This window comes from Cryptomeria japonica, chromosome 7 (genome assembly GCF_030272615.1).
Source record: "Cryptomeria japonica chromosome 7, Sugi_1.0, whole genome shotgun sequence".
NCBI lineage: Eukaryota > Viridiplantae > Streptophyta > Pinopsida > Cupressales > Cupressaceae > Cryptomeria > Cryptomeria japonica.
In genome coordinates this window covers 242753412-242825500 of record NC_081411.1, presented here as the reverse complement: position 1 = coordinate 242825500, position 72089 = coordinate 242753412, and the positions used below count along the sequence as shown (strand labels likewise).

General features: G+C 34.5%; 1 protein-coding gene across 1 annotated transcript; it reads left to right on the top strand.

Moving 5' to 3' along the window:
* Positions 1–29119: 29119 nt before the first annotated feature.
* LOC131051467 (uncharacterized) lies at positions 29120–48101 on the top strand. Its single transcript, XM_057986020.2, has 10 exons — positions 29120–29472; positions 29564–29677; positions 42272–42585; positions 42687–42850; positions 42954–43969; positions 44161–44451; positions 44623–45891; positions 46029–46592; positions 46700–47179; positions 47288–48101. Exons 1-10 carry the CDS (start codon positions 29311–29313, stop codon positions 47969–47971), a joined length of 5058 nt encoding a protein of 1685 aa, XP_057842003.2. The 5' UTR covers positions 29120–29310; the 3' UTR covers positions 47972–48101.
* The last annotated feature ends 23988 nt before the right edge of the window (positions 48102–72089 follow it).

Genomic DNA, 72089 nt, shown 5'->3' with positions numbered 1-72089 from the left:
TGCTTAGTATTGTTGTGGAAGAACTTGGAATTTTTGTCACCTTCTGCCAACCATACCTCCTTTGATTTTTACCACCAAAATATTTCCTCCTTGGCTAGTACTTCTTCATACTCATTTAAAAGTTTTTTCTCTCTCGAAAATCTATTATGATCCATACAAAAATATATCACATATTCATTCAATCACTTCATTGCTTCCTCAATGTTGGTTTCAGTTGAGAAGGTGTTTTTAAATTTTCTCTATTCTATTTTAATAGTTTTTGCTTGATTGACTTCATCTTAGAGACAAGGCAAAAAAGTTTAAACCCTTAATCTGTTCTTCCTTTCACCACATCTCTATCATTGCAAAGAAATTATGATCTTTCATCCATATTTTTTCAAACTTAAAAGGACAACGCAAAGGCTTCCTATCCTTTATGATATCTATTTGGACATGAAAATGACCTGATCCTGAGATAGTCTTGATGGATGATTTGAACCCGGAAGGGAAAGCAACTAGATCCCCTCAAAAGAAAACCTATCTAATTTTTTAGTTATATGACTAAATCCCAAGTTCATATTGTTCCATGTATAGCTTCCATTCTTACTTTCTAAATCCAACAGATTATTCCTGTACACACTGAAAATTGTCCCAAGTCTTCGACGACACTTTTCACTAACTTTTTTCATCTATACTAATTAAATAATTTTAATTATTTAATTATTGTTTTTCTAAACCATTAATTAAAAAAAAATTATTATTTAATTAATGTTCATCATTGTCTCTTTCTAATCAATTAATCTTGATCTTAATCAATTAATCCTAACTATTCCTCTTTGATTAATTTTTTCATACATTTTTCATTGCAATTTAGCTTTGTGGTTAGCTAATGTTTATTGCTTCGCTGTTTTTCTAGAATTCCTATTTACATTTTCTGGTGAACCCGACATGCACATGCAAAGTCTAATAATTCTTTGAATCTATTTGCATGCAAGTTTTATGTGCTAATACATTGTTGCATGCAAGTTTTTTGAACTAATCTACTGCTGCATGCAGGTTTTTTCACTAATCTATTGTTGCATGCAGGTTTTTTGCACTAATCCATTGTTGCATGCAGGTTTTTTGAACTAATTTGTTGTTGCATGCAATTTTTATGTGAGGATCTTTTGTTGCATGTGGCTTTTATAGAGTCTAAACAATGATTCATGCAGGATTTCTTAACATGCAATGGAAAACAATTTTTCACATAGCCTAATTAGGATGTTTCAATGAACAACAATTTTTCACATAGCTTAATTAGGAGGTTTTAATAAACAACAATTTTTCACATAGCCTAATTAGGAGGTTTGAATGAATCCTACAATTCTCACATAGTCTTAATTAGGGTTTGGATCAAAGAACAACAAATTTCACACTTCATGCATGCAAAGGGTTTAAAAATGAATAACAAATTGCATTTAATCATAGTTTAAATTGATCAAATCTTTTTCAAATTAAGGTGGAATGAACCTCATCTAGTCTTAACTAGGATGCAAATGGATCAATGAAGTCATATCATGCAAATTTTGAAGCAAGATTGTTTGCCTTAGTGTAGAGAACACTTCAATTTTCTAAAGGGTAAAGAAAACCATGTTCTCTATGTCTTATTTTATTGTGTGTGTGTGTTTTTACCTTTAGAGGGCATGCCTCCCAATTTGCCTGGCACTTTGCACAAGCATTGGTGAGAGGGAATGACCCAAGTGGTAACGGGCTAAGGCCAAGCTCTTTTGAACTACTATAAATAAATACGTTTGTGATGAAAGTTGCAAGCGACGAGTGCTGATGTGTCATACCGACGTAAGTCTCCCTCAGTGTCTATGTGGCACATGAAAAGATGTAGAGCATAACCTATGCAAGCTGGGAGGCCTCCTTAACGAAGTGAAATGTCGCATGTACGGCCGCTTGAACGGATGCCTTGACTAAAACCTCTTTGTTTTAGAAGCTAAAAACCTTCTAGTTGTTGGTAGAAGAAGTTGGACCTCTGATGATGTCTCATGTCCTTACGGTTCTTAGTAGAGATACAAAGTTCAGGGGAGTTTTCATGGGGACTAATGCTTGGCTACCCCGAAGAAGTGGGTGTCATGGAGTAGAGCCAATAGGGTCAAGCATCTAAGTATCCGCTTTGACCAAGCGTAGTTGGGGAAACCCAAGTGAGATCCAACAACTATTTTCTTTACTAGCCTTAGGATTCGTTGTTTAAGGTGCATGATTGTCTTATGTCAAGGTCCAACAAAATTTTTACCTTCCATGTTTGTCATAAGGTGAATCAAAAATACTTCTCATAAGTGGTCATAAACAACCTTGGTTTTCAAAAGCAAATAAGTTTCCAAAAGTTCAAACAAGTTTCATACCCAACCAATTTCAAACCAAGAGTCAAAATTTTTGTCTTAGTATTCATCCAACATTTGAACATGACTCATCAAAACATTGGATACCCTTGTTTCAAAATTCATGTCACTTAGGGTTAGGTTTGCATAGTTCAAACTTAGGTCTTAGGACATATTGTCATTACCCTTAATTTTAGTCCATTTCATTGGAAGAATCCTCATTTAGTTTTCCTAAGTCTTCATTGCATTATCATCATTCCAAAATTAGGTCTTGGCTTAGGTTCCATTTTGCATTTTCAAAGTCATTGGTCCTCACATATCCCTATCACATTGGATTTGTAATTGCATAGTCCAAACCCTAGGTCTTGTCTTAGGTTAACATTGTCAAACATTTGCATTCATATCCTTGGTTCATATCATTTTGTCATATCATATCATATTCCTAGATCATATCATATCTTGAGATCATATTCATATCACATCCTTAGGTCATTGCCAGTATAATTATCCTCTTACATATTAGTCTCAAAATTAGATTTTTCAAACTTACAAAATCAAAACTTTAGATTAAACCCTAATTTGTTGTTAGGAAGTCTTGACCTTGTCCAACATTTTTTTTGTCCAAACATTGTCCTTCTATCAACATTATTTTGTCAAACCTAGCTTAGTATCCAAGTGTATAGGTGAGACATTGTCATCATCCTATCATCATTTTGTCCTTTGTCATTTTGTCAATTAAGGTCTTGACTTCATTTCAATTTCCCAAGGTTGAGTCTTTAGGTGTGCATTCCAAGAGTTTGTCCAAACCTTGAAAAGTAAAAAAAATGGGTTGCATTCTTACCTTATATTGCATTATCATTTGCTAAGATTGCATTTAGTTGCATATCATTGTCATTCCAAAAATTTAAAAAGACCATAAACATTTAGTTGCATTGTCAATCACCTAGGTTGCATTAGTTGCATACATCATTCTTAAAATCCAAAATCCCAAAAATATTGCATTGCATAGTGACATGTCTATTGAAACAAGATTCCAAGCTCCTATGATGCAACAAAGTTTGACATATCAACCAATGATTGGTCCCATGAATAACACAATGCAATCAAGTTTTGATCCAAGGAAATCACAATTCTATCCAACCCAATAACAAGACAACATTGATCAAACTTTTTATGATGAAATAAGTGTCCAAATACGACAACTGGAGGAAAAACTGGCTCGAGAAAAAGAGATCTTGGAACAAAAATTGAAAAACCATGAAAAGATTAGGTCCCAAACGTCCAAACTATTTTAAAAATTTCAAGCTCCAAATCCAAATATTGAGCCCATTGATGTAAAATATCTCATCGAATGATCAAATATACCAACTCTCCTCACATAAATAGAGATGATGAAACAATTTCAAGCAACGAGCACAAACTTGAACCAAGCCCCAAATCAAACCTTGTTCAACCAAATCCCAATTCAAACTTTATTCAATCAAACTCCATTCAATAAAATTATGAATCAATAGCCAATGGTCCAACATTTTAAACCAACACAACCAATGATGCACCAACAATCAATGATCCAACATACACAACCAATGGTCCAACATTTCAAACCAACACAAACAATGATCCACCAACAATCAATGATCCACCATACATAACCAATGGTCCAACATTTGCAACCAACACAGTCAATGGTCCAACATATCCAACCAACACAATCAATGGTGCAAATTCAACAATGTGTTCAACCAAATATACAATGTCAACAATTTGTCCAACCAACTTTGGAGTACCAACAATAAAATCAGTCAAAAAATCAATATCAACAACTACAACCAAACATTCAAAAACAAAAGCTGCAACTAACACCTGGTCAAATTTCAAACATGTCAAACCAATTCAACCAAGTTCAAAATCCAATCTCATTCAACCAAAAACTAATTCAAGATAACACCAAAGCGTAACACCAAATCAAAGCATAACACCAAATCAAAGCCAAATAGTTTTCAAACAAATCCAAAATAAAAACCCAACCATGTCAAAACCTCACAAGGATTCAAATGTGTCTCCAAAGAAAGGTATCTCTATTACAAAGCTCTTAAAGAGAGTCCTAAGTGATTTTTTTGAGAAAGATCAAAATCATGCACCTATGTCTAGCAATGGCTCACTCCCGCATGAGCAAATTGACTTTCTAGTGGGCTATATTCCTACACCTTTTTGAGCTTCTCAAGAACCTCCCATATCATCTCCTAAAGCTTCATAAGAGAAATTTCCACCATCGCTTCCAAATGATTCATCAAATAATGCAACCTCCCAAGGGTTGTCTGCAACAAAAATACATGCTAATCTATGTCTTTATACAAATCCCTTGTACTATTTGAAAATGCAAGATTTAATGCCACCAAATGCTTCTCTTTTAGAGAGTCCCATTCAAAGTCCATCTCCCTCATGTCAAAGTACTGATTCCTTGCTAGAATCCTACACACATATTTAGAGTCCAACCCTATGTCAAGAGGATGATTCAATGCACGAAGATCAAGATCCTAAAACCTTACCATTCCATCCAATTGTTGACTAGGATCCCATCTTTCTAGACACTCATGATGATTACCCTATTCTTGTCCATCCTATCCAAATTCCTATTGACACTCCATTCCCTAAGCAAGATCAAGATGTCCTAGTCCATCCTATCCCAAATGATCCCCTTCCACATCATGAACACAATGCCCTTTTAATTCTCATTGACATTCCACTTCTTAAGCAAGATCAAGATATCCCTTTCATCCTTTCCGATGATCCCATTGAAAGTTAAGAGCAAAGCACCTTTAAAGAGGAATTAAATGATCTTCCTCCTTGTCAAGATCAAAGTATCATTTTAGCTTCATGTCCTCCACAAGATCCCCTTGTTCCCCCGTCTTCATTTTTTGATCCTCCATATACACTCCAAGATCTCATTTATTTTGATGATCCCATTACTCCTTCTATTCCATCTCATGAAGATCCTGTCATTGATCCTAATCACCCTCATGAGTCTAACATATTGACACAAGATGTTCATGAATCCCCTTTGGGCCAGTATAATCCACTTCATGATCTCATTATTTCCATTATATCATATCCACCTCCTAATGGATTCATATCTTCTTCCCAAAGCAAAGAGTATCCTACGGTTCATAAAGGCAAAGGGGTAGACCTTCATAAGTAGGAACCCCTCCATATTAAAGAAAATCCTAATGGTCATGGCCTTAGTGACATTCCTCAAGATGTTGTTATCCCTACCAAACCTGAATCCAAACATTTCCCTTTCCCTTCATCCCTTCCATCCATTTTAGGTCCTTATATCCCTTTGTCCCTTATGCAAGATCAACAAAGGCACACATCTTCGGGGACCTTCCACCTATCCAAAAGACCTTCATATCATTCCTATCCATCCATACATTTCTTTCCTTCTCCAAGCAATTTGGATGCCAAGTATAAAAGTCGTAGGTCAAAAAATCTACATGTATTCAAGGATCAACATGTCCCATCTAATCGACAAGTCAAAACAAAGAAAAATATGATCCAAAAAGAAAAATAAGTATCCAAAAGGCCACAAATGCCCATTGCTCAAAAAGAAAATTCAAAGACTACATGGGTTCCTAAATCCCTTGTGCAAGCAATGCAAACCAAGGAACCACACAAAAATGGAAAATCAAAAACCATGTGGATCCCTAAGAAACTCCCTAAAGCACAATGATCTAAAGAAAAATCCAACTTGGCATCCAAAATTGCTACTCCTCCATCCAAATTTTTCAAATCTGTTCATCCATCACCTCCTTCGTCTATTTTGGGTCCTTATGTCCCAAAATCCATGGCCTTTCCTCCATCAAAATCTCAAAATATGAGATCCACTTGCCCTCCATCAGTTCACTACCCCTCAATGTGTGTGTGAATGTTGATCTTGACAACATTTCCATCTGCTCAAGCCCGATTCCTCCATTATCCTATCCATTATCCAATGCATATTTCCCATACTTTTGTCCCTCTAATCCAATCTTTTGCATAAATCCTAGCCTTAGTCCCATTTCATTTTCATGTCATTATCCTACCAACGCCTTTGAGTAGACTTTTAATAGTCATGGTCCACTTTCAAGGCTACAATCCAAAAAACAAGATGCTCTATTCCTTCTTCCATCCCCTATCATGTGTCCATTTTCTACTAAAAGTAAAAAAATACAAAAGAAACAGAAAAAAAAAAAAAAAAAATTTCAAAAAAAAAGGGAAAAGAAGAAAAATGATTCGTCCATCGGTGAAAACTTGGCAAACAAGTGCCTTGGGAAAGTACCATGATGAAAACTTGACAAATAGGTGCCGTGGGAAAGTACCATGATGAAACCCTGACAAACAGGCGTCATGTGTAATCAATGAACTTCTTGCATTCCATGCTTGGGGGTAGTTTTATTTATGTTATCCTATCATATCCTATTACCTTTCATTACCATATCATACCCTCTGTTATCCTATCATACCCTTTTCATATGCTCCATTATCTTATCGACTCTCATATCCATATTCCCTTTTCCACATTTAATCTTGACAAGGCTGAGGATCTTCATGAACGTCATGCATCCTATTTGTAACTTTCAATCTATCATAGCTTTTGGACTTTACCCATTTGCTTATACAACCTTTTTATCCACATTCCTTGGCTTATTGCAATCTTCTATCACTATCCAGCCTATCGCAACCTTTATTCCATATCCCTTATCCATTTTTGATCTTGCTTACCATATCCATATCCTATCGGTGTCCATACACTCTTTTTCATCCCTTCATCTTGATTCGACTCAAGGACATATAATGCAAATATATGGTTTCAAAAACCTCTTGACATTTTCCTGATGCCATTCCATTACTTTGCATGGTCATATCTAGTCTCTTTATCCCATCACATGAAAACCCTTGGAAATTGCATCCACTCTATCTCCATAATAAATGTCCTTTGTCTTCCCTCTATCCACCAACATTTAAACAAGCTTCTTTATCCATTCGTCGTATTCCTTGCCTTGCTAGACACTAGGGGAAAATTACTAATAAAGTCCTGAAAAAATCCCTAAAAAAGAAAATAAAGTCCTTAAAAAATTCGTAAAAAATCATAAAATATCCTGAAATAATCCAAAAACATCATAAAATGTCCTGAAAAAAGCACAAAAAACTCAAAAAGTTCAAAAACCCTAAAAATTGAAAAACATTAAAAATCCCAAAACAATCATTTTCATTCAGTTAATAAATTGGCTCTTTTGTACATATATAGACATTTGAGAAGACGCCCAACACAAACACAGCAGAACATTGCGCTTAAATGAAATAATGTATCAATAGATGAACTATTCAAGCAACCAAGCATTCAAACTGATTCAATTTGTTGCATCAATCAAAACAACATCAACATTATTAGTCCTTTGTCAACATTATCATGGGTCTTATATAGGGTGTCGTATACTCGAAACCAGACTGTGTCCTGTCTTAGATGGGGTACTACATTCCCTGAAACCATGTAGCATGATCATCCTATCATCATCAAAACACAACATTATCACCTTTTGGCAATGAAGATCAAAATGTTTGTTTCATTTGTTAGGATTTGCGAGACTTATCTTTCTTTGATTTATCTTAGATCATGTTCCTATGCTACTCGATGATGTCACAGAGTGATTTAGAGTGGATGGGATGGCTCATGATCTTTCTTGTTTTTTGTTTTCCTATTTGGAGAGTGTTTCCTAAAATTTTGGGGCAAGTATGTCTTGGGCCCTTGACACACCTCATGTCCTAGGTTATTTTGGACTCATTCCTTGTCTACAATGTGTCTGTTTTATTCAAAGAGATTGCCTTATCGCCTTGGCCTTCAATGCCATGGTGTGTTGCATCTGTTTTACCATATCAAATAAAGGTTCTCACCTAAAATTTGCATTTGTGAAAGCAATATTTGATCACACTAATCATTCTTCACTTCTCACTTGCATTTCTTCTGGCTAACATTTTTTTTATCCCATCAATCATTCTATATATTCATCAAATCAATCATTATCATGCTCTCTATCCTATCTTATCAATCGATATTTTTTTCATTTCGTATCAATCAACCCTTTTTCTACACCCCATTAACATTATTCCCTTCTTATTAACATTTGTGTCTTTCATCATATTTTCTCTTTCTTACATTTCTTCTCTTCTTTTCGAGAGATCATTCATTCCTTTCATACATAAATAATCTCTCGAGGGGGCATCCTACCTCCATCCTGTGGTCTATTGGGGCATGATTTCTTAAAATTTTCTTTGAAACCACTCAAACTCGCATTGTCTCGAAGAGGGGCAAAACGTAGACACTGGAAATTGTCGTAAGTCTTCGACAACACTTTTCACTAACTTTTTTCGTCTAAACTGATTAAATAATCTTAATTATTTAACTAGTGCTAATATTCTTCTTCTAATTTTTGATAATTAAATAATTCTTAATTATTTAATTATTTCTCTTCTAAACCATTAATTAAATAATTTTCATTATTTAATTAATGTTCATCATTGTCTCTTTCTAATTAATTAATCTTGATCTTAATCAATTAATCTTAACTATTCCTCTTTGATTAAAGAGTTTATTTAATTATTTAATCCCTTTATTCTAGGCTAATTATTCTTCCATGATTAAATAATTATTAACCCCTTTCTCTAGATTATTCTAATTAAATAAAATTTTAATTTATTTAATTACCATGTGTGGGTGAAATATATAAATTTAATTTATTTATTTATGACCCCACTTTTATATTCCACTTTCTAATTTTTATCTTCATATTTATCTTTTCAACCTACCAATTTGGAAAAATATGAGGATAATCAATTTATTTATTTATTAAATCCCCATATTATCTTCCTCGATTTGATTCTAGATTTCTTTCTAGATTTCTTCCACTTTTTCTTTGTCTCCTAATGGAAACTCTGTTGTGTTTGATCTTAGCCGTTGATTCTTTCTGTCTCCAGATTAATCTCATCCGTTGATTCAAAATCCTCCTTTTATAAATTGATCTCTCATTGCTCATTTTCGACATCCACATTTTGAGTAATTATATGTTGTCAAATTAACTTCAAATCTTCGAATCTTCTCACCCTTGCTTTCAACACATTTGCAATTTGGAGTTTGAGATCCACATAACATTTGATTAGAGAAGCAAGAAGGACAATGGAGGGGATCATTTCAAGCATATGAAGGATGGTTTGCATTTTCTTACCTTATTTCCTTGTTTATGCTTTATTTTTGTACCTTCATTGATGTGGGATTTATGGATTTTTATTAAATGCCTCACTTTTCCTCTCCCAATTCTCAATTACCCAATTTATGCAATCAATTTGAGATTGTGACTCATTTTGAACTCCTCCTCTTTTTTCTAACAAATGGAGAATAGAATTGAAGTCTCTGCCAATGATTATGCTATAATTTTGTATTTGAATCATGAAATTATTCAACTCTCCCCATGCCTCCTTTTTCCCATTGTTGGGTATGGGCTCATATACATTCATTAAAACAAAACTAAGAACACTATTAACACTTTTAACTATACCACTTTGTCAGTGAGTCCTTCCTATAAGTCTCTCAAAAGATATGTGAGCTTGGAATTTGGAAACATTATAGAACCTGTTAATATACCACAAATAATCTAAAAGTCCTACTAAACCAAGTATCACCAATGAAACTATCAAGAAATCAACAAAACATGCATTATACCTTAAAACAACCGATTCCTCTTTATTGTCCCATTGTGTCCTATCTTCTGAGATCTTTGTATTGATGTTTTCTCTCATAATCTTGCACTAATCTTGTTCCAAGATGACTTCAAAGAGAATGAACTTTGTGGTTGATTGAATGCAAAGTGAAATGAACTTACAATGAAAAGCTAAGATGATATGTTAATGATACGAAACTAATGATATAATGAAGCTTAAGTTATGATACCTATACTAAATGCAACAATGAAGATTATGCTATGCTAATGGAAGCTAAAACCCAAAGGCATGCTTTTGATAATTATTATGATCTACTAAAAGCATGAGAGTATAATAAACACACTAAACTCTTGACTATTGGATAAAATGAGGATCTAATGTCTCCTTTTATAGGAAATCTAAGGCTTTGATCCTAGGTGGTAAAGATTAACTGATATGAATCGGTCCTTAGAAAATAGATGGATAAGATTGGAATGGCTGGAATTGTAAGAGAAAAAGAAGGAGGATGTTCCTCCTATGTTGACAAGGTGAAGGAAAAGGTGGGAGGAGAGGCCACATGTCATTATTCTCTCCATGACCATGAGAAGGAGGAGGAGGACACATTCTAAGTTGTTGGAATGTGAGGGAAAAATTGCCTCTTCAAACATGTGTCTCATGAGTTACCTTTGACCATAGTGAGGTCGAGAGACCAAATTATTGAGAATAGGGAAGGTGGAGAATGAATAAGAGATAAGGTGACACATAAATCTCCCACTTCCTTTTGACAAGGGAGTGGTGTTGAAGATAAATAGCCAATTATTTATATTAAAAATATTTAATTTTCTTAGCCACATGAGGATGATATGGCAGATTAGGTGGAAGGTTGACATGGAAGAGAGATGTGGAGGGTGAAGTGGACTTAGAAGAATTAACTTTTTCTTTGGAAAAAAATAAAATAATTTAGAATTATTTAATTAATGGAGACTTTAGAAGATTTAGGACTTAGTTAAATAAATTAATATTTTTTTGTCCCTAAGAATGAATCACATTAATTAATTTATTGATAGAGGAATAGGCATTAATCAAATTATTAATATTTAATTAATTTATATCAAGGCAATTTTAGATGTATACATTTTGCTCCTCTTTAAGAGAATGTGTTTTATTACATTGTTTCAAAGAGTTAAAATACATGCTTCAATTTGTTGCCCCTGGTATATAGGTTTTGTGTTGGTAGTATAGATCCTCAGGAGATTGAACGATGAATGAAAAATTGTGGAAAAATAAAAGTAGCAAACGATCTCATGACAATGATAATGGGAATAGTATTAGCTTGATTTGATGAAAAAATGATGCAATTGTGCCCTTAAAAATTAATTTTTGCGCCTACAATATATATGCCCAATCATCTTTGCTTAGGGTTTGGTCACCTATAAATAATGGCTAGGGGCCCCATTCCCAATCATCTGTACACTTGGATTTAAGTGATTAGTTGTGGAGAGGAGGAGAGTAGAGCTAATCAAAGTAGTCCCATGCGAAGATGGCGATTTTCATTGATCAACATAGGTTTTAGTGAGTCTATTGCTTTGAGTGACCAAAGGAGTATGACCCCCTGGTATGTGTACTATCCTTTTCCCTTATCATGCATTTATTAGGTTAAAATTCAACTAGTGCATATGCGCAAGAACTGCATTTTTGTGCATTTGTACAATACTTCTACATGTTTGTTCCAAAATTGTGTATCTGAGCTTAGATGCTATGCATATGTTAATGTTTCGTATACATCAAATCTTGTTGTTATTTCATTATTAATTTGTGCATACATCAAATCTTGTTGTGCATTTACCATTTCTATTCCTATGATAGGTAAAGCTATGCATGTAAGCCTTAAAACTGCGCATCCATAAAAGATGCTCAAATTATGTAATGTTTGAATGAGTTAGCATCATGATTTATGTTAACCAACTGATAGATACTCTATGAGATTGATTAAATCATGCAAGAGATGATAGGATATAATGTTGATAGATAGATGTGCAACTTCAGGTTTAATTAATGCACATGATTTGATGTTTGTAGGAGGATTTGGATGTGATGATGTTGCAGGAGAGATATCTGCATATGTAGAGGTTGCAACCATACTTTGTCTCTAATGGACAAAGATATTATTGGGCCTACTAGATTGTCCAACGCATTGTTTATGCCCGAGATTCGAGCAAAAATTGGTATGCTAATAACATTAGTATAGAGATGCCACAATGAGAATTGTAATACTTTTGACTTGCCCATTGGTGAGATGCCAATGACTCTTGAGGATGTTTATTGGATATTGATGATTTTGATAACTGACGTGTTGGTGACCTAAGATCAACATGACAAAGTAGGGATAGAGGCATGTTGTAGAGTGTTTGATGATGAGTACATTGAGGGCTCTGAGATTAGTTGGGATGATATGGATGACATGTATGAGCCCCTACCTCCTGTACTGACAGGATTGATAGGAGGATTCATTTTCCCTAATAGGAGATCTCATGGGTTGTCACTGGGTAGGGGTCGCACACTAGAGCATATGGTGATAGCAGGTACATGTTTTTCCTGGGATGTGTGTTTATTAGCTCATTGTTACCATGACCTACATCAGATTGTTTATAATAGAGAAATGAGTTTGTCAATAGGTGTCACCTTGTTACACATATAGGCATGGAAGTATATAGTTGTGACATGTCTAGTATGTATGTGATTCAAAAGAGCAGGGCAACCTTATGTTAATGCCTAACATGGTATATTGTCTTAGCCTAAGCTTGGAAATATTGAGTACTGGAGGCATGTGCTTAGTATGAGTAAATAGTTTTGCAAGATATTCAACTGCATAGTGAAAATTGTACTTTGGTTGTAAGCAAATTATTGCTTTCATGGTTTATTGTTTACATTTTGTATGCATGGTGTGCATGATGAATATTTTTCTCTTGGTCGGTGAGTTATGAATCCATATTTTGTATGTATGTCTATTAAATTATCATGTAGCATGTTATTTATTTAACATATTTGTTCAGTCCTTGTTATCATTTATACAGTTGAAATATTCTTGATATTACACTCACAAGATGATATAAGTTGTGTAGAATCTTGAGGTAAGTGACTTGCCATGGTATTGCAGTTTATTTATCAACATATAGATTAGGTTAATAGATGTATTATACTCACATATGAGGATTTATTTGAGTTAATCTTCAGGTTGATAAGTGTTGATTTGAACACACAGAGTTTGGTTCATTACTAATAGGAAATTTTGGGTAATTTCTGAAGAAAATAAAATCCATTTTCTAAGCATAAGTACTATAGATTTTAGGGCATAAAAAATTCAAAGATAAATGGGGTCAATGAGCATTTGATATCCTTGATTTAGTCATCCTTAACACATTCATTTCTATTATTGTTGGAGCTTTCAAATTGGCTACATATTGGCCACCAATGATATTCCAAGAAAACATCAAAAGTATGTATTTTAATTCTTTGTAATTTTTTAACATTACTTTGCAATTTGTACCTAAAAGTTAATGCCAAAATCTTGTTGGTTTATCAATTGATTTAACTCTATTATAACACATTTCAATATTTATGATATAATTCTTAAATATAACACATTTGATAAAATCTCTTGCAAAACTTAACTCATAAACCTACAAATACTTTTTTTTTCATTTTATTTAATTGCAAATCCAAAAATATATATTTTCTTAAGAGATTCGTAGTTTCCTTTTGATGATAATAAAAGCTGACAAAGTTTTTAATCTTGCTCACTCCTCACTCTCAAACACCTCAAGTAAATGTGCTTGAAAAAACAAATTGAAACATGAAAACACCAATTTTCTCTCTTTAAAAGCTTGTTTTTTTTTGGTTTTTTTGGTTTTTTTTTCCAAATTTCTTACATTTTTTCTATTAATAATGCATTTCATTAATATATCAAGTTGCCTTTACATCTATAAGCTTTACTCTAAAAATCAAGCAAATATATATTTTCCCAAGACTATATGGTATGATTGTCATGTGCTTTAATTTCTCATAAGAATAGGAATTTATCAACGAATTTAGTAAGAAAAGATTTAAACTAATGCATCTCATTAGTACCTCTCACAAAAAGATGCCTTAATTTTTTATCATTATGGAAATAGCCCTTTAGAGTAAAGCACGCCAAAGAAGAAAATATTTCGTCTTTGTAATTAACTTCAAATTTTAAAAGTTATTTTTCAATTTAGGTTTAAATTATTTTTATGATGAGTAGTTTTTAGATTTGTGTTTAATAACTAATCTTAATTTATTTTATATTTATGAATATTATATAGTTTGAAATTTGATAACTATCGGCATATATTGCATAATTTGTTTTTTAAAAATATAGGTATACTAGTTAAATACATTGTGAATGAGCATGCTTTTAGTAAAGAATAATTAAAAAAAATTAATATAAAGAATAAAGTTTCATAGCTCATCATTAAAATGAGAATTTTTTAAAATATTTTCAACACGATTTAAAGGTATGGTGGGTAAAACATTTCTAATGAATTGTAAAAATCTTGTATTTTTAAAATTCTTATTTAAATAACAAAAAAATTATAAAATAGTTATTAATTAAATATAATTTTTAAGTTAACGACCGCTAATTGTGGATGGATGCGGGCAGGAAGAAAATTTGAATCTCTGTACCACAACAAAGATTACAGTGGGCTCCAAAATACTGACAAAAGGTGAGCAGGTTTGGCAAGTATAGAGGTCAGCACGATAGGTATTATTAGGATGCCAGTCAAAAAATTTCTTCGCCACAAAATCAACCATATAAAAAACTATCTAAGCAAAAACAACCAGTATTCGACATTTGTGAGGGTTCTTGGTCGAAGCATTCCCTAGAACCATACGAAGATAGGGGATTTCTGAAAAAATTACGGAAGGATTTAGAGGCAAATATTCAGAATAATGTCATGCATGAGGATTTCTCAGAAGGGCAGGTTCCATCCTTTCTATCTTGGCCTAACACAATTTCACTGCACAAGCCCTTTCCCTCATGGCTAAATTCTATTCCCTTGTAGAAACCTTCTTTTCTGTCATGACCAAATAATATACCTCTTAACGAGAGTGGGATGTCTCATTTTTCTTGTGGTGGAGCGCCCTTCATTCCAAAATATCATTTGTAGATGAAGCGACAAGCACCTGTGGAAAATGCCAATCGACCCCTTAGTCAGATCTTAAAAGTTTAGAGAAGGAAATGACCCAACACAAGGATGCCTCCATCAATAACTGCCCCCTCCATCAATGATTGCCTTACTTGAAGGGATTCAAGCTGCTTGGTTACCTTGCCTGATCATTTTCTCCATTCGCAAATTTATCATCTCCGAGAAAGAGTACTCATTAGTAAGTTTTGGAAGTCTTCACCTTCTCCTTCTGATTTATTCACATCGGCAAAAAAATTATGGAAAGGGATCAAAGATATTTTTTACATTGATAATGGATATGGGTTTTTTATTGCAATTTTTGAGTCCAAAGATGACATAGATGGAGTCCATAGAAATAAAGGTTGGTTCTGTAAGGGCTTCAGGCTCTTTACAATCCCATGGGTTCTAAATTTTAAACCAGATGGGAAATTTGTAAGTTTGCCCCCTTTTGGATTACATTTCCTTCTCTCCCTTTGGAATATAGAGACCTCGAACTCATAAAGCTTTTTTCGAATCAGTTGGGGATTTTTGTCAAACATGATCTTGTTCCCTTCTAATTGACTCACCTTCCAATTCGAGTGTGTTTTCTCTTAGATCTTTCAAAACCACTTCCACAAAGTTTGTCAATTATATCCAAATTTGGAACCTGGAAACAATCTATCATTTTAGAAAACTCTAAAACAATTGACTCCCACTCAGAATTTATGGGTCATTTTGACTCACAATGCCAAGGTGTTGATTGTTCATCTCTTAGGGTTTGTGATGATCATAATATTGACCCTTTACTATGCTCATTTATGAATACTTCAATCAATGGAAGTGTCCCAAATCAAGAGGTGCAAGATGAGGATAAATCATTGGACACAATTATCAACAAACAGAGGTCATAGGTTGAATAGGGGGAGCGTCTGTTCTTTTTCTCTGCATAATTTGTTTTCCAACTCATAAATCAAGAGAAGTGGAAGTTGATTCTCCCTCGAGTTTCTTCTTTTCAGTCCCCTCAAGATAATATCAACAATTTGGTAGTCTTTATTAATCCCCAAATACAAGAGTGTAAAGACTTTCTCTGGCAATTCTTACACAACTTCCCAAAGAGGAATCTTGTTCTCCCATCAATACCGTTTGCAAACTTGGATTTGTTAAGTCGATACTTGGTTACCAATAATCAACTGATTGACATTACATCCATATTAATGATGGTAACCCCCAAACAAAAATATAAACTTCAATGGCATGCTCGTTCAAATATACAAATTCCACTAGAGAATTTAGAATGAGTAGCTGATGATTTATTCAAATTAGTAGGCTCTCAATTTTTTGATGAGATTGCAGATGAAATTTTAAATGAAGAAGATGATCTAGACCCTCAACATCTCAATAATCTGCTTGCTATGATTCGAGAATCACAAAATCCTCCTTCCTTTCTTACTGTGGAAGAGGATACTAGTAATTATTTACTGAATGTCCAAAATCAAGATGATGTAGCATTTGATTTCTTCCAAATTCTATCCATTTCTCAATCTCCGACAAGTCAGGAGCAAGTCCTTAATTCACCAAAAACGAGAGGTAGAAAACCTAAGACAATGAAGGTTAAAGAAGAAATAGAGGCAGGTATACAAACCACACTAGATGGTAAGTTTTCAATCACTATAAGGCTGAGGAGGGCATGTTTCTCTCCTCAGATGCAATGAAGATGATTTCATGGAATGCCAAAGGCATTAATACCTCTAACAAGAGAACCTGAGTCAAGCAACAACTTGACTCATCAGGAGCTGATGTTATCATGCTACAAGAAATAAAAATGTCTCTAAAAACATTTCAAGCAATAGTTTCTAAATGGTCAAAATGGAAAGTAACACATGTACCAGCTTTAGGGGCATCTGGAGGTGGGATAATACTTTGGAATCCTAAGAAACTACTTGCAAAATCAGTTAGTGAGGGAAACAATTGGCAGTTAATAAATATTCAAAGCTTTGATCTATATTTTACATTGATAAATGTGTATTGGCCCACTCCTACTCATGATAAAAAAATACTTTGGGACACTTTAGCAACATTCATTCAACAATCTGCAAATCAAAATTTTATCTTGGGAGGGGACTTTAACACTCTTGTGTTTGATCAAGAAAAGATAGGTGGAATAAGCACTCCACAAAAGACTATTGATGATTTTGAAAGCTTTCTCTCTGACAATGCTTTAAAAGATATAGTTCCCAAGAGGGGTTTTTTCACTTGGAAAAACAAAAGGAGAAACTTTGCGTAGATAGAAAAAAGGTTGGATAGATTTCTTGTTTCACAATAGTGGATGCTTTAGAACTATACACTTGAATCAGATATTTTGCCTCTTATATGCTCATACCACTTTTCTATCTCTATTATTATATCCCCTACTTCAACACCATCATTAGATAATCCATCTTTTAAGTTTGAAAGAATGTGGTTTAGACACCCACATTTCATTCCTCTTTTTCACCAATGGTGGTTAAGTGCACCTCCAGTAATTGGAATCAAAATGTTTCAGTTTTACAAGAAAATGTAGCATGTTAAGTCACAAATTAAGTTGTGGAATGTACACACATTCAAAAATATCTTTATTGAGAAAGAAGCAATAGTTAAAGAATTGAATCAAGTTCATAATAATATTAATCTACATGGTATGGATGCACTTACTTATGACAAGCAAAAACACTTACAAGCAAAATGGGAGGAACTGAGAAAAAGAGAGGATCAACTTACTAGAGACAAAAATCTAGAGAGCTTTGGTTGAAAGAAGGGTATATAAACACCAAGTTTTTCAAGCTTCAGCCAAAGCTATGAGAGAAGTTACTTCTAGTTTTTCAATCAATGATATTGTTACAGGAAATACACTTTCAAATGCTAAGGATATCGAAGATGAAGGTGTCAAGTTTTTCAAAACCTTCTTAGCCCCTTCTCTTGCAAGCACACATCATACAAATTTTTCGTGAAGCTGAACTCCTTGATGCCATCACACATACTATTTCTTAACATGACAATAAGGATCTCATGAAGCCTTTCACTTTAGAAGAACTACAGAAAGTAGTTTTCTCTTTAGCCCCATATAAAGCACCTAGGCCTGATGGATTCACTGCCCTCTTTTTTCAAAAATGTTGGGATGTGATAGGCTTTGATCTATTGGTTGCACTTGAATAATCAAGAAGAATTACCTCATTTCTAAAAACATTTAATGTCACTAAAATAGCAATTATCCCTAAGGTTAAGGAGTGAAAGACATTTGCAGAATTCATACCTATTTCATTATGTAACACAGTTTACAAAATCCTCACAAAGGCTATCTACTTAAGGCTTCAACATCTAATCCCAAAAATTATCTCTCTAGAACAAGGAGGATTTGTTCTAGGGAGAGAGACTGGTGAAGGGGCACTAGTAGCTCATGAAGTTCTCCACTCGGTCCATGCATCTCAAGTATCTTCATTCATTGTTAATCTTGACATGATGAAAGCTTAGAATAAGGTTGATTGGAACTTTCTTATGAAATTTTTGTACAAGTTTGGGCTCTCTGAAAAATGATGTAAATGGATCAAAGCATGTGTCTCAAGAGCTTATTTTTCAATCATTATTAATGGGGTGCCAACAGAGTTCTTTTCAGCTACTCAAGGAGTTAGATAAGGAGATCCTTTATCTCCCTTCCTCTTTATTATCATGGCGAAAGCATTTAGCAGATTAATGAAAGCTAATAATGATAATGGTGTTTGGAAGGGTATTCATATACCAAGAACAAATATCTCAGTAGCTCACACACTATTTGAAAATGATACTCTCTTATATGGTAAGTCAAGTATCTTAAAGGCCATTCAAATAAAAAATCTCTAGAAGCATATACAACAATATCAGGATAGGAGATGAATTCTCAAAAATCAAAGAAATACATCTTTAACACAAGAGTTGTTGTTAGGAGAAAGATCACAAAAATTATGGGATTCAAGATAGAATAATTGTCTTGCACATACTTAGGCATACCCTTCTTTATGGACCCAAACAAAGCACCTTATTGGAACAATATCATTGAAAGGATAAAGTCTAGAATCTTAGCTTGGAAAGTTAAGTGGCTTTCCCTTTCAGGGAGCATTCTTCTCATAAAATCTGTTCTAACTGCCATACCTAACTATTATATATCCATTCTTAAAGCCCCTAAATCTTTCATCCAATAGATTGAGAAAATTATTAGGAACTTTCTTTGGAAAGGTAATCTATCACAAGAGAAGAAGACCCCTTTAGTCTCTCTTAGCAGCATGACAAATGAAAAGAAGTCAGGAGGGGTAAGATTACATGATTTGGTTAAGTGCAATAAAGCATTTGGAGGGATATTGGTATGGAAAATGTATTCCAAACCCAATATTAAATGGTGCCAAATTATGCAAGCCAAATATTTGGACTTAGTTAACCCTCTTAGAATACTTACAATCTCTAACCCTCCGAAAGGTTCTGTTATGTGGAATTTTATGATGTCATATAGGCTTTTGGTAACCTCATATATCTCTTGGAAAGTTCACAATGGCGAGTCAATATATTTCTTGAATGGCTCTTGGAATGGGTTCATACCTGTAGTTCAGTCGCAACAATTGAAAACAACAATTCCAATTATCACTCATGAATGGGGGGATAAATTAACTGATTATGTGAATGGAGTTGAACTACACTCAGGGAAAGTGATTTGGAAAGACTTCTCAAACTTTATTGATGATGATAATCTGAACAAAAGTATGCAACAAGTATTATCTCTGATGATATTTTTTTTATCAAATAAGGAGAATAAATTCATCTGGACCCCAACCAAATATGGTATCTACTCAGTCAAAAATGGATACAAATCACTACAACACATTATGAACCAACAACAAGATCAAAGAGTATATTACTTCTATTGGAATAATGTAGTCATGCCAAAAGAAGGATGCTTTTTGTGGTTGGCTCTCCAAAAAAAGATCTTAACAAGTGATAAACTTGTCAAGTTGCAAATTGTTCAACCCTTTTCTTGTGTTTTGTGTGGTCAAGAAAGTGAAAATGTTGATCATCTGTTCCTTCATGATTCATTTTCTCATCAGTGTTGACTCTTCAATATGAATAAATTGGATTACTCAATGCCTTTATGAAGTTGTTCCAATCATGGCCAATTCTATATAAATCTTCCCTCTTCTTGTGTATTTGGTCAATTATCCCAACAATAGTCTTCTAGTTAGTTTGGTGGGAGAGGAACAAAATAATTTTTAAAAAGTTTGCATCTCCTATAGAGAAAGTCCTTAAGGGGTTAGAAAAATATGTTTTAGGAGCAGTGAATGCATATGTGTAGAGGCATAACAGCTATAGTCATTATCCACTTCATGGGATTCAAATATTGTTGAAATGGAAATTGATCTATATTCCAAGTAGTTACTTCTCAACATATAGCAACCATAAACAAAAATATAGATCACGTGTTGCCTGAAAACCTCCTTAGTTGAATTTTGTAAAGATTAATTTTGACGGATCTTCACGAGGAAACCCAGGTGATTCAAGGGCAGGAGTATATAGTATTAGAAATCATTATAGAGAACTGCAAGCATATAAATCTTTTGTATTGCCAATAGGAACTAATAACATGGCAGAGGCTCAAGCATTATTTCTTGGTTTGATTCTTGCAAAAAAGATGGGATACTTGAAAGTTCATATTGAAGGGGATTCAAGTATTATTGTAAATGCTTGTAAACTCATAAAATCCTATAATTGGCATATTCACTATCTTAGTTAAAATTTGGGACCTTTTGGATTCATTTGAGGAAGTCCACATGATGCATACACTTCGAGAAGGAAACAAATTAGTGGACAGATTAGCAAATATGGGGTGTGACGGCTTAGAGGTTGTCTTCACTAAGGATGATAATGATTTGCATCAAAACCACCCCCAATTAGATGATATCATCAAAGCCAAGTTAAGCTTGGGAAAAGAAGATAGTAATCATTAAAAATCAATCCTTTATAGTGAACGCCACTTAGTTTCTTAATTAAACCGCACAAATTGTAAAGCATGCGAATATTGCTATCCCTATGCATATCCTTGGTTGCATGTATAGGTAGGAGTTATTGGACTATTTGACGGCTAAAACAACGAAAATATTCGCACATAGATTGTTGATTGGATCATGCGAAAGAACGACTTTAGCCTTCGCATTCCTCAGAAATAGTTCACACACATATATTTATTATTACAAATCCTTTGATTGTGCAGATTTTTATTATGCCAGAAGCTCAAAATAGATTATTTTCTATTAAAAGCCTTCAGTACTCATCTTTTTTTCATATGCATCCTGTTAACTCCTACTTTTGCATAAGGGTTTCAAATTAGTGTAGAACTCAGGAAAGGCTCGATTAAAGTAGTGGATGGCGCAAACAGATACAGGGGAAATGTAGAATAGTAGTGTGTGTATCACTTACTGCAAAGAACATATGGAATATTGCTGAGAAATTTCAGTCATCGTGGCAGAGTGAGAGCTCCCATTTATAGACCACATTTTAGATGATCATCTTGGGTAGGTTTTCTTTACTCGAAGTTATCAGGTCAGAAAAAAACATCAAACGATTAATTGGGGAAGAAATTTTGTTCCCTCAATCAAGACGACTTATTTTTCCACACAGTTGGTTTCGATTTTCCTTTCCAATGCTTTAGATTTGCTACATTCTCTTTCATAGTTGGAAATCATTGCTGGGAAAGTTGTCAGAGAAGTGTTCTTACCAAACAACAAAATTTTACTTGCAGTCCAGAAATATGACCTTTGGGAGGAGCAAGCACATGTTGGAGGCATCTTCCCACATCATTTTCTTCTTAACAGGCATGTGTTCCTTTCAATCTATGACAACATTAAAAATACACTTGAGATGCAGAATTATACATATATTTAGAGGGCATTGGACATACATGACAAAACAATTGGGTAAGAGATGACTAACAGGGTGAAGAAAAAAGTGAATGCACTATTTATATTACTTAGGGTTCCTAATGACAATGTCGAGGATCCTCCTCTTCAACCTCCCATCTCGCAGGAATTTCAATATACAGAGTCAAACCTTAATATTCCAGCAGGGCTTGTAGCTACACAGGTTGATGGTGAATTTGCCTCTACTTATCAAGTCCAAAATGTTGGTGATATGAATTTGATCTAGGAATAGCAGGATGAGAATGAGATGAATACAGAAGCAACGAAGGACTAAAATGGTGTCTATTCCTTGATTTTGGTCTCAATTTTTTTTTATAAAAGGTGGTCAAATTGCTATGCAACTGTTCAAAATTTTGTTTGAATCTCGATGGCCAATTTTGGCATTGTTATGCAACTGTTCAAAATTTTGTATGGTTCTCAATGGTCAATTTTGGCATTGTATGAAGCAATCAGTCATTGAGTAGTTAGGATATGTGATAGTATTGTTTAGATTATTGTGATGAGGATTGTAAATATGATGTAATTTGTAATTCGTATTGAGCTATAACCAGAGGTTTTCTTACTGTCTCTTTCCTCCTGGTATGCTCTTTGAATAGTTTTTTGTAAATATTATTATATTAATATATATTAGTGGTCTTCCACTTTTGCTTAATTTTTTTTCTTAATTTAAAGTTTTTTAACAAATATAAAATTTTAGCGTAACAAATTTATAGTGAAAAATAAACAAATATCTAATGTTAAAATTCAATTATGATTGGAATTGACTAAAAAATTTCTTAAAGTTTTTCCTCAAAAGCTTAATACACTTTATTTATACGGAAGGCGTATCCTATATGAAGTGAACTGGTTGATTTAGGGCATCAATGACACAAATTATTCGAAAGGGGTTGCAAGATGATCATGTAGATATGCACCGTTCATCATGATATTTTTTTGTCGTAGATATGTACCATTCATCATGATTTTTTTTTTTTTTGTTACTTGTTTCGCATGTTTGTTCCACTTTTTAACTCTCCTTTTTTATTTTTCATTAAAAAATCATAGTTTTTTGTGTCATGGTGATGACTGTCACGTCAGCTACTTTCCACACACATTTTTTTTGAAAGATGTCTCTTTTTCTAACAATGTCATTAGAGTCGTTCGTATGACATTCCCTAAATTCTTTGTCGTCTTTCTCTCCAAATTTGTCAATCCAAAGTTTTATACCAATTGAAGAAGGTTGCGATTTAACAAATATATTAGATTGCATTAAAAGAGTAAAGGAGAATAGTATGTAACTTGGGGAGAGAATAAAGTATTTGTAAATTTAATTATATAATAATTATTAATATTAAAATAGAAAATAAAAATTATATATATTAAAAAGATTTAATATGAAATTTATTTTATTAATTAAAGTAATTTAATAAATTTATAAATAATAATTAAAAACTATTAAAATTAATTTAATTGATTTATCTTATTAAAATTTTATTTATTATAAAATAATTATATTTTGATTTTTTTTATCAATAATATAGGTTACTATTATAATATAGAAAAAAGAAATTTACATCTTTTAACAAGGAAAATGGTTTCTGCCAATACCACCCATCAAAAACCAGTCATCTAAAACCAACCTACCCAACCATTCAACACCCGCCCGAGAACACCATAACACCATAAAAAAAGAGTTTGCAGAGATAAAAAAATTTCGCTACTAGCCTATACTGTGTATTAATGCACACTACAAGTTTGACAATAACATAGACCAAATATAAAAACATGTATTAATCTCCCAAACTAAAAACCATTATGCAAAACAAGTTAAGAAGAACTACTCAGGACAATTGCCAGGGTTTGTCCGTCTCCTTCCTTTCGCTTCCTCGACCTCAATTGCCTGCATGCTATCTCTCTCTCCTCCTCCCGTGCTTATCATAACTCTGCCTCAATGTCCATGAGTTGAACGAACACTTTCAGGGCTTCCCACCCTCTCCGTGCCTCCACTCTATACCGAGCTTTCACATCATCTTCCCTCCACCTCACAAAGGGGATGCAATTCCTTTCGAGCACTCAATGAAATCTCATAATGCCCTCACAAATATCAAACCCAACGCCCGACACTACCCATTCTAGAAAAGACTCCATACCCAAAAGAAGTTTTGTAGGAACAATGGTCTCCATCACCCTTCAAACCGATTCTGTGGTAGTCTCCAGGTCTAGCCCGTACGCCATGATAAGGGAGTAAACATCCATATTGGTCTTGTAGTGGTGACCCACAACCCCCAAATATTCTCCCAAAATGAAATGCACACTCTCGACCAAGTGTTCATCTTTTTAGTGGACCATGTTCCTCAATCTCCTCTTCGAGACCGAGCCCCAAAATGGGCACAAAAGCTTCCTAGTTTTCAATGTGAAGTTAGCCTAGATTACACCTTGTATCGCAGTATTACCACTCTCAATTCCTTTACACCAAATTGCTCCACAAAGAATGAACTTTCGAGAAAGCTTACTGATGAATCCACTTGGATTTAAACACAAAGATTGACACTCCTTATTAATGCAAATCCCATCCCACACCACCGCCATTTTAGGATCATTCGAAATTAATTGCAAGCTTCAGACTGACGAGCATATACAAGAGCATTAATATCATGTGTCTATGTCAAGCATGAGAACATCATCTGCCAAAGTATAAACATATAATCCTCGAAACTAGCTTGGCCTAGGTACAACCTCATCATCACTACCCCACCATCTGGTCACAAAGAGATCCAGCTCACATGCCATGTTGGACAAAAGGTCTACCACCCTATTCCCTGCCCTTCTTATATGTGAGATTAGAAAGTCCTAAAAAGAGCGTAACTTTGAACATATAACCAAAATGAATTTGTTTATACTCCAAATTGGTGAAGAACCTTTCGTAATTGTATCAACAACAACTTTCGAGTCCCCTTCTAAATGTGCCCTCGGGATGTTCAAATTGCTAGCCAACTACACTACAAGTAGAGTATCCTATGCATCCGCCTCATTATTCATGCCATCCTACAACCTTTGAGCCCCTTTAAGCAACACTTTACCCTCCACATCACATTCCATACATCCAACTCCTGAAATTCTCGGATTTCCTCTCGAGGACCCATCAAAATTAATCTAAACCCACCCCTGCTCCGGCTTAACCTGCACAACATCTAAAGCCCTTCCATCACTGGGAGTAGGATTATCTCTAGAAAACCCATGAATGGGTCATTATATTTTGAATTTTATTTGAATTTACATACAAATAATTAAAAAATGATGAATACAAAGGCGTTTTTATGATTAATTGTCTAATAAGTAGCAAAATAGAAAACAAAAATTTACTTGTATACGAATTTTAATATTAAACGAAAAATGAAATTTATATAAATTAAAATTTATGTTTGAAATTTATTTTAATTATTTGTCCTTTTATGAAAGTGAAAATAATAATTAAAAATTATTAGAATTATTTATCTCTCTCTATCTATATATTTTCCTCCTTAAGTGGTGTGCAATGGATACATTGAAGAGGTCTTAAAAGAGAATTATCATATACCCAATCAAATAACATACAACCTTAAGCGCTCTCTCTCTCTCTCTCTCTCTCTCTCTCTCTCTCTCTCTCTCTCTCTCTCTCTCTCTCTCTCTCTCCGTATCATTTTCCTTTGCAAACAAACACAAGACTCTTGGTAATGATCCTCTCGATAATGGATACATACGATAGTGGATACATAGTTGATTTGAAGCTATCACTTCTCCATTAAGACTTTTGTTGCACAAACAACGTCATTTTCTAAATAGCTTACCAATTGACCTCATGTATTACACAAATGTAGGCAAAAAATAGACCAATTTTTTTGCTAATTAACAATCCACACCTTTTTGATGTACCCATTGCACGCTAAGGTGCAATTTGTTAATCTTAGAGGATCCAATTAATATTGAGAGGGGGTGAATCAGTGTTAACAATAATTTCAAACTTAAAACTTGAACTTATAAAACTTCACCAAATCAATCATAAACCAGTAATAAACTCTTTACCATTACCGGTAATCACTGATAACCAACTGTTAAATTGATTTAACAAGTCTGCACATTAAGTGTTCATAAACCATGCATTAACTAAAAAAAAACATAACAACACATAAAAACATTCACCACATGAACACCATGTTTTTCATGCGGAAACCCAAATAGGGAAAAACCACAATGGGAATTGGTACCCACAAAAATTGTGCACTCTTTCAGAATGCACCTTGTTAGGAGCTTACAATGATGCCTTGTTAGGAGCAGACCCTGTTAGGAGTTACCCGGTTAAGTGATTTAGATGACGAGCCCTGTTAGGATCAACCTCGTAAGAGGATTTAACACTCAAATGTTGAACTACCCGGTTAAGGGATTTACAATGTAAGGCTTGTTAGGACCTACCCGGTTAAGGGATTTTGACTGCTGCAACTATTAGGGAACAATAGTGAATGATCTGGGTACAATACTTAACTGCTTGCTTGATCAGATCTAATTCTGCTCCAAATCTACAACACTTTGACAGATCTCTCACACTCTAGTTTGGATTCACACTCTTCTCAAAAACCACCGACACAACAAACATCAACTATACTGACCTAAATAACCTTTACAACTTAGTTGATTACAAAACCCTTAGACTTACAACATAGATCATCACAAATCTTTACAACTCATTACAGATCATCAAATGGATCATATCAATCAATTACATCCGTTGAATGATCACCGCACATCGATCTGATACACTTTCAAACCCTTAGCTCATTTCGCTAAGCACTTCACACATTCCCAAAAAATTCGCTCTTTAATCGCGCCAAAACATCATTCAAACACTTCACACGGTTTCAACCACGTCATCACCAATTTATAAACATAATGTGATCCACCACCGAACTCAAAATCATTATCGGTTACGAGAATTATTTACTGGTCCTTAAACCCTTCTTAAACCCTAGCAAAAATACAACATAAATCATAAAACATGACTTTCGGTAACCAAAACATGATGCAGTTCCGATCAGATACATATTACAATGATACAAACTCACATTCCAAACCGCAACACTTCAATCATCACCAATCACCAAATCTAATCAAAATATTTCTTTGTTTACCGGTTAAGGTCCTAATTCCCAGTTTCCTGTTTCTTTACTGGTAAGCTCTTTCGGATAGACGAAAAAGACTAAGATGACAAAATACAATGTAGTAAACATTAGTTGCCATCAATGACAACACAAATAACTGATCAAAGTCATCCAATCATGCAATCTCAATCTCTTCATCACAATGCCATCGCAAACAATCCTTTATCAGGTCAATCATCATTCTTCATCTGCATCAGTTATGCCAATCATGCCAACACAATTGCTAGTTAAATCCAAGTTGAAGTGGAAGAGAGGCACACAACTAAAATATTAGGAATCTCATCATCTAGTATTTGAAAGGGATAAGTTATTTATACCTTGAGGCAAAATAACTAATGGTTCATGGATATTACCTACAATATATGCTATATGTGCATGTCACGCAACACTCCTTCCTATCTATTGATAGTAATGTTGTAGATAAATTTATTGTCAGGATAAATGTTGCATAAGTGAGTTCATCTATCCACCACAATCTCAATTATAGTACTCCATACCTACAAAATGATAAACAATAAAAATTTCTAAACAAATATCCTCTTAATTTTAAAATTAATGAGTATTTAGATATCATTTAAATATAATCTGTGTTAAGAATATAAGTTAACATTATATAGTACATTATTCTCCACTTAAACAAGAAAGTTTATCTCCTTTACAAATATAATTGAAATAAAATATTGGCAATTGAATTATCTTCAATGCTACAACTTAATTATGAATAAATAAATAAATTTTATTAATATCAAAAAACACACAAATTCTACCATTACAATATTTCAAAAGCAAAATACCATACAGCTACTAGGGGAAAGGACCCAGTAGTCGTGCACCCTAACTTCACGCTTCTCAAAATCCTACTTGGAAATTTCGAATCACTTCGATTTTTTTACAGCAGCTTACTTGGCAAGTCCCCTGCTTATAACTAAGGTTTCAGGGCCACATCATCAAATATGATGCCACATCAGCATGCTTTTTGCCAAGGTGTCCAAAACAGCCCCAAAAAAAAGTGAGACCAATAGGCGTGCAAAAGAGACCCCAATAGTTGTGCAGCCGATGTGGCATCACTTGATTGGTTACTTTTTACAATATTAGTACATTTCTTAACAACTATTGGTACATTTCCTAACAACTGTTGGTACATTTCCTAACAAAAATTGATATTTTTTGTTTCAAACAATAGGTTTTATTTGTTCAATTTTTGGAACAAAAGGTATCAACAACCCTCACAACAATTGGAACATGCTCAACTACTGGGTCCTTTCCCCTAGTACTTATTCATCAAATCAAGATAAAGGAAAATCATATTGTTTTCAATTTTGTAATGCATAGGTTTACCTACCTATAACCTATTCACATTTCAACTTTCGAAAAAAAAAATTCAAAAGACACGTGTCATAAATCATTTCCATGGACAAAAGCTGTGCTGCCGTACACTAGAGCTTCGGACGAAATTGCGTTCCAGCTCACTCCCCCACTTCCCTCTACAATTTCGCTTTCACTACCTACGCAGTGATGGCACACTTTTTCTCCCTTTCGTGTTTGACTACACTTGTTATACAATTAAAGTAGTGAGTGATGGGACACAACGGCTTTCGCGTTACCTTCACTGGCTTTCCTCGAAGCTGCTGTCGGCGCAATTGTCCCCTTGCCCTTTTCTTTGCAGATTAAAGTAAGTAGTGTGATTTGACACAATGGCTTTCGCGTTACCTTTCACTGGGCTTTCCTGGAAGCTGTCTCGGGTACACCTTATCATCTTCCTCTAACACATTTTAAAGAGACCTCTCTGCATTTAGTTCTTTGCCCTCTTCTCTGCAGATTCTCTCCTGCCCTCTTGTTCTCCTTTGAAGGTCTTTCATCAAATCGAGGTAGTTTTATCTTTGCCATCTCTTCTCATTCTTTCAGAATGTCTTCCACACCATCCTCATCTTCCTCCCCTCTTACGCCTCCCCAGCTCAATGAGCTCATTAATGAAATCCTCAACGCAAATGCGGATAAGGCAGGCTTTGATCTTGGCCAATTAGTCGCGCAAACTGATGTTCTTGTTGCTCGTTACGAGGATAAGCTGGTACAAACCCTGCCCTTTCTTGATTTCGTTTGAGTTTTCCATGTTTTGTCACTGATCAACATCATTCATTCATGTCTTTGTCTATTTGCAGCTAAAAAAGAATCCCATGGTAGAGAAGTTGGGTGAGCTCCCCTCAAATGTTGCATCAGATGCTTCTACTGTTGCAGATCAGGTGTCAACAAATGCGAAACAAATTGCCAATCAGGTACGCCCAACCTCATCCTAACATTTTCTTGTTTTTTCCAAGGATTTTCATTTTGCTGTCGTTCTCAATTGTTTGGAGTGTAGTTTGTAAGGTGGACTTTTTATGCACAGTAACTTTATATTGATTGAATTTAGAATACTCACAGCACAGAAACACCAGCAAACGTTAATGAGAAAAGTGCATAGTTAATATTTTTGAAGGAAATGAAAGGTTTAATATCTTAAATTATTTACACTACACATTATTTTATATATTTGATTTTAAATACATTATATATTTTAATAAATTAATAAAGAAAATCAAGCTATTTTGTTTTAGAATTGATTTCAAATAAATAGTGAGAGATGGTACATATTTATAAATAATTATTAAAATCATTTTAAAAAAAAGGAAATTTGGGTCTAAGTTTGATGTCAAATGGATTCTAAAGGTTGGTATTATTTTATTTGTCATGGCAACTTGTGCTCAAAATTTCATTAAGTGACTACTATTAGACTATCATTTCATTTTTGCATTATAAAAGTTATCTTCGGGCCTATAGAATCAATTCTTGGTCTACAAATTCAATGTTTCTATGCAAATTCAAGTGTTAGTAATATTTATTTTCTTTCTTACCTCTTGTATTTGGACCTAAATTGTAAATTTAGATGGCATCCATGTATATCATTAGATCTTGTTGTAAAAGGGTTATTCTCTTTAGTGAAACCACTGAAGAGTCAAATTAATAGTTTTGACTATTTTGAAACTAATTTAGCCATCCATACAAATTTTCAATTAAGATTCACGGTCTTGTCATGATAATGAAATTTATCATGAAGCCCTCTTATGATAAGTCTAGAATGAATTATGGTTAATGCTTTTATGCAACACCTTAACACACAAAGTTGATTGGTTCCCACTCAAGTTACAAGATAAAAACTGGTATGAAGGGTTCAAAAGTGGGATTTGAGTTAAATTTGAACCTAGAAATTAGAAAATGATATATGCAATACAATTCTAAATGAGGGTCAATTTCACACCTACAAATTCAACCTAGGATAAGGCATAGAAAAACTTGCCATGTGTGCTATAGTTATTCCATTAAAGACAAATAAGTTAAAGTGATTCCAAAATAGAGGGAGAAAATATTGAGTACACATTTTCACTCTTATATTTCTCCCAAATTTGACTTTAATTTAGACATCCATGCAAATTCTTAGTTGATTATTATCAATGTAGATGATGTTATGGTCTTTTATGATGATAGCATTTGTCATGAAGCCCTCTTACGATTAGTCTAAAATGAATTACAACTTTTCCTTTTATACAACACCCTAGCACACAAAGTTGAAAGTTCACCACTCAAGTTAGAAGGTAAAAACTACTATGAAGAGAGTCAAAGTGGGCTCTGAATTAAATTTGAACTTAAAATTAGGGACTGATAAATGCTCTATAATTCTAGATTAGGGCCAATTTCATACCCACAAATTCAACCTACGATAAGGCACAAGAAATTTGAAGATCAAGGCCTGACTCTTAGGATGTGTAAGGTTAGGCTAAAGATAATTGTCAACTTCTATGCAAAAACATGCAACTTGTCTAGCATTTTTTACATCAAGACGATAGGTCAAAGTGAGTCCAAAATAGAGGGAAAAATTATTATTTATGTATTTTCACCCTTACATTTCTTCCCAAGAAATTTGAAGATCAAGGGACTCTTAGGATGTGTAAGGTCAAGCTCAAGATAATTGCCAACTTCTATGCAAAAACATGCAACTTGTTTAGCATGATTTACATCCAAGACAATAGGTCAAAGTGAGTCCAAAATAGAGGGAAAAATTATTGTGTATGTATTTTCACCCTTACATTTCTCCCCAAACTGACTTGCATGTGACCTACTATGATAAGGTTAGAATAATGTTAATTGCCAACTTATGTTTAAAAAAATGTGCCAATTATACACCAGTCCTTATCTTCGACACAAATAGGGCAAAATGAGTCCACTTGAAAAGGGACCAACTAGAGTATTCATTTTTAACTTAATTTCTACCTACTTTGACTTGCATGTGGCCTACTTTGATTATGCATGTCAAATTAAAAAGGTAATCAACATGAAATTAAATATTGTAGTCCTAACAAGGTTGTAAACGCGGATGATGATTCCATGCACACTCCATGTAATTAATACTCCATCTCAATACTTGCAAGCACAAAGTTTCATTAGTATGTATGAAAAATATTTTAAGTAGTAATTTAATAATAACTACACAACAAAATGAATAAAATATAAAAATTAAGAAGACAGGGGTTGTGAGGGAACGAACAATAAAATGATATGGCTATGAAGTAGCCAACAAAATAATGTATATATTGGAGCTTAAATAATATGGTTATGAATGAGCCTACAATAGCTATATCTACGAAGGATAATCTATAAAATGTAAGTGATGTATGACCATGAAGGATCCCACACAATAATGTAATGTAGGGTGGGAAAGATCCATCTTAATCAAGATTCAACCATTCCAATCATAGCCATCAAAGAGTGAGTTTTATGATACACCCCTCTAATTAGTAGCATTCTAAAATGATGGTAGGAGTATAGGAGAGGAGAAAAATGATGTGTAAAAGATATGATCATGTTGGCACAATAATCATGTAATATTATCGTACATAACATGTGACATACTAACAAGAAATAAATAAGATGCAACTTGCATATGTGTATGTTTTAAAGGGGAAAAATATTCCTCCAAAGTGAAAATGAACAAAGAAGTTCAGCCAAAGTGTTAAAGGTGACCATGTTAGAACAAAACGATTTCATGCTCTAAGAGAAACATAAAAGCATATTCCACAGGACATCAAGTTAATCATGAAAGTGCATGGTGTATTACAAGGACAAGATCGCATGAATTCAAAGATACATATCAATGATGGAATGCAGGTGAGGGGCAAGGAGATCAATGATAATGGGCCATTAAGCTTTTAAGCTATTTGAATCTACTCCTTGTAAAAGTAAAATTGTAAGCTTCTTTCACTATAAAATTATAAACCTAATGAGACTATAATATCCTCTAAACCTAAAACTTAGTGAAGCATTGAACCATACTATAATACAAAATATTTTACATATTGGTATTGAAAATATATGATGTTAATTGATATTTCATTTTTTCCATCTATTATGGATAAACCAAATGTTCATGTGCCATACCTAGAAATAAGGATGAATGACTCCAAATAATTGGATCAAAATTTGCCTCTTACTTGTATCTTGCATTTATATTTTTGGAGTTGGTTTAAAGAATCGAATTTGCCAATATCAAAATATCTCTAATAACATTCTTCTTTTAAGTTCTTTTAATTATCATTGATGTGCTCATAGATTATCTAGTTCATAGTATATTTTCATAAAGCATGCCAAGGTCATGTAACCTTTGTTCCTTGCATGTATTATCATAAAATAATATCATGAGGGGACACATTGAAGGAGAAACATGCATTTTATTTGTTTGTAATTATTTATTATAAATTTGATATTCATGTAATCTTTGTTCCTTATATGTATTATCATCAATAATATACATATTAATGGAGTCACTAACTTGATATATATGACCTTACTACAATAAATTACTAAATAAAGTGTTTATCTAGTAGGAGTGTGAATAATAGTATGGAAGACCTATAAAACAGGTACAAATTATGCATGCTAGTTGATGCCATGTTTATTTGTGATTTCCTCAAAATTTATAATTTCTTTTATTTGTGACTTTTGCTTGACAATTCTATATTGTTGGTAATATAGAAAATGAAAACACAATTCAATTTAAAAATTTATTAAATTTTCACTTCTCTATTTACGGAAGATTTATCATTTTTCATAACCATAATTAATAGTAATCTAATTAATGTAAGTGCACATATATGAGGAGTTCAATAGACTTAAAAGGGATGACCTCAACCTAATTAGTTGATAGGCTATTATAGACGAGGAAGCCCACTCGAATTACGTGATGTCTCATGTTGGATTTTTTTTTGGTCACCATCTTATCCTCTTTGCAGGGCATTCCACATGTTCTCTTGCAACAATAAATTAAAAAATAATAAAATATGTTGGACGCTGCATGTGCGTAGGTGGTCATACACTATATTTAGGGGTTCTTCCATTAGGCACATAATTTATTTGGTATTCTAAAAACCCCTTGTTGCCACTATATATCTCCCGCTTTTTTCTTAATGTGGTCTGGATAATTACTTAAAAGCGAGCAACAATTTTTAAATTTGACCTTATCGTACCTCATATTCTACTTGTTTATGACAAAATAAGCCTTAAATTTATCCACCTTTCCTCTTGTGAGAAGTGTGATGGTAGTTATCCAATCCCATTAGAACATTAATTAATTTTACCATCATGGTGGAATTTCCATGTAGCCTAATATCTCAATAATCACAAAATAAAATAACAAGAAAAGAAAAATGTTTTGCTATTTTTATAAGTGGAGAGGTGGCTGTAAAGCGGAAAATCGCGAGCGAACCTTAAGTGTTTCCCCCACCACTCCGAGGAGAGGGGAAGGAGGTCACTAGGGTTGACGGTTTTCACTTAGGGGAGACTTTACATTCAAAAGAGGGGTTGAAACCCACAAGATCCAATCCCACACAATGCAAGATTGGATTCTAAATGAGTTTCAAGGGTTATGACAGCAAGGCTACCCTCTTTTGTAAAGAATGTAGATAGAAGGATTAAGCTAGGAATGCATGAAAAGTGAGAAAGATTCACTTATAAACAAAGATAGGAATATAGGATGAAGCTGCGGACCTAGAATTAGCAGTAAAATGTCGAGACGGCGCTATCCTGCAAATTTGAGCAAAAGTTGACGGGACGATGGCGCCCAGTGTGCACACGGTCCTCCGAAAAATCCGCGAAACGAAGGGGGATCTGTTTGTCTCTGCACAAAGATTCTAGATCTTCAATTACAGCCGCGTACCTGCAACCTACACACAGAAAAGCGAGGACGATTGGGGGGTTAGGGATTAGGGGTTTGCCCTTAGGTCAAACCCCGGTTTTGGAATTAACCAAGAAATGAAAATGCTGTAAATGTAAATGATTGTAATGTAAACAAGTACTTGATACATTGTTGTAAGAATGTTTGTATTCTTACATGCGAAGGTGTAAATGTTGTTGTATGTTGTATGTTGTATGTGATCTCCTCTTCAATGGTTGAATCCTTGTCTTGAATGCAACACTTAGCCTTGAATGGAGACTTAGAATGATCAATTGCTTGAAGGAATGCTTGAATGCTTGAATATCGTTTCCGCGTCTTGTACACATATGTCCTTCCTCCTCAAAATGGGAGAGGAAATGTAGTTTATATACTTGTCAATTAGGGTTGATAGACTGATTTTTCTGACCTTAGGCCGACCAGGAAAGATTATTTTCCAATTTGCAAACATAAAGACCCGAGACCCAAAAGAGACCGGGCCCAAAAATAGGGCCAGGGACCAGGGCGCTGGGCGCCATGGTCCCACCTCCAGGGACAGCAGGGTGCAAGGAGGATCAGACCAGGGTGCTGAAAAATTCAGTTTTTGATGTCATGAACAAGTTTCGGGGTCTCCATTCAGGTTCGGTGTTGCGTCGCCATCGTGAAGACCCAAATGCGGTCGAAATTGCAAGTGTCGCAATTTTAGGACGCTACAGTGGCCTTAGAAATAAGGTATCCATGCCCTTTAAGGAGGCCCCTTAAAATAAGATAAACAAAGAAGCCTTACTTTATAATCGTATAATCCCTTAATGAATAATTTCTCAGTCTTACTATAATAATAGTAAGAATTTAACAATATATATCTACCCCTTAAATGGTTCCCTCTATTCCTTTTTTTAATTAATAATTTTTCTTTAATTAAATAAAATAAATGATTAATAAATAAATAAATAGATAGTAAGTAAATAAGTATATCTATAGTAAGTAAATAATTGAGCCTTCAAATAAATAAATAGGAAAATATTTTTTTAGCGGTAATTGGTTTTTAGCATTTTATTAATAATCAGGATTTTGAACTTGGCTTGAACCAATTGGGGCTACAGGAAGGTAACCACCTCCCCAAAGCACATATCTCCAACAAACTGAGACCCATCAACAGGTCAAGACATTACAACTTCATTGGTATGAGATTGAAGAAGCATGTTGCAAGAGCCATCTTTCTGTAATGTTTTACCCCACTTCCCATGCACGACCGTCCATCCATGTTGCTCTACCTCTTCATTACTTGGATTTTGCAAAATATTGTGTTGATTATCTTCAATCCATTTACGGGAGATCTCTCCTTCCACTTTCTCCTTACACCTTGGGGTTGGATGTTTGTTCCAACAATGCCTTGAGCCTTGTTTGAACTCAAACCCAAACTCTTAGGGGATTGAGGCACCCGAGACATTGCACCATTAGAAGCACTTGTGGTAGGCTCTGCCCTTGAATTACTATCATGACCCAACTCATCTTTCTCCACCAAATAATGAGCAGGAGAAACCTCTTTCCACCAAGTAACTCGGTTATCTAATTTCCTCTTGGTATGAAGGAATTACTATCATGCCCCAACTCATCCTTCTCCACCAAATAATGAGCAGGAGAAACCCCTTTCCACCAAGTAACTCGATTATCTACAACATGCCTTGTTTGAACGCATGCATATTTGGCATCGAAATGGGATCCCTTCGTAATCCAAAGGTTAAATCCAACAACTTTTAGCCGATTTCAATGAAATCTCCTTTAGAAATGCCTTGGTCAAATCCACTTCCACCAAGATCCGGGCATATGTGGTATGAAGGAAATTTGAAGAATCCTCATCAACAACTAAGAATCTACCCAAAGAACTACCTACAACAACAAAACAAGAATCACACCAATATTGCAAAGGGAGATTAGGGAGTCTTACCCAGATTGGAATCTTATCAAAAGATTCGGTGGAAGAGTTGAAAGTTGGGTACTACGATTTAAGAATCAATTGGTACTTATCTTCCTAGCTCCACTGGTAATCATATAAAATCTTGTTTCTATTTTTAATCTTTTTAAACACCACCACAAAAAGACCGCAAGCTCCAAGATAGATTTGCACATCCCCTTTCAAATAAGGGTCCCATATTTTTGAAATCCAAGAATTTAAATCACTGAGGCTTGTCCATAATCTCTTGAATCTCCCAGTCAAGCCCAGTTTGGCAAAATGTCTCTCATTTTCAATCATTTCATTCTCCATCTCTTCATTTAAAGTTATCATTAGAGAATTGGTATACTAATTTTGCTTGTCTACACCTCCTTCCTTATACTCATTATCTTTGCTACAACCTTCCTCCTTGTAAAATCCATGCCTCCTCCCATCCACCTTAAGCCCTAAATCTTGTCTACTCTTGAGACAAAACAACTTATTCATCATGTTGCCTCTAGAGCCTTCCAAATTGGTTCTCCAAAACCCCCATTGTGAGCCTATATCGAGTTGCTTGCCTGCAGCTATCCTTAGCAATAACCCCTTTAATCGATGAAACCTCTTACCACCATTGAAATTTGGGGCCGTAGATAAATACTTGTCTCTGTGCAACACATCCTTGCCTGAAGGCACTACCTTTGAACAAAAAGGCCCTCTACCTTAGACAATCGCTGCATACTAACGACAAATTTAAAAATATTATTGGAAAGAACAATATTAAATGAAATTGTTCTTGGAGTCTTAAATAGCTGAGCCATAGATTTTTTTTTTCGATCAATAAATGATACTTTATATTGATATTTCAAAAAATTACAGACTTCATCATTCACTAATAGTTCATATCAGAAAAAACCTACCATCCCTCCAACCACCATAGAACTTATATCAAAATAAGTTTGTTAATACATACAAAGTTTGACGAAGAAATAAAAAATAACATTAAATGTAAACTATTGTGGTGCACTGACCACCACAATCTCCTTGCCTTTATCGCTTCCATCCAAGTTGCACGCACCCTGATCCTCTTCATCAACTTGGTCATCATGTGCTTCCGAGGGGAAGCCAATCCATAGTGACCTGCCACCCTGGTTTTTCTTGGAACCTCGAGGCCTCCCTCGCTTCTTTTTCAGTGAAGAGCCTGAGCTTGAATCCTTTCCCACTCTCCTTATAGTGGAGGGATTCCATTTCTCCAATTCCTTTTGAATTTCTGGCCTTTCTCATGCCCGAATATACTCCTGCACACCATGCATTCCAATTTGGGTCGAGGCTCTGCAAACTTCCTTACTGTAATTCGTGCTCCACAAAAGAAAAGGGCGCAAGGGGGTAAGAAACTCACTAGAATGCAACCACTCTCCATTCGGGCACACAAAGCCTTCATCATCTTGCACCATCCGGATGAAATTCTCCAAGCCGCCCCTCGAGTCCTCCTACACACTATTAGATACCACCCAATGAACTCTATCAACCCCAACCAGCTCAAACATCCATGCAACAAACATAAACACAATATCCACGTTCGTGCGATGTTTGAAACCCCCCCCCCCCCCCCCTTGCAGGGACTCATCTCCAAGAACAATCTTGACTTTGTTGAGAAAGTCATGGTCTTCAAATGGTGCCCCAAAATGCCAAATAGAACGCAACGCCTTGAGGGAAAATTTCGGCTCCATGACTGCACAAATACAACCACAACATACACTCCCATAATTGCCTTTCACAAGTCTCACTGAGCACCACCCGATAACCAAGAGAAGTCTTAACTTCCCTGACACGCTATCAACCTCTTTAAATGCATATCTTGAACACCCGATAATCTTTAAAGCATTTGTCGGCTACACAGCTTAAATGCATGTACCACCTTTCTAAGCTACTCCACACTTGGCCTAAGATCACACTCTACCGTCCTGCCCAAGAAAGCTAACAGCTACACGGAGGAATGAAGAGATCCATTGACTATCACCCTGTACTGTCGCCAAATTCATACGACCACCTTCACTAAATGCTCGTCACCTCAAAGATAATGGATATCTTCGGTCAAAAAAGAGCACAAGGAACCATTCTTATTCATACATTGTTATTCTCATAGCACCAACCCCCAAGTCCATCGCCTCATTTGCACATCTATCTACCTCTACATTGCCACTTCGGAAAACGTAAGATTTCTTGAAATCAGTAAAATGTTCCAATTTCAATGCAATTGTTTCAATGTCATGATTAATTCTCCAGCTAAGGGAGATGCCACAAATGATTGCATTGACTATAACTTGGGAATTCCCTTTCAAGTAGAGCTTGGTCACCCCTAACCTTCGTGCAAGAAGCATAGCAAGTGCAACCGCTTTGACCTCGACTTCATTGTTAGGTCCATTTGGCAACCTTTGCCAGCCTACACCCACTCTAACCCCTAAGGAATCCTTCACCATAGAGTCGACGGTCCCGGTTGACCCCTGGATGCATCGTCGAAGTTAATCTTTGTCCATCCAAATTCAGGGGGGACCCCCTCAACCTCTCTCTTCCCCATGTCTATCGGATTCACTCGATCAAGCCCATTAATGGGCAGGTTGAGCCATGGATTCATAGGTTAGAGATAATGGTTTAATCTAACTTGAGTAATGTATGCTCAAATTAGTTTTATTTTGAATTATTTTGTTGAAACTTGATATCTCTTAATTTTGAGGTTGTTTGAAAATGATGATTTAGTTCTAGGTAATTAGAGTTGATGTAAACCACTTATTCAACTAATGTTAGAGGAGACTGAATATGTTAAACTTATGTAGAGTTATCTAATGGAATACTAATCTCTCCTTCATACCATGATATCACCTACCTAAAGATGATGAACTAAACGACTTGTCATTGAAGTTCCTTCATTGGACACAATCACTTATTCTAGTGTAACCTTCATTGCAATATATGCTCAAGGGGTTTTCTTCACTTGTTAGGGCATTCTATAATGGCTGCACTAGCAACCCTACTTAAATATCGAGATTAAATACGTAGCAATAGAACATTAAATTATTTTATAAATAGTCGTACGCAAAAAAAAGGGTTTTCTCACCCTTTTCATGTCAAAATTATGTGGGCATTACAATTTTGGTAGATTGGTTTGGAAAGTTCAACAAATAATTTTGTCAAAATATTTGTAGCGGTAAGTGTAAATATTTGCACTACTATTGGCCTTCAGTTCTACATTTTGTTTCAAACTTGAAAACGTTAGTATTAATTTGAAAGATGAAGTTATGATTTTAAGTTTGAATCATTGTTTGTAGATCATAAATAAATATAGGCCGAGTATATCCACAATTATGCTAGTGTACAAGCCTTTGCCTATTAACAAGATTCCTTTGATTATTCCTGGACACTAATTTAAAAGCCTAAACACTTTTTGGATTGTTCCTTTTGTCAAGTCGGCACATATACTCTGTCATCTACTTCAATTATCGTTGTGGTCTCATCAGGGTTCTGTGTGCATTCCCCTACAAATTCTAGGCAATTCAATGTGACTAAAATCCATAAAGTGGAGTCGTGTGTATGTTTAAACTGGAGTTGATGAAATTCGTTGATCTACCAAACAATCCCCAAAATGAAACACACAAAAATAAAAAAAATGTTTGTTGACTTGTCCTTAGTGTAAATCATCTAAAAATTTTAGGGACAAAAAATGTCATTTATGAGCATACAAAACTTTTTCTTAATTATGGAGAGTAAAAATTATTTTATTATTTATTTATTGGGATTTACAGTACTATATTATTATTAACAATGGTGTCATTTCAGTTTAGGTCAACTTTCTAATATAAATTAAAAATGTTTATGATAGAATTTAAATGTAAAATATAATTTACTCTTTATCAAAAAATACTAAAAAGAATTATTTTCAAATAAACTAGTATAATAATATAATTATTATCTTAAGTAAAAATTAATTTTGAGTTTAAAAGAGCGTATTTAATAGAAAGCTTAAAAGTGATTATATATTAGGCATCATCAATTATCTAGCATTTAAAGAAATCAGTTTTTACAAGCCTATTCAAGCTCCCTAAAACATGGCTAAACTTTTAAGTACGAATACAATATGGCTTATACATAATGGAAAGTTGGGTTTGGAACTAGACGTCAATTCAAACTCAATTTCCTTTACATGTCAAGATCAAATCACATATATTTTATAAATAATTACTTTAATAGTGGCAATTTTCATTTCTTGTGATTCTTCACCCTTTAATATACAACTCAAAGTATAACTCACTATTTACATAACCATTGCACCTAAATTGGTGCAAATGCTAGTTTATAAACAGTTTTTCGATGGAAGCATGGACAATATTTCCCATCAAATCTATTTCTCATACAAAAATGCTCAAGAAGAAGTAAATGATGGAGGATTGTGTGAGGTTGAATGTTTTAGATTGTTGTGTTTTATATGCAAAGAATTTCTAAACATAATAATATGAATCATTTCCCATCTTACTTCAATGGTATCCCATATACAAAAATTTCAAACCAACAATATGGAAATCACATGATAACCACGTATGCCCTCTCAACCTCTTGATAAATATTTGTTTCTCTATTATCTAAGCATCTAAGTAGTAAATAGTCATATCCATGTATATAAAGAACAACCACAATCACGAAATACTTGGTTGTAGATTTATTAAAAAAAATAAATTGAATTCTTAGATCAATTAGGAGAAAATTTCCCCTTATTCAAATAAGTGTAAATGTCATGAATCTATTCCTCTTCTACCAATTTAGCACACACTTAAATATCGCTATCATGATGAATTTAGTGAATAAAGTAATGTAAAATGGCGATTATCATCTTCAATTATCCTAATTGATGCAACGCTAACCATTACAGCTTTACATGTCTAGAATCTTTTATTGGGATACTGCCAATCAAGTGAGAGTCAAAATAAGCTAACAATTATAAGTTGAGATCATGATACAATTTTAATCCAGCTTTCTTAGTCTAATAATTGAATGTAATATACATCAAGTTACCAACTTTGAGTCATCATGAATATTGATGGACCTAGCAACAAAAGAAACAAGTGCTAGTAAACCCAAATTCAATGCCTCATAGTTGATAATATTCTTAGTACATGAATTAATGAAATTGAAATCCCTAAAGATGGAATCAAAATTCCTCGACACTCATGATCTAGAACCATTAAAGAACATCAACCAAAGGGGAGAAGAATCTAAATGTAAAATGTGTTCAACACAAAAAAGATGTATAAATAGGTACATAAATATTACACGTTGTCTATGCTAATTGATTGAACACTACTTGACACTCGATACATTTTTAAGATTAAATTTCATAAGTAACGTAACTCATGTTGCACAACAAGAAACATTGGCTTTAAAAATCATATTTTTAAACTGCCTATTTTAATTATCAAATTTATTTTTTAATATAACATATAATGCCTTTAATAATTTTAATGAAGTACAACATTTAGACACATATTTCCATGAGAATATATCAAGTTTATAGGTGCAAACACTTTGTAAAACATGTTCTATTATTATGGTATGGGTTTAAAAATGTAATTATTTATTATGTGTGGAAATTTACAAAGAATTTTTTTTATTTGTTTGTAATTATTTATTATAAATTTGTTATCTATTTTGCAGATAAAAGAATATTCTGGAAATAATCATCAAACAAGCATAGAAGTGTTGAATGCTATTGGAAATATTCATTGGGCTGCAGTGGGTTTCTTATTGGTGGGTGTAGGATTAAATATTGCAGACACCATCCAAAATAACAGAGAGGAATGTTTCAGACTTTTTAAGTCTGTGATTGATTTATCCAAAGTAATCCTCCAACTTAAGGAGCTTCCTAGCTTAAAGATGGAGTTACATTCTAAATTGAACAAGTCTATACACTTAATAGTAAAAGGATTTATCTTATGTTGTTCCCAGATGAAAAGAAAAGGATTTAAAAGGTATGTAATGATTTTAGCTTTAAACAATTTATTTTTGAGTATTGATATATAAAAGTATAATTGTCTTCTTAGTTTTCTTATATGAGGATTTGTTCTTAAAGGGTGTTGAAAGCTTCATCAGATAAACAAAAGCTTCAACAACTTCACAGGGATATAGATGAGATGCGCATGGAGCTTCTTTTACAAATAGGCACATCTACTTTAAAAGGCATGCAAATCTTAGTCAATCCTCCACCACCCGCTCTCACCCTCAACCGCGATACAGGTAAAATATCATTAGCTATTTGTTTTTGAGCTACTATTTTGTTAAACTTATTAGTTTCCACATTGACATATTGTAACAATTCACGTGTTTCTCTAATTGGCAGTTGGAATAGAAGAAAAAATTGAAGAAGTCATTCAATGCCTCGATTGGGAAAATGATATTGCAACAACAGCAGTTCTTGTATATGGTATTGGAGGGGCTGGCAAGACCACCTTGGCTGATGCAGTTTATGCCTCTTTAAAAGACAAACTTCAAGGGTGGAAACATTCTAAAATTATTCTCATTGAAAACCTAGAAAAAGATCCCAAAGTAGAGGATCTCCAATCCTTAATTTTGCAAGATTTAACTGCCACCAAACACACTGTTAGAGATTTTCAAAGTGGACGCCAAAGCCTAAAAGACCTTATAGAGAAAGAACCTGTTTTCCTATATGTTGATAATGCTTTGTATTTAGAACCACTAGAAAAGCTTCTACCTAAGGATGTCAGCAGTGCAAAGAAATTTAGATTGCTTATAACAGCTAGAGAAATGAATGCCTCAGGAGTAATTGAAGATTGTGGAATTGAACCCTGTAAGCTCTATGACATTGGATCTCTTTCTATTGATGCAGCCCTTAAAGTCTTATGTAGAAAAATCAATAGAAAAAGAGAAGAGGAGTCCATATTACAAGAAAGACCTCAAGCTAGGGAGATAGTGAAGAAATGTGTATGTTCTCCTCTATATTTGGAAGTTATTGGAGCTTATATTCATCAACGAAAGAACAACATTGAAGCTTATGAACGAGTACTTGATTCACTTCAATCTGGTGATGATTTTAGTGGCAATGAGAACTACAAACTTGATGATTCAAAGCTTCTATTTTCCTACGAGAGACTTAATCCAAGTGCTAAGGAGGCATTTCTTGATATATGCTCATTCTTCTCTGGTTGGTCATGGAAGAATGTTGCATGGACTGTGGGAGAGGAGGAAATAGAATGCTTGCAAGATGGAGCTCTCATCAAAAGAGAAGATGGAAGGATAAGAATTCATGATCTTATTCTAGCTGCTGGTCGAAATAAATCAAAGCACGTCCGAATCAAATGTGTAGAAGATTTTTCTCTAGTCTTGAAAAATGAAGAGGTATATGCAATTTCTCATTAAATGTAATATTAAAAAAAAAAAGAAAAAATTTAAATATATATAACAATATTTATCTGAAAATTGTTTAATTAGTTCAAATAAAAATTTGAAATAAAGCTACTTTATTTTAATATCTTTAAACATTTTTTTTTGGTTAAATTAGTGCAAATGTGTGTTTGAATTTGGAACAGCTTATTCCCCAAGTAAAAGGTGTTTGGATTGAAGACATGGAGAATCCCTTCGTTATATCAGCAGAAGAGTTGGATGCCATGAGCCGCTCTTTGCGAGTGTTTTATTTGGGAAAGAAGGCAAACAATTTGATAAGAATGAAAGGGAAGTGCAGCGGACAATTTTCTGATCTAAGGTTTCTTCATGTGCAACGTGGAGTGTCCAATCTCCCAATCAATATATTCAACCTCAACCATTTGAGATACCTTTCAATAAATGATTTGAAGGAGAATATTATTTTGAGTCCGTCTATGGCAAGTGGTCAACGATTTCCACATTCTAATGATTTAATTCCTATTTTTCAATTGTGGTGTTTCACTTTTTTTCTCAAAGTTCTCTTATTTTCCCTTGATGTTTAATTTTTGGAGAGATGAAAAAATGTGTGGTATGCGTTGTGAATTAGACCTTCCTAATTGTGGTTGCAGAATCTTCCAAAATTAAACGTGCTCAAATTTGTCACGTGGAATCGTAGCCGAATAGATGGAATTGCTGAAATTGCGCATCTTCGTTCATTAAAGCAGCTGGATTTGAGCGGATGCAACACTGATGGAATTTCGCAATGTTTTTCAAATTTACACAATCTGCTATGGTTAAAACTGGACAGGTGTGACGACCTGACAGAATTGGCCGACTCTCTTGTCAAGCTCCGATCTTTACAGGAGTTGAGCTTGGAGCAGTGTACAAATCTGAAGCAGTTGCCAGCTGAATTTCGGGAGTTGGCCAGTCTTACCAAACTTGACCTGTCATGCTGCTCGAGTTTGCACGAATTGCCGGAGTCTCTTGTCAAGCTCCGATCTTTACAGGAGTTGAATTTGTCGTGTTGTGGAAATCTGAAGCAGTTGCCAGCTGGGTTCGGGGAGTTGGTCAGTCTTACTAAGCTTGACCTGTCCAATTGTCGGAGTTTGCAAGAGCTCCCGTGTGATTTGGAAAAGCTTCCCTCATTACGGTCATTGAAAATACACTCCTGTTCCAGTCTGCATTGCCTCCCGTCTGGGTTGGGAAACGTGTGGGGCTCCAATATATTTTTTGACGGATGTTCAAGTTTAAGTGAACTACCAGAAGAAATTTGCAAAAATACAAAGGTCACATATATTTCTTTAACGTGGTGTTCTAGTCTGGAAAAGCTTCCCAGCAGGTTCGGTGAGCTCACTTGCCTGCAAGATTTATGGTTATACAAATGTGAAAGGTTGCAGGAGCTGTGTAACGATTTTCATTGCCTGGTAGGATTGAAAACATTAAATCTGCAATATTGCAAAAACTTGTCAAGCTTGCCTTTAGGTTTTGGGAGACTTAGTTCTCTAGAAAGCTTAAATTTATCAGGATGTGATAAACTGGAGGAATTGTGCAGTGACTTCCATTGCCTTGTAGCACTAAAAAAGCTATATCTGTCCAGGTGTGAGAGTTTATGCAATCTTCCAGACCATTTTGGTAAGCTTGGCTGCTTGGAAAGCTTAGATCTAACAGGATGCTCTAATCTAGTAAAGCTTTCGGATGATTTTCATCTTCTCCGATCTTTAACAAGGTTGGACCTTTCCAAATGTGAGAATCTGGGTGGTGAATGGATGGATAGTGTTGGGAAGCTCGGGAGCTTATGGCGCCTTGATATTGTACGCAGTGGAAGATTGATACAGCGGTGGATGGAAACGAAAAGTCAAAAGGAAAGGAACCTAGTGGTGGTAACAGACTTCCCTCAGGTATAAGTGGTAAAGTTTATATAGCACTAAAATTTTCTCCATGGGTTTAAAGTTGCAGTTCATCACAATATTTTTTGCACGAAATTTTAGATCGCATTCCATCATAGCTCTTGCTTGTTATTGCTTTGCAATTACAGGGTGGAAAAGGTTGGAGGACTTTGTTGCTGGAAGGGGTTTTATCAAAGGTATTTGATGAAGAAGGGCTTCTGCTTGACGCTCATCAGGGACCCTTCCATTCATCCTCAGTTCAACCACAAACTCCACTTATCTTTATCATCGATAAGCAGGGAGAAGTAGAAAACAAGATGAAGCAGTGGGGGATACTAGGAAAGAACCTGAAACAGCTGGAACTTAATTCAAAAGCGTCGAGTATCATATACGTCGGGCCGTATTTCAGTACATTAAATACATCTGAGTTAGCTGCCCGAATGCTGGCCTACACACCTCAGAGCCCCCAAACTTCCTCTTTCTGTAGAAAATTATATGCTGTTTTTAACACTGGAAGCATTGCAGTTTTTCGTAGTACTGGTGGTTTAGAAGAAAATGGTATAAAATGCTTTTCAGCGTGGGAAGACATATCTTACGTATTGGATAGAGTGGCCTTTCTCACAGAAACTCACCGAGAGAGCAATATTGAATTGCTGACAGAATTGATGGTAAACGGAAAACAAGATTATCTGTTGCTCAATGAAAATCGTCAGGTATTGTTTTCCAGTAATTTTGGTTTTTAAAATATATGATAAGATTAATTTTTGAAGGAAATGTTTCAGGCCAGCTTATTAGAGTAATAGAGAAATAATAATTGCAGGTAAAGATTGCAGATCTACAAGGAAAATTGACATTACTGCTCATCACATCTCTGGATGAAAATCAAGCGTGCCTCTCAGCCGTGAAAGAAGTGTATGTAAAGATGCAAGAGAGCCATAACTGTGTGGTCGAAGTTGTTTGGATTCCATCAATAAACGGCGGAGACACATGGGAGGAGTTTGTGAGAGCGGTTGATAATGCTCCTTGGCCAGTGGTACCAAATCCCTGGTGGATAAAGAAGGGAATACATTCTTTTATTGGGAATTCGCAGCGAATACCATGCCTTTGTGTGGTGGACGAGAAGGGGAAGATTTCAAACAAAGATGCCATGCCAATGATAGAAAGGTGGGGGGTGGACGCGTATCCATTTTCTCATGCTCGTGAAGAAGAACTGAAGAATGCAGAGTGGGAGGAACTCAAATTCAGTTGTTTATCCTCTTTTCAATTCGTCTTTCAAAATTTGCCAACTCTCTCAAACAAGGTGAGTTTATTAAACCAAGCGTAACCTTTCACTTAGCCATGCTATAAATCTTGAAAATTATTTATACTTACCTGGCAAAATGATTAGAAAATTGAATTGTGGTGACAGGCGAAGGAGATGATGGATCGTGGAGTAATGATGTTGTTCTGCGTGGGTTTAGCTGAAAATATGATGGAGCTCGCCTCTGATTTGAATTGTGCTCTGACAAAATTGGAAATGGATTTCCAGGTCTTTTATGTTGCTTGCAGGGACAGTGCAGAAGATTATGATATGGCTTGTGAAAAGCTAAAAGAAAATGAGTCCGAGAAGTGTAGCATAGCAACCCTCTCCTTCTCTGATCTATACAAATTTTGGCGGCGTGTTAAGCATTTGCAAAAGGACTTAAATGGAATGGGAGCAGATGAAAGGATAGTGAAGGTGAGAAGAATGGTATTGGGTCTTGCTAGTGCAAAGGAGGAGAGATGGAGATATGAAAGTGGGATAAGCATAGTGGTGGTGGATGGAAATGGTGAGATGGTAAGCCTGAGGGGAATGGAAGTGGTAGAACTGCTCTGTCATGGTGAAGAAGATAGCAAGAAAAAATTGGTGGAGGACATAAAAAATGTAGTAGTTGAGAAAAGTGTGGAGAGCAGATGGAGAGATGGAATCATTCATCCCAAACATTATCCCCAACATCCTCTCCTCCTACTACGTTACTCTGATCGTATATGCAGTTTATGCGGTAAGGAACGGTACTCGAAATATCAATGCAATGTATGCGAAAATTTTGTAATATGTAATGAGTGCGATTAATGCAGGGTATAGTCTAGGAGTGAAAGCCAATAGTGATAACAAATTCAAGTAGTCTGTGTATAAATGAGAGCAATGATGTCTTTCATTTATCTTTACATATTCTATAAGGGTATGAAATTATCATTGATCACTTAGATTGTATCTTTTTTATTTAAAAAGTTTTCTAAAACATTTTATTTTATTTATTAAAAAACTTAATAATTATTTAAATTATTATAAAAATATATATGTTGAATTGCAAAAATATTTAGAAATTAATAAGTAAGAATTGTAAAATCTTATTAAATTGTTATTTTATTGTAAAAATATTTAAATATTAATGTTGTAATCTTTATTGAATATTTTATCTATAATTTTTAAATGATATTAATAAAAAATACATATTGTCTATTTATATAAATTGTTTTTTATTAAAATAAGAACATCAATAAAGTTTACAATTAAATTTTTTTGATCTAGCTTATTATTTTTCACGATGTCTTGAATAGATGTCTTCTTTTTTTAATGAATCTATCATGCTTATAATATAAATAAATATTTAATATTACAAATTATAATGTATTATATTTTTGCAAAAGCTAATCAAACACTTAGTTAAGTATTTTCATCTTACACTTGGGTTCTAGGATAAATTTGAACAAATCTTCACTCATTGGAGTTATGATTGTGTATTGAAAGGCATTTATTTGCACTCATTTAGAACATCAAGAAACCATTGCATTACTATTTATCTTTTTATCATTATCATGCTTGCACTCTAATCAAGCAAGGAATTCAACTTATCTTATACACTCATCTTATGCACATGTGAACCACCTAGAAATCATTCTATATTTCATCTACATGTTTGAAACTTCTTGTATGCCAAAGTAATTTTAAAAATATAACTAGCCTCTAGAGCTCTATTTTTTAATAATTCAGAGAGCAAAATCTTGATATCATCAAAGAATGAATTTGTAGTCATAATTTAAAGGGGACTTTGTAAAGTCAACTTAACACAATACAAAAAGAAGTATTCTAATTTTGATCCACATATATGACTAGCTAGAAAATCTACAAATTTTAGAAAGTATAAATTTCATTGCCTACATCAATTAACATTAATATTGGTTTTTTTTTTTAAATGTCATCGTCCATTAATATTGTTTTTTTTTTTTTTAATATATATTTATAAATTGATCAATTCTATTATTACACTCTCTGTAACCCCACAAAACTCTGCATTTTTTCAAAAATAAGAAGACTGTTTTCCACAAACACTTGACCGGAACGAATATCTGAGTAAATGTGGTGCCGCGCACTATTGCTTGTGATTTCCAATTCACCGCCAATTTCCTAGCATGCTTTTTCCCTTGGAATTTCTCCATTGGGCCCGCTTTAGATATTCCTCACATAGGTTAAAGCAACGGAATGTCTCCATGATTGACTAGAGTGCTAATGATTTAAAGGTATGCTAAAACACTTTCAATGAATTGTTAAAAACTTATTTTTCAAAATTTTTTTTTTAATAAAATAACATTTTTATTAAATATTTATTAATTAAATATAATTTTTAAATTAAGTCAAAATTTCTAATTTAATTTTTCTTAGTAGTTTTAAAATTTGGCATCACAAATTTATAGTGAAAAACAATCAAATATCTAATGTTAAACTTTGATGAAGACTCAAAAATCTTTCACATTTTTTTCACAAAAGTAAAGGTACTCTATTAAGTCTAATGTGATAGAATAGTTTCAAGAGTTGAAGTGGAGAGACACACACCTAAAATATTGGGAATCTCGACATCTAGTTTTTGAAAGGGATAGTCATTTTTAGCTTGAGACAAAATAACTAATGTTTCATGGACATTAGCTATGAGATATGTGATATGTGCATGTCAAACAATGCTCATTCCCGTCTCTTAATAGTAATGTTGTGGGTATATTTATTCTCAAGGATAAGAAGACATTGTGTTTCATAGGCTTGTTCGTCAACCCATCACAATCTCAACTGACATACTCTATGCCTAAAAAATAATAAACAATAAAAGTTTCTCAATAAATATCTTCTTAATTTTAAAATTAATGAATACTTTTTTGAATATAATCTTTGTTACCAATGTAACACTTGAACAACAAGATTATGTCTTTTACAATATAATTGAAATGGAATATTGTTAATTGAATTAATCTTGAATGTTACACTTAATTATGAATGAATAAATAAATTTTTTTAATTTAATACATGCTTCACTTTTCATATACACGGTAATATTAAAAAAAAAAAGACGAATCCTATAGTTACAATATTTTAAAAGCAAATACTATGCAACTGCTATCATTTATGTATCTAATCAACTTAAAAGAAAATCATATTTTTATTAATTTCCTAATGCATAGATTCACCTATAACACATTCACATTCAAATTTTGCTTTCAGCATCATTGCAAACACATTTTTTCAAAAGTAATATTAATATTTCTTTCTTTTTCCCAATGATTTTTTTTAAGCTGACATTGTTAATTACTTGGACTTAAATTTCGAAAGGGGATTTTTTACACAGTTAATATTATTTATTGATATTGAATTTAAAATACAATAGAGAATAAGGGAGAGACCCCTATATGTGCTCACCCTAACTTACGGGGTCCACGTGGACCCCATAACCTTATTTTTTTGCCCTCCAGCTAGACCGCTAATTGGACAAGCCGGTCATATGATTTTTTTCATTGCTAACGCATCTGCCATGTGTTCTAGCCTTATTTGTCCAGTGTGTCCAAAAATGCCCCAATTTGTGTGTTGTCTGAAACGTGTGCAGGCCCACCTCGTCAACCTACCCTTACAATATCCCATATCTAACAGGATATCCATGTGGAATCTGATCGCATGGCCACCTTAATGACCAACTTGCCTGTTTATTCTACCCGTTGCCACCCTACACTCTTTCTCTTCCTCGCATTAACTCTGTGTCGCTTCACCTTACTACCACGACATAGCTCGGCCTTCCCGACCAGGATGACATTGAATGCACTTGTTTTTATGCCTTTCCTTCCCAACTTTCCTTTTGTTCTTCCCACTTCTTCTCAACTCTTCGAGAGTTTGCAGATGACAACATGTTCACCCAACCATCAGAAGATGCTCACCTTGGCACCATCAAAAGATGTGCGATTCTTTGATTTTTTTGTTCTTCCTGCATGTTCGCCGAAGTGTTTCGCTCGAATGAACGACGTTTCTTTCACACTTTGTTGGAGTGAAAAGGTAAAAAATCATGAGTGCATTCCCTTAAATATTTTTTGATGGGTTTTTTGGACTGTATAACTTGCAAGAGCGTGGTTACTTCCCTCTTTTCACCTTGCAGGTAGTTGTAGAGTGGCTTTGAAGCTATCGAGGTGCTCGGAGGGGGTGGATTTCAAGTCTTGGTTTTCGACTCAGGTGAGGAATACTCCTCACTAAGGCTTCCATTGTCTGATTTAGTGTTTTTTCGCTTCGTTTTGTGCTTTACATTTTCTCTCTATGTTTTTTCATTTCATTTGTGCTATGAAAATGTTTATGTTCTTCTTTTGTGGTTTTGTAAGGAAGAGGTGATCATAATGCGGTATACGAATGTGGGTTCTTTGTCTGTAAATTGTTTTCATACATAATGTGGTAGATTTTTACACTTTTTAAATTTGTGGGTTCTTCATCTGTTGTATGTTATGATGCATAATGGTTAACGTTGTTTGTTTCATTGTTCGATATTGGTCGATTTTTTTGCGAGGGTTTATGTTAAATTGAACACTAAAACATGTGTTCATCAACACAAATATCTCCAAAAGGGAAATTTGGTCTTCGGTTAAACCTCTTATTGGGTTTTGCAGATGTAAAAAAAGGGTTTTTTAATTTTTATTATGATTTCAATTTTGCAGTTGATGAAAAAAATGGGTTTTTATTTATTATCATATAAAAGAACCAACTACTTTTTCTTTGTAGAATTTTTGTGGCATAATTTCAAAGGGTAATTTATGTTGTATTGGTTGAAGAATGTGAAATGTAGTTTAATTTATTGTTAGTTGTTGTGAAATGTAATTTAATTTAATGTTGTAGCAATTAAAGTTAACTGTTTTAGTAATACATTGCCGATAATTAACTATTGCACGAAAACAACACATAATAAAAAATACAACAAACTTACGAGGTCTGTGAAAACAAATTTTATAGTAATTTATGTTAATTATTGTAGTAATTTGAGAATTGCTACAAACAGTTAACACAAACATATTAAGAGTTAATACGTAATGGTTAACTGTTGTAGTAATATGGGAATTACTATCAACAATTTACCATAACAATTGACAAGGGTTCATTGTTATGGTTAACTATTGTACTAATATGAAAAATACTATCAACATTTTACATATAAACATAACAAGGTTTAAAAAGTAATGGTTAACTGCTATAGTAATATAGGAAATACTATCAACAATTTACATAAACATAGTAATGGTTAATTGTTATGGTTAACTGTTGTAGAAATATGAAAATTACTAGTAACATAGTTAACATAAACATACTTAACTGTTGTAGTAATTCGAGATTACTGCTAACAGTTAACATAAACATAATAAGGGTTAATACATAATGCTTAACTATTGTAGTAATATGAGAATTACTATCAATAGATTACCATAGCAATTAACAAGGGTTCATTGTTATGGCTAACTATTGTAGTAATATGGACATTACTATCAACATTTTACATAAACATAATAATGGTTAATACATGATGGTTAATTGTTTTACTAATATGGGAATTACTATCATAATTTGACATAAACATAGTAAGAATTCATTGTTATGGTTAACTGTTGTAGTAATATGGAAATTACTATTAACATAGTTAACATAAACGTAGTTAACTGTTTTAGTAATTTGAGATTACTACTAACAGTTAACATAAACATAATAATGGTTAATATGTAATGCTTAACTATTCTAGTAATATTCATTTGTAGTAATTAACACAATCATTTTGTTTCCTTCAACGGTCCAGTTTAAGGCCTTCATTATCTTAATATTGTATTGTTTTATTTATAGCATATAATCTTCACTATTTCATTTGTACATAATCTTATATATGTGATTTTACAGTTTCTATTTTCAAGTTTGGACATTCATTTGGGTCCTTTACGTTGTAGTAATCCTTGATTACTACTAACAATTAACATAAACATAATAAGGGTTAATACGTAATGGTTAATTATTGTAGTAATATTCATTTGTTTTGTAATATTGAATGCACCTGTCTTTATGTCTTTCCTTCCCAACTTTCCTTTTGTTCTTCCTACTTCTTCTCAACATTTTAATAAGGGTTCATTGTTACACTTAACTATTGTAGTAAAATGAGAATTATTATCAACAGTTTACCATAACAATTAATAAGGGTTCATTGGTATGGTTAACTGTTGTAGTAATATGGGAGTTACTATAAACATTTTACATAAACATAATTAGGATTAGTTGTTATGGTTAATTGTTGTAGCAATATGACAATTAATATCAACATTTTACATAAACATAATAAGAGTTAGCTGTTGTAGTAATATAAGAATTACCATAAATAGTTTACCATAACAATTAATAAGGGTTCATTGTTATGGTTAACTGTTGTAGTAATATGACAATTACTATTTACATAGTTAACATAAACATAGTGCATATCTACTGGCCTTGATAGTTGCTATTAACATAAACATTAACATCCCAAACTGTTGTATTTACATGAGAATTACTATAATTAATAGAAACATGGTTACATTTTGTATTAATATGAGAATTGCTATTAACATAAACATATTGAGTCATTCCAAAAACATAAACATAAATGTAAACTACTTGTAGACACCTAAATTAATATTTAATTAATTTAAGCTTGTCAACATAATTAATTGATTCACTTGTGTTATCCTTATTCCTCCCGGTGTCTAATTTAATTAATCCTAACACTATTGTCCAATAATTAATTTATCAAATAAATAAATTATTCCCCTATTCTTCTAAAGTCCCACCAATAATTATTTCCTCTAAACCCGCTCAATTAATTGATTCTAATTAATTAACCTAGTCATGTGATTCCTACAAATCACTTTTCCTAATCCCCACTTAGCCTAATTGATTATTCTAGAATCTCTCTTAATCCCACTTATCATTTATCTCCAATTTTAAATTCCCACTCATGTCACATCAATCTTGAACCTCTCAAAGAAATTCAAATTTCTTTGAATCCCCATATGCATCCTCATTTTGAAATTCAAATTTCCTTCCCCCCCTCTTCTCAAGGAATTTTATATTCTTGTTTATTTTCCCAAGGCACCCTTGATCCATGCCTTCCATTTCAAATAAATCTCATCCTTCCATAACCAAATCAATCTTGGCCCTCCATTGGTCTTCTCCAATCTATAAATTGGAACCTCTTTTCCTTACAAAGGGATCCCACTTCCTCTATAGCATTCTCATGCTGCCAATTCTTTCTTCTATTCTCTTCTATCATATCCTTATCATGTCCTCAAAATCTTTCAATCCATCAATCCAAATCTATCAAATCCATCATAATCCCAAACTCAGATCCATATCCCAATCTTGTCGAGCAAAGGAGAGCAATCCACATCCACATCAAGCAAGGAGCACATCAAGTTGAGCATCAAAGAGGCACACCTTCCCCTTCATCAAGCTCAATCCGAGGGAGAGGTGAAAGACAAGGTATAAAGTTGGTTGTTTGCATTTCTATTTTGTCTTCTTTGATTTCTTTGCATTCTAACCTTCTTTGTCCCTTCCCATTTTCCTGTTTGTTTCCCCTCTTCATTTTGGCACGCTCGATGGGACCTACGTCCTTGAATTTAACATTTGGGGATTTTTTTTGTGAATTTTTCATCGCAGGTGACAAAACAACGCGAGCGCCTACACTTCAGCGCGACTGCTTGCACTCTAGCGTGACCGTCAAAGGGATCAGCGTGAGCACTACCTACTTCGATGAGTGTGCATGCGCTTTAGCGTGGGTGATTCAAATTTGAAAATTTTAACGCACTCTTTTGCAAGTCTGCCAATCAGCGTGAGCATTGCTGGAACAAGGCATCCGCCTGCAACTTTCATCTACTCACTTTCCTATTCTTGTTCTTACATATCCTTCTATTTGTTCTTTAATTAGTCATCCAAAAACACTCTAAAAAGGCAAAAAACTTAGAAATAAAAAAAGATTTAGTTAGTTTTGTGTCTTGTTATCCTTTTTTAAGGAAGTGTCTCTTTAGCACAAGTGCTCTGCGAATAGTACGGGTGCTTTGGCATAATCCCGACCGCTTTTAAATTTTCAAAATTTAATTTTTTTTGTTGTACTAACCTGCTTCAGCACGAGCACACACGTTTCAATGTGACTTGCATCATAATGTGTTCAACGCGTCTGCCTCAGGTATATTCTGCATTTTTTTATTTTTTTTACTTTTCTGCATTTTCCCATTTTCTCTTTTCGGGCCCCACTACAACACGTATGCAAGTGTTTCAGCACCTATGCAGGCGCTTCAACACGGGTGTCTGCAGAACAATGCGAGCATAATTTTATCTATTAATATGAATATTTTTGAGTTTTACAAGTCCTACCTAAGCGATCCAAGACATAATAAAAACTACTAATCTAATATTTTGCAGGTTGCCTAAGGAAATCCAACCAAACATTATGTTTTTCTTAATCTTTCTATTCTAGGAACCTAGATCTAATTAGGGGTAAAATAACTCTTGCTTTTTGTGTTTGAGGAAAGTGTAGAGGTAGGAAAGTTTGCTCTTATCTACATAGACAATCAGAAATCCAGACCCTCAAATCTTTTTTTGTCTGCTTGCATGTTTTTACCCTTAGCGGGCCCGCCCTCTCGATTTGGTGAGAAGGGAATGACCCAAGTGAGTATGGCTAAAACCCAAGCTTTCCAACTCACTATAATAAATAGGCCTCTTGGGATGAAAATTCTAGAGGATGGAGCTATTTAAGAGTTCACTCTCATAATAAGCACTTTGTAGGGCCCATTGAGGTCTCAATCATGCTTGTGTGACTACATCTTTCTTAGTACTTTGTAGGGCTATAGGCCTCAATCACGTTTGCATGACTATAAGGAGTAGTCTTTGAACGAAAATCCATACTAAAAACCCTAGGAATAGAAACCACCTGATTCACCTCCGAAAGGTGGATAATGTTTGTGCAAGGGTGATAGTAACTCCCCTAAGAGACTTGCCATTTTGTGCCCCCATTAGCGTTTGGAGTCGGCTAATACGGCATTGAGAATCCATTGCGTGAGACTCAGTGGCCGTATTCTGATTAGCTATTGTGTGTGTACTTGAGTCAACAAGCACAATTTTTCCTCTTCATCCAACTTCCTAGGATAGCACGTTGTGTTTGGATTCTCTATGTGCATCAGTGGCCAACGTGTATTCATTTCTTGATATCTCTTACCAAGTCCATCAGTCCTCCAACCAATCAATGCTCCCTCCTTCTAAATTCCATCTTGTCATCATCAAGTCTTTAATCCATTTCTATCTATCTAAGTAATTCTCCAATCCCCAATCCACCTTCATCCATTCAATCAATCATCCTTCCTCAAACCAATATTTTTGTCCAAATCATTCATCCAACTTTGGCCCTATCCTCCCCCTTTATTCTTCCTATTATCTACCTATTCTTTCATAATCATTCTACCTCTAATCCAATCAAGTCTCCAAAATTCCAATCAATCAAATCAATCCATCTTTTTAATCCAGTTATCCATTCCCTCATCAATCAATCATCCAATCCAATCCAATCTCATCCAATCCAATTTACTCCAATCCAATTCAATCCAATCAAGTCCTAATCCAAGGACCAATTCAATCAAATCAAGTCCTAATCCAGGGAGCAATCCAATCAAATCAAGTCTAATCCAAATCAAATCCAATTAAATTCAACCCATCATCATTCGAAGACAAGTCATAATCCTTATATTCATCCAATTCCAATCTAATCATTCATTCTCAACATGGCTACCTATAATTTCAAATCTTGGTATGAGAAGATGCTCATGGAAGTTCATGAACCACCTCAACCTACCTACCAAATCAATCCCATAACCTCCCATCCATCTATCATATACCCATTCATCTCAACACACTATATCCAATCCCAATCTATATCATATCTCTTAGCCCTCCCCTACCTTTGACAAGGGAAATCCATCTTATTCCCCATATGTATTTCCATATTATCCCTCATCCACATATATACCTCCATCTCCCCTGCCATCCATATCACAATCCCCATCCTTTTACAACATATTCATTACCTCTACGCCCCATCCAAATCCTTTACTCCATAGTCCTCCAAGCACTAATCCTAATTCCCCAATCCATTATCCTAATCCTCTATCCAATCCTCATAACCCATCTAATCCCCATCCTCCATCTAATCCTAATCCTCCAAAATCCATATTATCCACATCCTCCAAATCCATCATCCATAATCTTATCCAAGACATTCTAGCAAAGGAGACAAAATCCCCACCTCAAAACAAAGTTGTTGAATCTCCTAAAGTCCTCCATCCACCTCAATCACCTCCACCTCAAAACAAATCCCAATCCCCCACACTTCATGATACCCCCATTCTTCCATCTACTCATACTGAAGCTTATGTATCCTCCTCTATCACACAATCCCCACAACTCCAAACATGCCAAAATCTTGTTCTAAAGCATGCTAGCATAGAATCCTCTCCATCTCATGATGCATCTCCCTCCACTCCATCTAATGATCCCATCCCCTGCACTTCCTCTCATGATCATATGATTCCTCTATCCAACCCTCTCTCACCATCGCATGATCCTCTTCCATCTCATGATCTAATCACCCCTCCCACTCCATCTCTTGGTCCCCTCCCTAGTCAAGATCAAAGTATCCCTTCATCTCCATGTCATGATCCCAATCCATCTAAAGATCCTAATCTTCCTTGCACATCTCATCCCCCTCAAAATGGACTCGCATCTTGTTTCCGAAATAATAAGAGTCCTCAAGCTAATGCTCATGATGTTGGTACATCCTCTATTCCTCCTAAATCCAAAAATCCTTCATTCAAATGAAAATATCGTCATCCCCCATCATCCACATCCATTTTGGGACCCTATATTCCAAAGCTAAATCCTCCATTCCTTCCATCCATTTTGGGTCCTTACATCCCTCCATCCACCACCCCATCACATCAAATAATCCCTAAGCAAGATCAACAAAGGCACACATAATTGAATGTCTCCCAACACTCTCCTTTCATCATCCCACCATCCATAAAATCCATCAACCCTTCATCCTCATACACCCATCCCATTGCTATTGGAAGCAATTTGGAGGCCCAATTTAAAAATCATAAAGCTCAAAATCCACAAAAATAAAAGGATCAATATGTCCCCTCAAAACGACATGCTCAAAATAAAAATATGATCCGAAAGAAGGAAAAAAAAAAAAGGTCGGAAAGGCCCCAAAAGAAAAAATCAAAAACTATGTGGATTCCCAAAACTAATCAAAGAAGCAATGCATCTCAAAGTAAAATAAAAGTTGGCATCCAAACTTGCTAATCCAAAAGCTACATCTATTCATAAATCTAACAATCCTCCATCTTCAAAATCCATTTTGGGTCCTTATGTCCCAAAATCCACCATCCCAACTCTATCATCCCCTTCTTCTATTTGGGTCTTCATGCCCCAAAATCCACACTTTATCCTCCATCTAATCCAAAATCCTCTCCTCCACTACTCCACCACCCTTTAAGGTGTGTGCCAATGTTGATCTTCCACAAATTTTTCAAAATCCCATCCATTATCCACTATCCATTTTTCACAATCCCATTCCATTAGTCCAATCCTTTACAAATTCTAATCTTTCACCCCCTATCCATTTCATCTCCCCAAGTATCGTTACCAACATCTATGAGCATACCTCTAGTTCAAAGCAATACTAAGGGATACCATCCATGGAACTAGATGCTTGAGTTCTCCCTTTCTCCTTCATGCATCCACTATCTTCCATATCCACTCATCCTCATCCTTATCCATCCAAACTATTCCAAAAAAAAATTTTAAAAAAAAAATCAAGAAAAATACAAAAAAAATAAATTAAAAAAAGTATGAAAAATCATTTCATCCAATGGTGAAAACCACTTCTTGTGGCGCCTTGGGTGGGTACCATGATGAAAAATTGGCAAACAAGCGTCATGTGTAATTCCCTCGTCCTCTTGCACTCTACACTTCGGGGCAAGCTTCATCCATGCAATCGGTCCATCCATCTGCATCCTATCTAAGTCCATTCTCCTTTCCTATCTTTGATCTTTACTATCCTATCCATATCCTCCATCTCATATCCCTCATCCTACCCAAATGCAATCCTCTATTCTTATCTTTGGTCTTGATCATGTTAGAGGCAAAATATTGTATATGCATGCATGCTTTGGAAAATAAAAGCCTTAATACCTCTACCATCCATATCCAATACACATTATCTTTCCACATCACACATTATTATCCACCATCTTTCATATCCTTCATTCCACTACCCTTAGTGGGGCATTTTCCGCCTTTGCAACATAGTCCTTGGGTCTCCATCATCCTCCCCACTATCCTTTATTCCTCCATATCCTATCCATATCCATCCACTCAATCCATCTGTTTCCTATCCAAACAATATCTCCCTCCATCCATCCATCATTTTACCAATCCTTGGTTCTCCCTTGTCATTGGTTCCAGTCAATCAAATCATATCCACCAGTCCACCTTATCCTATCCAATTTCTAATCCAATCCTATCTCATCCAATCATATTCTTCATCTCTTCCAGTTCAATCACTAATCCCATCCCCAATCCAATCCTACTCAATCATCCATCCCCCTTTTTTCATCCTATCTAATCATTTATCCTTCTTCCATCCTATCCAATCCATCAAACTAAACTTTTCCCATCTACCCGAGCTTAAACCAACTTGTGCTTAATCCAAGCACCCATCCATACTTTGCTAATAAAATCCAAGTGACAATCCTCTCATCCGCAAACCTTGCACATCCAACTTGTCTTTTGTCATCCATCAATCTATCCACAACCTGCCCATCGGGATGAATCCTTCCCATGTCTGGCAGTTTATCCAAATCCATCACCTGCCCATCGGGATGCATCCTTCCCTAGTCCGACAGTTTACCCAAATCCATGTCCTACTCTTGGCAAGAGCTGTCAGTTGGTCATGTGCATGTTGTTTGCATGCTTGAGATTTTCACTTTAATTTTCATCTTGTGTCCCAGGACTATACTTGTTCAGGATTACCTTGATCATCCTATATCTTGGTATGTCTTGGCTGGTGTATAATGGGACATAGTTTTCATGGCATGGTGTGTTTGAAGGTTTTCCTTATACGAACCGACAACCCTGCATTAGTGTTTATCAACACTTGCATGATTGTGTGCAAGGCTTTCCTGTTTGACTAAGTGTCGGTCCACACCTCGGATCTTCATATCATCCTGGTTCTTATATTCAGTGGTGTAGACTATCCATGGCAATATGAAACCTAGGTTTTCTCTCTATATTTGCTCAACAAGAAATCCCATCCATTTATCATTTCTTTATCTCATTTCATTCACAAGACTCCAATCCATTCATTTATTCCCTCTTTCATTATCTTAATCCTTTCATCACCTAGTCTTCTAATCCATTTCGAGAGCACACCTGTGTTCTTTGATCCCGCCTGTCCTCTCGAGGGGGCATACAACTACTTCCTCGTCATCCTTCCTCCTTGTCACTCTTCCTCAATTTATGATTGGGGCATCATTCTACTATTCCTTATCCTTTCTTCCACTATTTGTTATTGTTCTTTGATATAACATCATTTCATGACGCTATATCAAAGAGGCGCAAAATGTAGACACCCAAAATTAATATCTAATTAATTTAATTTTGTCAACATAATTAATTGATTTAATTGTGTTATCCTTATTCCTACCAGTGTTAATTAAATTAAATTTAATTAATCCTATCACTATTGTCCATTAATTAATTTATCAAATAAATTAATTTTTCCCCTATTCTTCTAAAGTCCCTCCAATAATTATTTCCTCTAAACCCACTCAGTTAATTAATTTTAATTAACTAACCTAGTCATGCAATTCCTACAAATCACTTTTCCTAATCCCCACTTAGCCTAATTGATTCTTCTAGAATCTCTCTTAATCCCACTTATCATTATTCTCCAATTTTAAATTCCCACTCATGTCACATCAATCTTGAACCTCTCAAAGAAATTCAAATTTCTTTGAATCCCCCTATGCATCCTCATTTTGAAATTCAAATTTCCTTTCCCCCCTCTTCTCAAGGAATTTTATATTCCTGTTTATTTTCCCAAGGCACCATTGATCCATGCCTTCCATTTCAAATCAATCTCATCCCTCCATAACCAAATCAATCTTGGCCCTCCATTGGCCTTCTCCAATTTATAAATTGCAGCCTCTTTTCCTCACAAAGGGATCCCACTTCCTATATATTGCATTCTCATGCTGCCAATTATCTCTTCTATTCTCTTCTATCATATCCTTATCATGTCCTCATAATCCTTCAATCCATCAATCCAAATCTATCCAATCCATCATAATCCCAAACTCAAATCCATATTCCAATCTTGTCAAGCAAAGGAGAGCAATCCACATTCACATCAAGCAAGGAGCACATCAAGTGGAGCATCAAAGGGGCACATCTTCCACTTCATCAAGCTCAATCCGAGGGAGAGGTGAAAGACAAGGTATAAAGTTGTTTGTTTGCATTTCTATTATGTCTTCTTTGATTTCTTTGCATTCTAACCTTCTTTGTCCCTTCCCATTCTCCCATCTTTTCCCCCTCTTCACTACTAATATAGACTCTCATAAACTGCTCATATAGAGTCTCATATGTTTCACAACCTACACAAACTGCTAATATAGAGTCTCATAAACTACTCATAGTACAATCATGAATATATAACTACCATATTACATAACATATTAAAAAACATTAAACTTAATACTGCAAGCATAAACATATAACTACCTATAAGTCTAACATATGGGGATTTTAGTGATATGGGTATTTAATGCCCTCCCCTATTTCTTTCACCCTGTGTACCATTTGTTCAGGAAGAACATCCTTGTTTTCTTCCATGAAAGCATCGAGCTCATCCAAATTGTATGCTTTATATACACCATTTTTGAAAAGCCTCCAAGCCTCCAAGCCTTTGCCATTTTTCATTTTTTTCCCTTCCGCATTGAGATCAAAATATCCCACAATTATATTTGATTCAGGGACAGTTTCTAAAGTCTTCAAGGCAATCTTCATGCCCACAATATTTTCCACTCTAACCATATAGTCTACAATGTCATATGCTTGCAAAACATGTCCCAAAATTTAAACTATGAGATCAAACAAACTCTCATACACTTGTTCATCATGGACGTGCCTAATTTACTATAAAATCAACACTCAAAATCAAGATCATTGTCATTTTCTCCTTCTCCACTTTTTGAAAAAATCTTTCAACCTGTGCCTCAGTTGTCTCATTAGTTACCCCATGTGATGCCCAAATGCACTTCACCCCAATCACTTCTGCCATTTCTATGTTATGGGCTTCTTCACAGTTACCACTACCTAAACTTATGTGGATTTCCTCTACTTATGTCCTAATTTATGGGCATGGCATCGCTCCCCTTCTTTTTATGTGCATTTACCTAAAGATGAGTCCTTGGATAATGTCCTGCTCTATTTTCTTCCCAAATCTCGAATTTGATTCAGTTAGGATTTGTTATTAGAACACTTGCTATTTTTTTAGGCCCGCCTCTCATGTTTCTAACCATTTCCTTTTATTGGGGACTTCAAGTTTGACCTTCCATCATGCCTTATTCTTCTCACTATCCTAGGTGTCCGTTATTTCTGCATAATTTCATGGTCACGTGAGGTTCACATGTTATGCTTTTTAGTCATCCCAACTCTACCTTATTTGTCTTTTCAATTTCCAAATGGTCACACGTGACTGTCTGATATTAGCTGATTCTCTCCACACCGTGGATCACACGGACACACTATTATATATATACACACACACACACACACACACACACACACACACACACACACACACACACACACACACACACACACATTACTATGTATTTATTTCTACATATATATTGTTTTGGAGTGTAAAGGTAACAAAGCATGAGTGCATTCCCTTAAACATTTTTTGATGGGTTTTTTGGACTGTATAACTTGCAAGTGTGTGGTTACTTCCCCTTTTACACCTTTGCAAGTAGTCACAGAGTGGTTTCAAAGATTCCAAGGGGTGGATTTCAGGTCTTGGTTTTCGACCCAAGTGAGTAATGCTCCTCACTAAGGCTTCCATTGTCCGATTTTATGTTTTTTTCATTTTGTTTCTTTCTTTATGTTTTGTCTTTGTGTTTCTTCGTTTCGTTTGTGCTATGAAAATATTTATATTCTTTGTTTGTTGTTTTGTAAGGTAGATGTGATCATGTGTGTGTGTGTGTGTGTATTTATGTATATACACATACGTATATGTATCTGTATGTATATACACTTACATATATGTATGTGTCTAGACATATATACACAAATTCCTTTTCCAAACTTAATTGTAATTGGGATTCCAATTGGAAAAAAAATTATCATGGGAATTCCAATTGGGGTTCCAATTGTAATTGTAATTATATTTTGTGTTGGTTATTAAGGTGGCCATGTGTTGGTTATATAATAATTTCCATATTACTACAACAGTTAACCATAACAATGAACCCTTACTATGTTTATGTAAAACATTGATAGTAATTCCCATATTACTACAACAGTTAACCATTGCGTATTAACCCTTATTATGTTTATGTAAATTGTTGATAGTATATATATGTCCAAACTCAAGTGTAATTGGAATTCCAATTGGACAAACAATTATTATTAGAATTTCCAATTGGGGTTTTAATTGGATTTCCAATTGCAATTGGAATTCCAATTCTATTTTATGTTGGTTATTAAGGTGGCCATGTGTTCGGATGCAACTCAATATTTATAGTCAACTTACAATTATTACAAATGGGAAAGGATTTTGAAAGCCATAATTTAATTACATTTATCTTTATATATTAGGAAGTTAGCAAATTTGTTGAAATGATAATTCTTTTATAATATGCTAGTCTTTTAATGTAGTAATGAAGAACTACCTTTAGTCCATCTAGATGCATTGTCCCTAACCACCCATGTACTAGTTGACTCTCCTTGTGTATGGATAGTATTTACAGTCAATTCAATGAAGCTCAATATATGTATATGTATATGAATATACATATATGTACATATACACAGATTCCTTGTCCAAACTCAATTGTAATTGGGATTCCAGTTGGACAAACAATTATCATTGGAATTCCAATTGGGGTTCCAATTCGACTTTCAATTACAATTGGAATTCCATTTTGTGTTGGTCATTAAGGTGGCCATGCAATTGTATTCCATGTGGCAACCCTGTCAGATACGAGATATTTTAGGGGCAAGTTGATGAGGTGGGCCCACACACATCTTGGACAATGCATAATTTGGGGCATTTTTTGACACGATGGAAAAATGAGGTTAGAACATTTGGCAGACGCAGCATAGATGGAAAAAAAATAATACGACCGGCTTGTCTAGTCAACAGTCCAGCTAGAGGGTGAAAAATTAAGGATATGGGGTCCATGTGGCATTCAATTATGTAGCATTCTTCCATGTTTGATAGAATTGTGGATATATACCAAAATTTAATTGCAATCTTTTCATCATATGAAACCATTTTTAGTACATAATTATGTTTCATTCTACCAATTTAGTATGAATTGTAGATTTGAAACATAATTTAATACTAAAAATGCTTTTGCATAATGTACAGACTTGCATAATAAAACTTGCTTAACTATTGTAGAGCCTTTATGTACACACCCTATCTTAAATAATCGAAAAGAACCCACAAATATAGAGAACCTTATTGCTTCACATCAACATGGTTTATTTAGTTTTTTATAAATTATACATTAATATATACCTATGCATACATGTAGCTCCTATAATTGTAATTTGGCATTGTTTTACATCCTATCATCATACGAAATGTTTTAGAGTATTCACTTATGTTGCATTGTACCAATTTAGACTGAATTGTACAAATGCAACATAATTTAATACTATAAAAAAACTTTCAAAGAATGTTGTATGAAAACCTAGTCATACTTGGTGAGACCCTTAGTACTTAGTTATATGTTTCAGTTATGTTGCACCATGTTACATGTTTGTGTATATTTAGTAATGTTACATATTTGTTTATTAAGTTGTATTTACATCCTCATGGTTTATTAACATGTTTTATATCATTCTTTTTCAACATGGGACCATCTCAATTATATTGATTCTTAGTTTGAGACATTTCATAGACATGGCGCTGGAAATGCCTAGGGGAGTCGGGTCAATACGTGTGCGGGGTCATAAAAATGTCAAGTGTAGATGAGTTCAATTACAGTTATAGGCATTCTGAAAACACTTGTAACATCTTCTCATACTTAAACAAAATCACATACCGCACTGGTATTCGATCTTAGTAATGAGGGCATACTGTTAAATGAATCCCTTTTGTTGTTGAGTTGTGCTGCACTCAACCATTAAAAATGAATGGGTGAGTCATGCAACACAAATCAACACCAATAGACCTTCAAATGGTAGTGTGTTCTCATTGCACTACTGATTCATAATGAAAGGGAGATTGGTAGCCAAGGTGAGCATGTTGTGATGATTGGGTGAACACGGTCTGCTCTGTAAAAAAGGGGAAGTAACCACACACATGCAAGTTATAGAGTCTAAAAAACCCATCAAAAATGTTTAAGGGAATGCACTTGTGCTTTGTTACCTGTTGACTCTAAATTTTACTTTGAAAGTAGACAACCTTATGGGAAATTCAATGATGGGGAACCTAATGCGCATAACTCACTGAATGACCTCCAGATTTAAGAAGTTGGCTCTTCCTTGTGGTTGGGGGAAAAGGGAAAGAAGGAAATTAAATAAAAATGATCTAAACTAATGAGGCGATGCACCAAAACATTTTGTAAAAGCATTAACAACATATAAAACCCAGAAATATATGATTTTAAAGCTCATTCAACAATCCATATATCTGAACAGAACCACATTTAAGACACAATCAAGATCCCTTTGAAACATAAAGAAATATAAATTAGGCATCCACCATATAACAAGTGTAAAACATAGTATAATCGACAGAGTATTAGATGTATATCTCTAAAATCATCAGAATTACAGGAAAGCACAAAAAACTATTAAAGTATACTGAAAAAGAGGCATCACAAAGGCCGTCGACACAATTTGATTATCCTTTCCTTAGAAACAACAACAACTAAAAGGCTAAAATTCTATCTAAAATACTTAATTATTCTTTTCAAGTATTCTGAACCCCTAAAATAGGGGAAATCAAAGCATAAATAGAGCCCTCAGCTCTGCTAACAATTCAAAATATCTGCCAGCCATGCGCAACCACCTTTTGAAACAAAAAACACTACTGTGGCATCTTGCAAGAACATCCCCAACAAAACTGCTTCTAGGGTCATTACTCCCACACTATCGTGGCGATCTTTGTACTTGCCTGAACATAAAAACTTTTGAGCAAACTGCAGCTTGGCAGACGACTCAACATGAACAACACGCGACAACTCTAGGGACCTCCGCAAAAGGGCATACAAACATAAATAATATAGGCAACGCAGAGACGCCATGTGTCCCTATTTTTCTCACGATGTAGGGTGGGGTCCAACAAAATGCCAAGTCATCAAAATTGAGCCACTTGGCAGCCCCACGATCCTTCAAACTTCGAATATAAAAAGAAAGTCATCAGGAGAAATGTCGAGATGACACTTGGCCCGTACATTTAGCGCAACTGGAAAGTTACAAGGGAAAAAGGGCCCCCCCGATCAAAATTGTGGCCTATGGACTTCAAATTGAAACAATGTGAACATTACCTTTTCACTCTAAATTAGTGTTAAAGAAACTTCATTCATTCAAGCCAAACACTTCGACGGACATGCAGGGAGACTGGTTGGGTGAACATCTTGTTGTCTACAAACTCTCGAATAGTCGAGAAGAAGTAGGAAGAACAAAAGGAAAGTTGGGAAGGAAAGACATAAAGACAGTTGCATTCAATGTCATCCTGGTCGGGAAGGTCGAGCTATGTCGTGGCAGTAAGGTGAAGCGACACAAAGTTGATGCAGGGAAGAGAAAGAGTGTAGGGTGGCAGTGAGTAGAATAAATAGGCAAGTTGGTCAATAAGGTGGCCATGCATTATTGCAATGGTTTCTAAAGACAATAAAGATTATTTTTAACACATAATTGCATGAGATGCAATATTGATGTTGTATTATTGCACTATTGCAGTAGTGTAGTATTGATAGCACGTAATTTAGATGACTGCAATTTAGATTGATTGAGACCACCATGCTTGCACCTGAAATGCAAATATGGATTCCCATGGTAGATTTATTCTTGTTGATCACATTAACATGTTCAATGTGACAAAGAAGTGAGAACACAAGGGTAAAAGTATAAAGCCATGTCACACTTTTATAAAAGAAAAGGTCAATGTTGATTCAACTTTTTAAATTAAATCAATAGAAAGTATTTAAATATATGTTTTGAATTTTGAAATGATGTAAACTAATAAAATTTATATTCTTTTGTCCATTTTATGTTTACACTTTTAACAAAAAATTTAAAAAATATTTGAATGTAGTTTTTAATAAAGTAAACACTATAATTTAGTTGTTGATAAAATGTTGAAATTGAAGTTACACAAGCCACCACACTTTATTTAGTAAATTTTACCTTTTTTTCAATTTTTTTGTGTATATTGATAACTTGAAACTTTAGTGCATGGATATATTTTTTACTATTTTTTATAAACATATATTTTTCAATAAATTTGAAAAGTTGTGTGTGCTGAAATATAACTCTTTCCAATTGCCACCACATTATTTCTTAATTATTTATTTAAATTAGAAAAATAAAATAAAATCTTGACATAGATTCTTTTCTCTACTGCATTTTAAAAAATAAAAATAAAAAAAATTAGTAGTTTTCCTTGACAAGATAATCAACCTTATATTTTAGTGTTGATGACCTACTTTCAATAAAGATATAATATAAAATATAAAACTAATTAAAATACTCAAATATATATTTTTTAGGAAATTCACTTATGGATCTATAAAAGGGTATTTTTACATTTAAAAAAAAAAATTATTTATAAGAGTAGGAGTTACAACATAGAGTTATTTTATTTGGTAATTAGACTCAAAGTGGTTTAAAATTAACCTTGAAATTGAAACAAAAATTAAAATGAAAATTATTTCAAGATGCTTTTCTTTTAAGGGAAAGGCTAGATCTAAAGTAAAATGCTTGTAATTGAAATGTATACCTTGATGAAGTTTTGTTTGATCCTCATGCAAGGGTTTTAGGATGTCTTGTAGAATGCCTTCAAAGAAGGTTGATCATGGATGCCATATTGAATGCATAAACTTGACTTCACTTTCTCCAATACTCTATGAATGATTGATTGCTTGCTCACTTGAATTGAATTAGGATCATAATTGGCCTCTTGGAAAAGTTAGGTCTCAAATGAGAGGGGTAGACCTCCTTTTATACTTGACTTCCCAAAAACTAACTAAATTTTTGAATTAGGCTAACATAGGATCAAATTTCTTGGTCATCTGAGATGACCATTATATTCAGGGGTAAGTTAAGCATAAATAACATAATCAGATATCAAAGAGAAAATCACAACTCTAAATCTAATTAAGATTACTCCTAAATGACAATAGAATGATGCAAAATAAAATGAATTGAATAAATAATCTAATTAATAATCCCTCAATTGATATAGCAAGGCTTCCAATGCTCTTCTCTGAATCGTGTATGAAGGTGGCCCTCAGGTATTGCATTGGAATTCCTGCATAAAGTAGACAATTGTTTTGAAGACTGTGATTCTATCTTGATTTGTGAAAATGATGTTGTTTATATAGATTTTCAACACATATGGGGAGGGAAAATCAACTCAAGTTCTAATTGTGAGTGAACTAATTTAGATTGATCAGTTAACAGAGTTGATTGATTTGTTAACTCAAATTGATTGAGTAGTCAACCGAATTGATTGAGTAGTCAACTGAATAGATTGAATAGTGAACTAAATAGATTAGCCAATTGACTAGATTAATTGAGGAGATGACTAAACTGATTGGAGAGATAAGTGGATTGATTGATCAGTCAGAAAAGGTGATTTGGATTGAAAAGGGGAGATTGAAGAGTTAACTGATTTGATCAATCAACCACGATTTTCTACGTGTTGTAGGAGATTGAATTGAAATTCATTTTCATTTTGATTTGAATTTGAATTTGGACTTTGGAATGCTAAAATGCACATGAGATTTACTGAAATTCATTGAAATTCAGATTTGGTGAAATGTGAATTTGGGATAAATGAAATTAGATGAAATTAGTTGAAATTTGAATTTGGGGATTTCGAAGAATAAGTTAATTAATTTAAATAAAATTATTTAATCATTATAAATAGAATTAATTAAATAATAAAGATTATTTAATTAGGGAATTAATTGTAATTAATTAAATAATTAATATTTACTGTCCCCTCTTGGACCATTGCATCTTCAGTCCGGGTGTGGCTTATTTCCAACACCAACACCCCCCCTTAAGCCACACCTCTCGTGTTCTTGGGCCTCCTAGTCTGGACCTGGCTTTGATACAATGTTGAGACATGGACTAGTTAGGACTCAAACCTAGGACCTTCCATATGCTATTGGAGTGCTCTACCACTAAGCTACTAGCCCCTCTTGGACCATTCCATCATTGGTCCGGGTGTGGCTTATTTCCAACACCAACACCCCCTCTTAAGCCACACCTCTCGTGTGCTTGGGGCTCCTAGCCTGGACCCGACTCTAATACCATGTTGAGACATGGACCAACTAGGACTCGATCCTAGGACCTTCCATACACTGCTAGAGTTCTCTACCACTGAGCTATTGGCCCCTCTTGGATTATTCCATCAGTGGTTCGGGTGTGGCTTATTTCTAATACCAACACCCCCCTTAAGACACACCTCTCGTGTGCTTGGGGTTCTTAGCTTGGACCTGGCTCTGATACCATGTTGAGACATGGACCAACTAGGACTCGAACCTGAGACCTTCCATACGCTGATGGAGTGCTCTATCACTGAGCTAATGGCCCCTTGGACTATTCCATCGTCGGTCCGAGTGTGGCTTATTTCCAACACCAACACCCCACCTTAAGCCACACCTCTCATGTGGTTGGGGCTCCTAGCCTAGACCTGGCTCTAATACCATGTGAGATTTTGCATCAAGGGCACAATGAAAAGCACACAAAAGAGAGACAATAGTTTGACAAGAACAAACTGTATTCTCATCAATATGCAAAAGTGATCAACTGGATTAACCAATACAATGAATATGGGCATGCTTATATAGGCAAGGCCAAATGGATATGTGAGCACACAATCATGACATGTGGCTCAATGAGAAACAAGGGCAGGTAAGAAAAAGTAGGGGTAGGTAGGAGAAATAATATAATATTCCACAAGAGGTGGATCACCCACCGAATGTGGAATGTAACAGCAAGATAGGACCACAAAAGGTGGAATTTCTCCTACAAGCATCATCCCTATGTGCACACTTCCCTAAGAGTCTCATATCCAAATTACGATGAGATGCATTATCTTAAGTCAACTTAAGTAAAGTGTAATTATATCCTATAAGAATAAATAATTACACCAACATGATGAATTTATTAAAAGATAAAAATTGGATAATAAGAAATGTTGAATGTGATGATTGAGTCAATTTAGAAGAATAATTATCTTAATTAAAGAATTAAAGAGTTACTTAATTAATTAGGATGAATACTTACTGATGATGAAAAAGACATTTTTTAGTGTCTACAACCATTATGGGGACCAAAATTAGGTCCTAATTAAGAGGACCAGGGTATTGGGCACCCTAGTTTCGACAATCAGGACTCAGGTTTAGAGGGAAGTCAGAGAAGGAGATGAAAATGTAGGTCTATGGATGGTGTGAGTAGAATCAGAACAGTTATGAGGCATTGAGAGTGGAAGTGCCAAGGTGAGGTCTAAGTAAGGATCAAATTGTATGCAAATACAATTTATGATGCTACATTTATATGTCTTTAATTCATACAATAAGAATTTGACACTATTGGGTCATAACTTACCTGGGATTATATGATTATCAAAAAATAGAAACCCTACCTTTGCATCTCACAAAATAGGGTATGCCCCTCTTTATGAACATATGGAGTGTTAATTTGAATCATTAAGAAATAGTTAAAAACGTGTACATTACAATGTAGTTAGTATTCTCTAATAAAAATCATGTCACATAAATAAATGTTTAGCTTCTTAATACATGGTATCTATATGTGTCCACGATTCCTACCACGAGAACTCAATTTTATTGTCACTTCTAGAAAACTTCCTATAGAGCTGAGAGAGCTCCAAAAAATAATTAAGTAATATATATAACTATTGGTTATACATGTCATATCTTGTGTACGAAATCAAAGTATCACCTCTATGTATTAATCTTGACCACTAATAAGACATGTAGGAGGAGCCACTTTTATGGCTATTAGCTCCTCCACCTCCCTTTGCAAGCATTTGTTCTCTTCTATAAGTGATTCACAACAATGTTTCAAAAATTCATAGTGCACTTATGTTTGCTTCAAAATAGATCTACATAAAGATAAACTTGAATTAATACATGCAAAGCCTCTATTTTTCTAACAAAACATAATTTAAAAAAAAATGGTGGTATTTTCTAAGAATATACCAAATACTATATATCATCCATGAGCAAACAAATTCAGAAATATCAATAGAAGCCAAGTAATTATTTCATATCTAAGTAAAGTAGTCTAAATAGCAATCATACATGAGAAATCAACAAACATACGTAGATGCATAACT

Coding starts and splice junctions, on each gene's coding strand:
- LOC131051467 (XM_057986020.2), top strand. CDS start 29,311: ATGTCTTCCACACCATCCTCATCTTCCTCCCCTCTTACGCCTCCCCAG. Junction 42,851..42,953: donor CACCCTCAACCGCGATACAG/GTAAAATATCAT, acceptor TCTAATTGGCAG/TTGGAATAGAAGAAAAAATT. Junction 47,180..47,287: donor TGCCAACTCTCTCAAACAAG/GTGAGTTTATTA, acceptor TTGTGGTGACAG/GCGAAGGAGATGATGGATCG.